The sequence below is a fragment of the Bidens hawaiensis genome, unplaced genomic scaffold (assembly GCF_021521415.1).
Source record: "Bidens hawaiensis isolate Kalapana, Puna unplaced genomic scaffold, B.hawaiensis_p1.1 tig00001179_1, whole genome shotgun sequence".
NCBI classification, from domain to species: Eukaryota; Viridiplantae; Streptophyta; class Magnoliopsida; order Asterales; family Asteraceae; genus Bidens; species Bidens hawaiensis.
The window spans coordinates 1,959,585-2,031,673 of NW_027491068.1; the positions used below are offsets into that span (position 1 = coordinate 1,959,585).

Consider the following 72,089-nt stretch of genomic DNA (forward strand, 5'->3'; position numbering starts at 1 on the left):
GGCACGTGGCATGGCTTGAACGGCTGGCATATGAAGATGGAAGAAATGATGTTGTAAATATAATATTTTGTGTTATGGTATCAACGAAAAGGTTTAATGTTTTGTAACGGATGATTTATGTGAACGTTTCCCGCGGATGTTTTAATGAACTCTGATTTGTAGAACTGTGCTATGAGTAAATCCAACGTTAAAGTAGGGCTACCGGGTTCGGGGCCTTACAATGTACATATACAGTTACTCAAACTCACATGTATAACTGTATAAGTTTTGAAGTTCCTTGGGCCAAAGTGGTTGGAAATTTTAAACGACCCAACTTCAAGACCCATCTGTGATTCTGTTTAGAGCTGCAAACGAACCAAACACACATGGTGCCTTGTTCATGTTCGTTTATTAAAGACATGATGTTTCACGAACGGTTCACGAACATTTACTGAATGAGATTTTATGTTCGTGTGCGTTCATTACGGAAATGAATGTGAATGGTTCACGAACACAAACGAACACAAATAGAATCAGCAGAGCCTATAGATTGAGACCGATGTACTAATCAATGTGAATAATGAAAGCTATAAACGAATCAAACGAACAAGAACAAGGGCATGCTCATGTTCGCTCAGTTAACTTTAAATGAAAATGTACACTTGATAGAACAAATATTTATGTTTATGTTCGTTTGTTTACAAAATGAACATTTGTTTTCGTTTGTTTAAAATCTAAATGAACAGAGTTTAGCAAAGATAAACGAAACATAATTGAACATATATGAACAAGTGTAAATGAACACAAACAAACAAAAACGAAAATAAATGTAAACACTTAAATGAACACAAATAAACATACATAAACAAACATAAGTAAACGAATATAAATGAACGTTCATGAATATAAATGAACGAACGGAAGATGTGTTCATGTTCGTTCTTGTACAAATAATTACTCTATTTGATTCTCACAATTAGCACGTTAAATTCATTTGTACGTTAACTTTTCCTTCATTTGTTTTTCATTTTGTGTGTAGCACCTTATGCTTCACTTGTACTGATATCTTACCATAACCTCACCTATATTAATTTGTTCAACTTAGTATTTAAGATAGTCGGTGCAGGCAAGAAGGCAACCAGAAAACAAAACATGATAGATAGGTGAAAAGACTATTTCATTTAGCCACATGGAAATGTATGTTACTTGAAGTCTATGAGCTTGACGTCTATTACTTCTTAGTAATGATCTGAATTCCTGGCATGACACAAATTATGGGTTTAGTCGGTTTTAGTTGAACATGTAAACACATTTTTCTAAACCGGTTATGTTTGTGTCAGCTTGTTGGTTCATGAGTTGAGCCATTCAACCAAATTTGTTCATTTTTTTATTTTAAAGTTTGTTCTAAGACATAACTTAAACTGTTTGGGTAGTTCTTATAAGACATTGTGTTTACAATCGGGTATGGGGTCAAGTAGTTGTATAAGGCATTGTCTTTACAATCATGTATGGGTTTAAGTCCCGTTGCTTTAAAAAATGTGTAATTTAGGAGTAAAGTTATAGAGTGTGTGAGTTGTAGTTAAAAACACAAAAGTTGTCAAACATAATGGATTTAAATCAGGGGTGTTCAGCGAATTGAATAACGAATTTTTATGTTAATCGAATCAATAATCCGAATAATTTTTTTTGTTAGCATTCGTATTTGTATCTGTATTCGAAAAAAAGTTGAATTATTCGATTCGTATTTGTATTATATGTCGTATTCGAAATTCGATTCGATTCGTATTTGAAAATCGAATTCGAATTGAATACGAACTGAATTCGAATAAGTTCGATTTAACCTATGTTATATTTAAAAAACCAACATCATAATTGTAAAACACACAAATATTAGTTTGAAGGAGCTAAAATACAATGTGATAATATGTTCAAAATTAAAATAACAAATAGCATGAGATAAAATAATAATATGTGCTATTGGGCCAAACAAAAAAATATATACATTAATTTGAATTCGAATTTCGAATCGAGTGGAATAATAAATCATAAATTCGTATTCGATTACTATACTTGAATACGAATCGAAAGCGAATTTTTTAAAACCGAATTCGAATGTTAAAAATCGAATTCGAATTGAATCAAATTTCGAATGTTCCAAATTCGAATCAAATTATGAACACCCCTAATTTAAATAATTGAAAACGTTATATGTAAATTTAGAGTTTTAATGTATTTGAAAATAAAAAAGCCTTTATTGAGTTAAGCAAGTTGTGTTTATATCAACCAATGAATACACATGTCGGGTATGTTTGGCAAAGAACTTTTAAGAAAAAAAACTCATATTTAATAAAAAGTTTTGTTTGGTTAAAGTAGCTTCAAGCTTTTAGGTTGGTAGAAAATGCTCCATGGGTATGTTTGGCAAGGAGCTTTTAAAATCTTTTAAGAGCTTCAAGCTTTTAAGAAAAAGTTCATATTCAATAAAAAACTTGGTTTGGTTAAGGTAGCTTCAAGCTTTTAAGTTGGTAGAAAATGTTGGAAATTAGGCTCTTGATCGAACACATAAACACAAGATTGAACAACTTGTTCAGACTCTTTTTATTTTTATAAAATAAAATACACAAATTACAATACCCCTAACCATCTATTTATACTAAAACTTTAACTTGCTCACCAAGACTCCTAATTAGACTCCAACTAGGAAACTAAATACATTAACAAAAATAAACCAAATAGTATTCCTAATTAAATATAAAAACTCAATAAATAATTCACCAAGATTTATCTATAACTCGTTTAATCTTTATCTTCTAAAATTCAAGATTAACGTCTTCATTCTCCCCCTTAATCTTGAATTGGACCCGTTTCTTCACACCCATACCATGATCGACAAATTCAATTCCTCTTTCCTGTCCTAGAACTACACCGTTCCTGACCACCGAAAAAAGAAAAAACAAGCTTGCTACTTTTACCATTTTCTTCTTCCTTTGCTAGACATGATAAGATTCAAAGCCTCCCGCTTTGACGAATCTTCTTCCGTCTGCCTACCCACAAATCTATGCTAAATAGATTCAACCCTTATTTGAACGTAAATTTACCACCCTGTCACACTCTTCCTTGATATACACACACTAATATCAACCACCAACAAAGACAATAGCACCCCACTATTCCGCCTTTTCGGTCGTCAAACGAATTCCTTAGCTCCCTTGCTCTTTCGTTTCTTCCGCGACACACCCGTTGGTTTTTCCGCCATAAAAATTGAACTCCTCGCTGCGACTTTTTTCCTTGGCCAGAAAGAGTGTCCGACACAATAAAACACGATCAAACAACCGGGTTTGAAACTCCCGCTTTACAACACCTAACAACCCGTGGTATTGGTTCGTTTCCATGAAATAAAAATCACCTTTTCTTTTTGCTTTTCCCATATAACACAATTTCCTTTTATGCATGATCAGTGAACCACCATATGAATCAGTTAGTATTCCATACAAAAATTAAAAGATGCCACATGCATTTTTCACCGACTTGAAGGTTGAAGCTCTATTAAAAGTAGCTTTCACCGACTAATTTCACAAACTGAGATCATGAACGGTGTCCACTTTACCATTCACCACCATATCACTAAACAAAAATAAACACAAAAACAAAGCCACACCGAGCCGTAGATTACCACCAAAACCGTCCGTTGTTAACTAAACGTCTCTCCCTAGCCCCCGACGTTACAGGGGCTGCTCCGCTGCTCGAAGGTCAACTCTCAAAACCGCCAACGTCAAGCTCTAAGATCCGAGCCTTGAGTAATTTAGGTCACGTGTTGTTTTTCGTTTTTTTTTATTTTGTTTATATATTTCTTCTTTGAATTTGCGTTCTAAGTTTTATTTACTTTTTGTTTATAGGTTTATTTGACTTCATAATTAATGCATAAGAAAGTTGTCGTTTTAGTGTTTAAAAAGTTGCAGTAGTTAGTACTCGAGTCAGTTTTAATACATACAACAGTTAATGCATTAGAAAGTTGTCTTTTTAATATATACAAATTTGCAGTAGTTGATACTCGGGTGTAATCGAGTCAGTTTTAAACTTTTAATCAGCAGATGAGTTGGGTGTAATTTGGGGCTCTTTTTCTCCACATAATTCAATTGATTTCTTTCTGATTATAAACTGGACTCTCATGCCATGCCATTGCTCAGGAATATAGGATATGTTTAATTTTAACCCTAATTGCAACATGAAATGGCTTTCATACTTCCCCGACAAATATAGCATGAATGTGGACTGAAATACATATGAATCTGATCTTACTTTTTTTTTTCCTTTTTTATTTATGGTTGTTCTGATGTAATTTTACTTTTTCTATGATGATTCTAAGCTCCACTGAATTAGTAACGATCGTTAAATCTCCAATTTTTTAAACCTATTTTTTGCGATTGATTATTCCAGGAGGTTTCATAAGCCGGGAATCGGTTTATGGTTCGATAGGCCTGTGGGAGGACAGTTGGCATGTGTCGTTAGCGGCGGCGATGGATTTGAGTAACACGCTAGAGAAGAATATCAGCCACGGAATATGTTTGTTCTCTGTGTGGTTGCTAAATTACTGGCGTGCCTTTTGGCGTTAAAAGTAATAACGTGCTTTGCTTTCTGTTTAATTATCAGTATTCCTAAGAATCGAGTCTAAACGATTGATTGTATTCCATTTCATTTGATTGTGTTGTTACAGTTGGTGGAGAAGTTAGCTGATGTGATCAAGATCAACATTTTGATACAAGGTGTTCTAATAATATTGTTATTAAACCATCATGAACATGTCCAATATATTGTAATAGTGTAAGGTTAGGACTTAGATATCCTGACAAGGTTAAAACCCTAACAAAATTCCTAATACACTACTCAAAAGATTAAAATTGTGGAATATGGAAGTGTGACAAGTATACTCATGATGGAAGATTGTTGATAAAACAAGCATCTAAAGTTTCAGTCAAAGCGTTATGCATGTCTGCGCACAAACATATGTTAATTGCTTTAGGTGCCCATACTTGGTGTTGAACTTAGATGTATGGTGGTTGCAGCCCATTCACACATTAGTTCATGCCTTAATAACTCTTCATGGTTGTCCAGCAATTAGTATTAGACTGTGGGTAATGAGGCGCGGAGGAGGGGGGGGGGGGTGATCCAGGTGGCTGCAAACGTGGCTCGCGCACACCATTACCACCCCTCATGCGAGCGGGGGCGCGAAGGGAGGGGCGAGCCGGACCACGGGGCGCAAAGGGATGAGGATTTAGAGAGAGAGAAAGTGAGTTTGGGGTTATGAGAGAGAGAGAGAGAGAGAGAGAGAGAGAGAGGGAGTGTGTGTTTGGAGACAGTGGGTTTGGAGACGACGGCGATGGTCCGGTGGTTGAGAGACGACGGCGATGGTCCGGTGATCGGTGGTGGTGGTGTGAAGAAGATCCGTGAAAAAAAAGATCGGTGAAGGTGGTGTGAAGAAGATCGGTGAAGAAGACCTGGTGGGGTGAAGGTGAAGAAGAAGATCGGAAGAAGATCGGTGAAGAAGAATATTAGTTTTACTATTAATATTAAAGTTAATATTTAAACTAAATAAATAATTGGATCAAGCACCGGATCACCTGGACCACTACACCCTCCGGGGCTTGATTGAGGGGCTTGATCCAGTGCCATGTCATCGCCTACATGTCATCACTTGGGGCTCAACCAAGCCCCATTACTCTTAGCCTTACTTTTGAGAGATGAAATCCGGCTTCATAACCGAGAGAATGAAATGCCTTTTATATGAGGTACATTAATTGATTTTTGTAATTATTGTTGTCATAGTGAAGTATCTGATTTTGATAAAATTTTACTTAAGTCTCAGTTATTTAAATTTTTGGAAAAAACTTTTAAATTACCTCAATACAAAAAGTAAGGTTTTTTCATCTATTTGTTTATGTTACATCTAATTTGTTGCAGCAATCAAGAGTGAAGCAGGTGTACATAGATCCCGACTACTGGAAACTTAAGGAACGTACTTTGGTGATTTTCTTAACAAGGGAATTTATGAAATAATTGGCTTGTAACAATATAGATTAATAGTAGTGATAACTCTATGTTTTCTTTTTTTTACAACTTTATGCCACCCGCCGTAACGTGACGGGTCTAAATCCTAGTTTGTATTATTTTATATGTTTTAGTTAGTTTATTATGCGAACAATGGTACTTCATACGTGTTCATATGTTGCAGGTCTTTGAGTGTTATATATGCTAAATTGGGACTTGTACGAGCATGAGATGAAGTCTTGGGATGATCGTAGAGTAAACGGAAGCTAATCAATGTGGAGAATTGAGCCTAAGCTTGTTATACAAGCGTTGGATTGGAAACAAGACGAAAATATGGAATTTTAGGTCTCAGCGTAACTTACTCTGGCCTGGCGTAACTTACTCCGAGACCTGACATAAAGGGCGTAAGCAACTTATAAAACAGTTGTGTTTGGCATAGGAAAACAAGACATGGCGTAGCTTACGTCGGTTAGGGAGTAACTTACGCCGGGTACTGATAGGTGACGCGAACTTACGAGTTTTTTAGGGTATTAAAAGGAATAATAGACCCTAACTCGTGACTGACTTCTCTTGGCCGTTTTGGAACATATTGGGATGATTTTGGGAGCTAGGAAACACCAATAAACATCATAATAAACATCATTCGATCGATTCGATGCCTAACGGATTCCAATCATCAATTGAAGATCTAATGGCCACCATGAGAGGCTAATTCTCTCTGATTCATTCCCGGGATGTAGAGTTTGTATTTATTTCAGTTTTGATTGTAACCATGAACATACTATTTGTAATTATCTTTGATTGATCTATGAGTATTGATATTTAGTATTGCTGTACATCCAATCGGTTTAGGTTTACGTTGATCAGAACGATTAGTTTTTCGGTTGCTATAATAATTGCTCATAGGGTTGTTTAGCTAGATTGAATACAACGAAGCACACAATTGCCCTTAGTTGAGTCACACCGGCAGGGACCGTTTGATAACCAGTGCCGTGTGTTAGCGATTGTTGGTGCCTAAGGTTTAACTTGTTAATCAGTATTTAGTCAGTCTGTGATAATTAATCAGTTAGGTTGCATGAGAAACTGTGTAATTGCATTCTTGAACCCCGGGGATGAGTCTTCTTTTCTAATTGCTTGAATTCGTGAATTTGCTTAATTAATATTTAAATCAACTTATTTGCTTGTGTGATCAACACTAAAATATGTTACTTCATAATATTAGAAATCTGTTACACGATTGATTACATTGACCACATACTCCTGGTGGATACGATACCTTATTTACCCTATCTACTTAGGTTATTTAGGTTTTTGCATGATTCAAACGACGATCATCAAAATGGCTTCGTTGCTGGGGAGTTAGTGCGCTTAGTGTTTTCGTGTTATATGATTTCTTTGTTCATTTTAGTTTAGTTTAGTAATTTTTAATTTTATTATTGGTTTTTATTTTATTTTTCCATTTTACGCGGGGGGTGTTGTTTGTGCAGGTAACATCTTTTTACACACCTGTCACTCGGGCAGACAGTCACCGCTTATGGACCAAAACCAAAACCCATCCCGAAACCCGAGCACGCAATTGTCACTATGAGCAATTATGGTGATTTATGTTATTGTGAAGGCCCGTATCAATATCGGGATTGTCCAGTAGTTGCACAAAATCGGCAAGAGCGTTGCCATGGGCGAAGATATATGACGACCTGCTATGAAGATAAAGAGATTTCGTCATATTATTCACACTCTGAACAACACACCAAATTATGATGAAGATTATCAATCAGACATGGATGGCCAATATGATCAAGAGCCGTATTATGACAACTATGAACCGGAGACACCCTGTTTCTCAAGTTACCAAGAGACGGTGGAATCCAAACTTGATAAATTGATAAATATTATGGTTGAGCATAACAAGGAAGCTGAACAACAAAGGAAATCTCTCGAGGCTAAGTGGACCAGTCAAATTAATGAAGAGATTATATAAACTGAACTAGACTGGGATGAGAATGATTATGAATATTCTCATGAAGAAGATGATTATGAATATTCTCATGAAGAAGATGATTATGAATATTCTCAGTCGGTTGATGAAGACCAACAAAATATTCTGCACTCTAAGCTCGATGCCATCATGAACACGATAATGGAACATAAGAGACAGATGATTGAAAAAGAAAAGGAATATGAGCTAAGACATGAAAGAATTTTGGCCTCGCTTAATCCGAATATTGAGGACAAAACTGAAATCAAACGAGACCAAGAGGAGTTGGCTAGTGGTACTGTGTCTGATGGTGATGAAGAGAATGAGATTATTGATCTTCCAAAGCAAGAATTACCGCCACGTGTGCCTTGGAACATTCGTACTTTGCTAGCCTTGATCAATCACAGTTTTGAAACCTGGTGTTTGATTGTAACGTCCATCATCTTGGTGATATATTGATTTTTAAACCGTTTGATTTGCATTCCCTTATGTGATTACAAATATTATGTTCTCATTGGTAGACTGGATTAGTTTGTGTTGCACAAATTTTTTTGTCTGGTTGACTGTTTTAACATCCATATAAGTCGGTTTACATTATGGTTTATCCTCGATTGGTCAACGGATCAGATTAACTTGATAAAACGTTGCAAAACATGGGAAATAATTACTTTTGGAGAGCAAACTATTCATATAAAGCAAAAAATTAGCATAACTTATAACAAACATGTAGCATTGTAGCTTACACAAATTATTCGTAAAGCCTAGGAACCACTAAAACAAAAAACACATACTTTCTGAACTTCCTGAACCATATAAAAAGTGAAGTGGTGTTAAAACTTAAAATAAGAAACAACATAAACACCATCAAACTTCTCAAAAGTTTCCTTAATTATAATCATTGCCTGCAAGGATTTAGTAAAATGCACCACACTGTGTTTAGTTGCCTCATATGCTGCAACCTAAACAAACCAAAGATAAGCTAATTACTTGTGCTTTATAATGTATCGTTTACATATGATAATTGAATTTTTCATAACCATAAGCATAAGGAAATAAACACATACACACACACACATGGAAGTCGGTCTTCCATCTGAAGCGGCTCCATCGATATTAGAAATATATGGCCGCCTCTAGTCTAGTTTAGCATCATTTTCATTGCCTATAATAATGCAACCAAATAAAAAAGATTTGACGAATGACAGTTGGACATGTGTACAAAAAGAATTAATTACCTCCCGGCAACAAATCATCAAACCAAGTGCGTTTGTAATCACATTACTACTTGTCTATAAACGAAAAACTAACATTTAGCAAAGATATAATTTAATTTTGTTTGAAAGAAAAAAGTACTAAAAGATTAAAGACTCACATTAGATCTTCATCTGATGCATCTTCCAAAGGTTTATGAACTATATGCATTTGATCTTTCATTATTAATCTGCATCCATCAAAAACTAATTTATAATCATTGACTTTCATGAAAATTAATCATCCAAAAGTAAATTTTGCATTTATAGTTTTATATCTGCACCAATCTGTTAGTACCTAGTTTTATCAAAAGTGATGTTTTCCCCAAACTGCCCTTTCAATTCAATTCCGGTAAATGTTGCTGTTAAAAAAAAAATCCCGAACCTGTAATATGGCTTGCAGCAAATTAACTTCAAGTTGAGAATTTCAAAATTTCTAACCAGCAGCAAATTTCTTATTCTTGAAGTCATCCATCATTTTCTTCACGAAGTCTAAAGTTATTACACCCCCCTCAATTCTTGCACCAGCATATTGTGGCTCCACATCTACATTCACAAAAAAAATAATAATTAAAAAGCCTCACCATAAAAAAACATATATATGAAGAATGCAAGAATTACCGAAGCACTAAAATGCACATAGATATTATTATAATCAGTAAAGTTTTCATGGTCTAAGGGCTTCTATTTCATTATGATCTTTACTAAGTACAAGCCTATGTGGCTATGTCCAACATATGCCTATTGGTTAAGAACCCATCAGTGTAGCCAGCCCACCAACCGGTCTTGTTGACCACAAGGAATATTAAAAGTGCCACAGATGGTGGCTACAATGGGTCGAACCACCGGTATCAATATAGCCATTGATCCTACTATCACTGCAGCAGTAACCTGATAGGAGCCTGTGCCCGCTCCTAAAATCATAAAATAGGGAGAGGACAGTTAAAATGTGAAGAATGATGATTCAAAGCTGGCTTCTAGAAGCTTTTCTTGTGCATGCACATGGGAGTTTATTAGTTTATTTAAATTTAGTATTTGTTTATTTTAAATAAAAGGTAACGGTCAGGTTGTTTGGCTTTTACCTAGTCTTATGGGTTGTTAGTTTGATGAGTCCTTTTCGTACTTTTCTTGCTTATAAATAAGGTTATCCCATGCTGTATTGAATCATCAAATTATCCAAAAGTATAATACAAGAAAAGCTTCTTCTATCATTCATATTTGTTCTCTGTTGCTTTGATCAAGTGTTTAGAATACCAACATTTGTGGTATCAGAGCACAGCTCTATTATTATTTTCTTGATCCTTCCTCGTTCATTTGAAACCCTGAAATGGCCGAAACCTCTGCTGTTCCCATCTCTGGTGCTCCGATCATTCCCGTGTTCAAGGGGGATGGATATTAGCACTGGAGTCTGCGCATGAAGACAATCCTTCTCTCAAAAGAGTTATGGGATGTTGTGTATCTGGGTGTTTGGAGCAAGAGAAGAACAAGTTGATGCTGAGGATCAACATCTCTTGATGATAAGCACCTGTGATAATAACAATTACCGAGTCAAAACCTGGTTTATGGACTCGGGGGCTTCAAACCACATGACATGTAATCTTGAAAGCTTCATTGATATGAATGAGACATTTAAATTAAATGTGAAGTTTGGTGATAAGAAACAAGTAAAGGTGAAAGGAAAAGGCACTGTGATTTTGTTTCTTAATAACACAAACTTCAAACTACTTGAAAATCTTTATTATGTTCCAACACTAGAGTACAACCTACTAAGTGTTGGACGATTTATGAAAAGAGGGTATTCTTTGTTATTTGATGATGGGTGGTGTACTGTACGAAACAAAACATCTGGTAAGATTCTCATCCAAGCTCCTGTTGCTAGAAATAATATGTTTGTGGTGAACCCCACATGCTTGGTAACTGTTCAAGACACACCTACAAAAAGGTATGATGCAGAATCTCTGAAATGGCACCACCGCTTAGGTCATCTCCACTTTGCTGGAATAAAACAACTGCATGATCGCCATATGGTTCATGGTTTTCCCAAGTTGAATCACAATGTCGTCTGTGAATCATGCATTGCATCCAAACATGCTCAGTCTCCATTAAAAGCTGTAGCTACTCGTGCAAGCTAAAACTTGAACTAGTTCACACAGATCTATGTGGACCGATGCAAGTTCCAAGCCTAGGTAACAGCTTGTACTACTTACTTTTTATTGATGATCGAACTAGAATGTGTTGGGTGTATTTTGTCACACATAAGAATGAAGCATTCGGAAAAAAAAAAAGCTTTTCAAGGCTATGATTGAAAGAGAGTGTGACCAAAAAATCAAAGTGTTGAGGTCAGATCGCGGAGGTGAATTTTGCTCAACCGAGTTCAACAATTTTTGTGAGCGAGTTGGGATCAAGCGCGAACTCACTGTTGCATACACACCACAACATAATGTGGTCAAGAGAAGAAACAGAACAGTGATGAACTTAGCTAGAAGCATGTTGCATGAAAAAGAACTTCCAAATTATTTTTTGGCCGAAGCCGTAGCCACAACCGTGTACACTCTAAACCGATCTCCTACTAAAGCCTTATTGAATCAAACTCCTCTTGAGGCGTGGTCAGGTATAAAGCCTTCTGTTACTCATATGAAAATATTTGGATGTGTTGCTTATGGCCTTATTCAAGCTCAATTAAGATGGAAGTTGGAAAATAAGTCAGAAAGATGCATATTTTTGGGTTATTCTAACCAAACAAAGGAGTATAGATTATATAATCCCACAACAAAGAAATTTTCTGTCAAAAGGGATGTGGTCTTTTTGGAAGAAAGCAAGTGGGGTAAGGTTGATGCATTAAAAATGAAAAAGAATTGTCTCTTGACCCTTTTCCAATTGATATGACAACTCATACCCAACAACCAGATTGTACTAATTCTTAAGAAGAAGGACAATCTCCTCTCTCATCTTCCACCACCTTTTTACCTCATGTCAATTCTTATCACCAAAATAATCCAATGAACGAACCCAATAATGCATCAGTTTTCCAACCTTCTAATTCAACTCATGAAATATCACCACCCCACACTTTACCCAATAGTCAACAAGCAGACCCTACCACTACTAAAAGACAACCTAAAACCCCTACTTGGCTCAAAGATTATGTGACTGGTGATGATGAAGATTGCAATGCTTGTCAATTTGCATTGAATATCTTCACCCCTAACTTAAAAAGATGCATCAAAATACAGTGAATGGCAAAAGGCGGAAAGTGAACTTCAAGCTATTACAAGAAACAACACTTGGGAGTTGGTTAGTCTTCCTCCCAAGAAAAATCTTGTAGGTGTCAAGTGGTTGTTCAAAGTAAAACATGCAGAAAATTGGAAAAGGTGTGAAGTATAAGGCGAGGTCGGTGGCTAAAGGATACTCTCAACAACCGGGTGTCGATTTCCGAGAAACATTTGCTCCGGTGGCTAGATTCGAAACTATTCTAATCATTCTGAGCATATCCGCATGCATGTATGGGCTGGGCTATCCATCAAATGGATGTCAAATCAGTCTTTCTAAATGGTGACTTGCAGGAAGAAATCTACTTAGAGCAGCCGGAGGGGTTTATTGTTCCTGGAAAAGAGAATATGGTGTACAAACTTCCCAAGGCGTTGTATGGATTGAAGCAGGCTCCCCGAGCATGGTACGCTAAGATCGATGGGTATTTTCTCCAACACAATTATGTTAGAAGCCTTAATGAGCCACTTTATACGTCAAGAATGATAAGTCAGGTAATATCATTTATGTGTGTCTATACGTTGATGATATTATTTGCACTTCATCATGTGACAAATTGATAGCTGAGTTCAAGGAAGGGATGAAAACCTCATTTGAAATGACCTACATGGGCTTAATGAAATACTTTCTTGGGCTTGAGGTCAAGCAAACTAAAGAAGGAATTTTCTGTCACGAGGAAAGTATGCGAGATTACCGCTGAAACGGGTTGGTATGCTGAATTGTAACATTGAAAAGACTCCTTTAAACACCAATGAGAAGTTATGCCTAGAAGAGTTAATGAAGAAAATTACAGGAGTTTAGTTGGAGGGCTCATCTACCTAACTCACTCAAAGCCAGACATAGCCTATGCTGTGAGTTTGGTATCTCGTTTTATGCAACAACCTTCAAAAGTTCATCTTGGTGTTGCCAGGTGCTCAAGTATGTTGCAGGCACCTTAGATTATGTAATATGGTATAACAAAGCTGATGAAGTCAAGTTAGTTGGGTTTAGTGATAGTGATTGGGCTGGGTGTATCGATGACCGAAAGAGTATATCAACATATGTGTTCAGCTTAGGTGGAAGTGCTGTTGCGTGGAGTTCAAAAAAGCAAGCAACAATGCTTTATCTAGTACGGAAGCTGAATATATTTCAGCTGCTGGTGCTGCATGTGAGGCAGTTTGGTTGAGAAGAATTTTGGAAGATCTTGGGTTTAAACAAGATGGTGCTAGTGTGATATTCTGTGACAATATGTCGGCAATCAATTTATCCTAGAATCCAGTTTTGCATAGCCGATCAAAGCACATTGATTTGCGATACCATTATCTTCGTGAAATGGTTCAGCAAGGACATATTATAGTTGGTTATTGCACCACTCATGATCAGCCTGCTGATGTTCTGACTAAAAGTCTGTAAAAGAGAAATTTGTATTTCATCGTGAAGAACTTGGAGTTGTGAGCTATGGATCAAGGAAGGGTGAAGAATGATGATCCAAAGCTGGCTTCTAGAAGCTTTTCTTGTGCATGCACACGGGAGTTTATTGGTTTATTTAAATTCAGTATTTGTTTATTTTAAATCAAAGGTAACGTCAGGTTATTTGGCTTTTACCTAGTCTTATGGGTTGTTAGTTTGTTGAGTTCTTTTCGTACTTTTCTTGCTTATAAATAAGGTTATCTCATGCTGTATTGAATCATCAGATTATCCAAAAGTATAATACAAGAAAAGCTTCTTCTATCATTCATATTTGTTCTCTGTTACTTTGATCAAGTGTTTAGAATACCAACAAAATGCATATATAAGAATTAATGTTTGACAAAAGGACTGTGTGTTATTAACTTATGTTAAAGACGTTAATAACTAAAAAAACTAGAAAAAATTATGATATTAGAACAGATATACAAACAGTTAAACTGCAAAGTATAAAAATGATACCTATGATTGACTTGGCCACTAAGCGTCGTTCAGAAGCAGATACATATAGTGCTCTTTAAAATTGAGCATCATAACTGCCCTTTACACATTGAAGCATCTGAATCATTTGGACATATTCTCTTAACCTAGATTCATATATAATATAAGTGTACAACAAAAGCAACATAACAAAAAAGAATATTTCATTATGTAGCACAGAGGCACAATCAAGACTTAACAGAAAAGAGTAAAAGAGATTAAAGTCGACCCACCCCAACCCACTATATATAGTAATAGAAGACTGACCTTAATATACATATGAGCACACATAATACATGCACTGCAAAGGTAATTACTTCTAAGTAAAGAATAACTAAATGAAAATAGCTAAATGTATCACTAAATCATATTCTAATCTATGATGTTAAATCCAAATAATTTCACACATTGAGAAAATAGCTCCTTAAATTCCTTTGCCCAAAAACAAAAAATAACACATTGCTGCCAATGAATCGATTTTAAGACCTTGCTACCCAAGCTTCTAAGTCTCAATAAGACAATGCCTTTGACAAAAACTCTATAACTACATCATAGATGAGAAAAATCAAGAATTTGGTAGTTTGAGCATCCATATCATTCTCGTTAGGGCCTCGTTTTGGTTTCCGTTAGGGCCGGGTAGACGTGGCCATGAAGAAATATTGACTCGTCATTCATGGTTGATTTCGGTGTGAAACCTAGGATTGTAGCCTTCATTCACCATGCCTCAGAGAATGTATGTGTTTGTGAAAGTGAGTGGAGCAAATTGTTGAAAGTGCATGGAACTTGTGTTACCAACTTCAAAGCATGTGATATAACCCAACAAGCACTATGAAAATGAATAGTGATTTATACAAGACAACCTAACCTAAATTTGCTATTAATATATAGAATAATATGAGGATAAACAATCATTTAGAGAAAACTCTTACCATGAAAAATCATTTTGTGGCTCCTTCAAACAAACCTTTTTAAAACCCTTCCTTGATTTGGATTTGAACTTTTTTTTTACATCATATTAGCTCAAACTTTGTTATATCTCTGTATACATCACAAGGTCTTTATTTATTAGACTCGGATCCATGGGAATGGATAGGTTAAAGAAGTTATTAGGTAGGAGGGGTTGAGGGAAGATGAAGAGCTAAGGTTTTGGAAATAAAAGCATCAATTACTATTGTAACTAAGCCTATTTATATGTTCTTGTTCTATGTTACAAACCTAGGATTAGAACATAATACTACATTACTACACATGCTAGTCAAAACTAGGCTTACCCGAGCATTTTACGTGACGCTTAGTAAGCTTTTGAGCATTTTGTAAAAAAGTAGGTGTAGTGGGAAAAAGCCTCCCAAAACGCCTCTCTATCATCCCCTCTCACAAAACCCTCAAAATTCTTGCCTAAAACGCGCATGGGGGGCACTCTCGGCGTTTTGGCCTCCCGTGTAATGCCTCTAGTATGTGTGGTGACGTGGTCTTAGAACTTAAGTTACCTAATTTAGACAAAAGGAAAACTAAATGACTTAACTGTAACAATGTTGAAACTTAATTACTATTATATGAAGTTATCCCTTAACTAAATTACATAAAATGTAGAGGGTTAAGTTATACTACAAAGGGAAACAAAAATGAGAATAATGAGAATGATAACCCCCAAAAAAATTAAAATAAAAAATAAAAAAATTATAACTCAAAATATAATAAAAAAAAACGAAAAAGTAAAAACACAAAAATGTTTCCACCGTCTTTCTCGTTTTTATAAAAAAAAAACACAATGGTAAGTGAAAAAGTCATGTCTTTTTGTTTATTATTGTATTTTGTGTTTATTTTCGTCATTGATTGTGTATTTTTCCTTGACATTGTGTCTTTTTTTCTTTATGTTGTGTTATATTACTCAACATTGTGCTCTATTTTGTTCGGCATTGTGTTATATTTTGCGATATATTATGTCTTTTTTAGTTATAATTGTGTCTTTTGTTCATTTTCGTCATTGTGTCTTTGGTATCACTATTGTGTCTTTTCGTCAACTTTTTTAATTTGTTTTTATATTTTTTTTGAACGGGAATGAGTGGTTTTTTTGTGTGGTCAAAAATCCTTCTCACACTTCTCATTTTTGTCTCTCTTTATATTTTGACCCACGTGTATTTTTATATTACATTTTGCATTAATTTTTGTAGGTTTGATGATAAAAATATTTGGTGTACTTTAGATTATATTGAATTGACATTAAAACTTTTTCACTAATTTTCGCAGTTATAACATACTTCCTCCGTCTCTTTTTAAGTGTTATGGTTTGAAAAACACAAAGTTTAAAGTATATTGAATGATTAGTTTTTTTCTCTTACAAAATGACAATACAATCTTTCGACATTGGGTCAATCAATATTGTTTATTAATGCTAGTTATATGTGTTTAAGAGTCACTTTGAAATTGGCTAATAAGTTTTAAAAGTGAACATCCTACTATACTATTAAAACAAATTAGTTTGCTTTCACATGACCCTTTCCTATTGGAAGATTACCTTTCCTTCCAAAATTATCTTGCACTTCTCTATTTTTCTTACCATTTAAATAAATCAAAAATAAATTCGATTCCTAATAATTAAAATAATTAATGTATTCATTTAAGTCAATAATAATACCGGTTTCCAAGTTTCAATTCTTTCAACTCCATTACACCCTTTCCTTCATACTCAACTTTACCTAATCAACAAAATCCTCCATACAATCGGCTATTATTTTATGTCAATCGGACAATGATTTGATTAGATCCGACATATTCAATTGACACTGTCGTTCGTCTAAATAAGGGCAATCGACGATAAACGGAATACTCAATTACATCCCGGAAACGATTTCCATCAATCGATGAGTAGATCCATGTCGATTGTTAATCAAATCTTCACTTCGATGGTTGTTTTACCGTCAATCGATGTTTTTTCTGGTTAGTATTTTATATAGTTAGGACAGTATGTTTAATTATCCTAGGTTAGTATTTTATATTGTTAGGATAGCATGTTTAATTCTTAATCTTAATTGTTAATGTTAATTGATATTTTTAATTGATAATTCTTATGTTTCCTATGGTTAAGAGTTAATGTATAATTCATTCCAGATTTCAATTACATTATATGTTAAATGTTAAATTTTTAATTTTTAATGTGTCATTTATTCCAATTTTCAATTATGGTATTTGTTAAATTTTTAATGTGTAACTGATTCCAAATTACAATTATAGTATTTTGATTTTTTATTGATTCATATCATTAATAATACCTAACAACTTTTCAAAATCGCAATTTGAATTCGTAGTCAACTTAATGTCTAACTTTGTAAACATTAATTATAATATAATTGAATTTATATCAATTTGAATTCGTAGTCAACTTAATGTCTAATTTTGTAAACATTAATTATAATATAATTGAATTTATATCATTTATGACTTATGAGTTATTATGATTTTGTTAAAAATAAATCCCTATTTACTATATTTATTAATCGGTTATTATACAAATCCCTAATATATTCTTTAATTTTACTAAATTTATTAGTAGCAAAATAAGTTTATATCAATATCAATTACATTTTTTGAAATCCCTGATTGTATTCCCTAAATTAACTGTACTTAGATCTTTCCTTTTTTTAACAATTCAAACTTTCTAACAAATACTATTTATCTATATATAGTATAACCAGAATAAAGAGATTCGTACAATTCTCACTTACTTACTCTTCTATTCATATTTATATCATTGTCAACGTTTTTAATGTTCTTTCATACGGATAAATATTTTTTTAACTCATCTAAAAGTTAATTAATGAATCTTGAATCTTTGCTTGAATTTTTTATTTGTTACACAACAACATAGAAGCATCAAACATTACCATGTTCAACGGTTTGGATGTTTCGAACAACGATTGTGTACTGAAGGTTCGTATACTCAGACTATGACGTTTGAAGGACAAAAATAAACCAGGAGAGGACTAGTCCATAGAAATGATTTTATATATTTCTCCCCCCTCTATCTCTCTCTCTCTCTCTCTCTCTCTTGTGGTTTAGCCATTTTTGCCGACTTTCTTTTCCATATTTTCCGGTAATGTATTTATTCTACGCTAATGGTCGATTCTTATGTATTATTCGCTATTGTTATTGTCATTTCATTTTATTTGCACTTTGTTGTTTGTATTGTTTTTAATTCTAATATGATTTTCCTATAATCTGTTTAGGTTCTACATCAAACTCCAAAATTTAAATTACATGTTGAAGTTACTATAACTACTCTATCTTTCATACAATGAATGGTTTATTTAGGTTGTGATTAAAATTTCTCTAATTGCATCTATCCACCATTGGTAATTCTAACTAGACCAAAATATATGTATTTATTTTTAATTTAGCCGGAATAGTAAATTATGTAACATTAATATAATTTTAATCATTTCAGGTTATAACGACCCAACTTATAAAATAGCTAATTGCCTGGAAGGAGTATTTGATGGAAAACTAGTTTTCTTTTTATACAACAATGGATATTAAGTTACGATTATTTATGTAGGTTACACAGTTCATGTAAATAAATCATTTTTATATGATCAATTTTTATTTTGGCTATTAACACGTGTGAATATTATCTTGAAACTTCTATCAATTGTTATAAATTTTTGGGAGTATTTCTAAATAACCGATTTGATTATAAATTTTGTAATTATATCTAAATTATTTAGTCAAGATTTCTCAAGCTGTATGGGTAACAGATTTGTGAGTTAATATGTGGAGTTGGTGACTGGGTTAATATCGCTTTATTATTCATATTTTGTTTTTACGTATTATAGATTTTTAATATATTGTAGTTATTTTTTTGAATGATCAACAAGTTATATTGCAGCTTTTAAACTTTCAGTCAATTATTCAAAGTATTATTCATACTAACCCGTGTTGAACATTTCTCTTTTTATTTTAAGATAATTTTTTTTACAACAAAATCTTAGTCTTCGTAAAATTATATTTTAAATCCGTGACAATATTTCTTTCGAAAATATCATTTTTATGCACACAAAATGTAATATAATAATATCGGTATGAATTTTTATTTCTATAATAAATCACACCAAATTTTGGTTTGACACTTTGAGTTAATAGTCGATAAATATATATCAAAAACTTATTAAAAAATCATAAATAAAGATTATTATATGAAATAACTGAATTTACGTATTGTATATCATAATTGTCACGACTCAAGGTGGATATTTAAAACATCATTTATTATTTTCAATATTTTTTATGAACAATCTATTATTTTTAACACATAATCATTTTCTTACGTAACGACTTAGAATCAAGTTCGGAAATGTAAGATAAAGAAATAATAAATTACTTGAAGATAATGTTGGATTCTCAAAATATGTTGGTTCAAGGATACCGTATGGTAAGCGATTGTTTTAAAAACGACCCCGGTATGGATTTAAAGTTGTGCATTATTGGAACAAGACAAAAAGATGCACAGGCTTACAACCTGCCAAAAATTTCTAAAGTTGCAGCGTTCATCGTTGGTTATATTGGTGACACAATAGATTAGTGCGATATAATTGCAACGACTCAAAGCAGATCTCTAGCAAGAGTTGGAATATATATGAGAGACCCATTTTCTACTTATGGTCAACAATATGTTGCTTTATCAATAGTGAATGGTAGATATTGTATTAAAATGCAGATTTTGGAAAAGTAAGGTAAAGTTACAAACAAGACAACAAATATGGTTTTTAAGGAAATATTTAGCAGTTTATGAATTTGTAATTTTTTAAGTTTTAAATTATGTTTCCAAACAATGTTTTATGAATATTCTTTTTTAGTAAGTTTTTGTTTTAAGTACTTTGTTTACCTAGGAACATGAATTGCAATTATATCAAATAATTATCCCAATAAACATATGAAACAAACTTTTATCATCTTAAATATGTCTTTAGTTGACGGTTTCTATATTCCACCCATGTCGTACACGAGTCAATAACCTAGTTTTAAATGAAACAAATACAAAAGAAAGAAAATATGAACATTTTTAATGAGACGGAGGGAGTACATATTTTTATCATTCTGAAAAGGGACTTTACATAAATCAAATTATAAAGAAAACCGAAAGAAAATATGCACACTGGTATCAAGGGTGGCATTATGGTATATGTGCAGAGTCGGGTGTGCCCTGTGGAAAAAAATTAGTGTTATTTACACGATAAAATCCTGGCCGACTCCTGTAAATTTTTGACACCGACCCCTGTAAATTATTGAAAAGTAGAGAGGAAAAAAGGACTATCTAAAAAGTCACCGGAATTTTTATTCTGGCAAGGATTATAGTTGCAGGTTTTTGTAGCAATTGAGTGGGAGAAGATGGAACCAGGATGTCTACTATTTGTTTTATTTTTAATTTTTTAATTTTTTTATATAGGTTAGCATAAATATAAAGATATAGGGTTATTTAATTTACTAAGTATTTCAGATTTTGTTTCTTTGTCATTTCAAAGAAAAATGTGAAAAAATAATAAAATACTTCATACTTAAAAATAATATGAAAAAAGAGAGTGATATTTTCGATTACTTGACTTTTTAGCTATCGGTGAAAGTATTTATTCTTTCCACTTTATTGTCCTACTCAATAGTTTTTAAAATTAGTAAAAAAAATAATATGCGTTAAAAATGTAAACGTATATATAATGAGTTTCCTGTTAAGAGTTTATGCCTTCGTCATTATACACCCAAATGATATCAATAGTCTTTAACTACATAGTTTTTTTTATGTGATTTGAATCTAATCCATACTCAACGTCAATTTAAATATAACGTGTAAGTAAGCATTATTTTGATTTCAAATATACTACTATTCAACTTTATAATTTTATGTATTTATATAATATTTTATCCATTTTTAAATGATGTATAAACTTTATTCATATTATATCGCATACGTAAGTTAGTGTATTTTTGTAACTCGGGCTCAGGGTACTGTCATCTAGGTCAGTCTGACGATTATGAATTTTTTTATGTGTTTATAGTTTAATTTTTATCTTTTTTATTATGTGACCCGACCAACACGTCCTAGACGAACCAAAACATTTTTAATATTCACCGACAGACAATTGACCCTCGATACTTCTAACCCCTGTAAAAGATCCCTAGGTCCGTCACTGAGTGATATATTGATCAGTTGCCAACCTATAGGATAATAGGAGTATAGGTTATCAGTTGAAAGATCAATGTTGATAAAATATGGTAAAACATTATTGTAGTAAAGTTAAAGTTGGTGAAGGAGTAAAGGTGATAGTTGAAGAGGAACCATAAATGAAGGTTGGTGCATGTGATGACTCTAATTGGACTATGGGAGTGTTACCAATTCTTTGTGTTTAGATGTTAAAACATCAAGTTACAAAGAAAAGGCTCGGAAACCATATATAACATATTATTACTCGTCGACTATAATGTTCTAATCAAATATTTTATAAAGTAATAAAACGTTATCAATTTTGAAAAGAAAAAAACAAATGTATCAAGTTACTTTGAGTGATAACGTTAACTTATCTTTGTGAATTTCAAAATGTTTAAAGGCAGCGGTGTTAATCTGTTCGATTTTAAATTTCTTTTGATCAAAATTGTAATTGAATCGAATTCAAATATATAAGACCAAACCCGGAAACTGAATTTGAATTCTAATTCGGTCCGGTTTCGACCAAATAAACCATATATATATATATATATATATATATATATATATATATATATATATATATATATATATATAAACGAAAACATAAAAATTCTACGTGTTGCGATGTGGCCGTTCCCATTTTTTTGGAGTCGCCAGATTTGCTTAATTTTTAAATTGAGTCTTCTCATACATTAGACCCGAATTCACGGGTATGGGTCTCATCAAACCAAGATATTTCTTAAACGGGTTATAACATCTCATCATCATCATCATCATCATCGTACTCAGTATATGCTACCAATAGCAATGCCTGAGGAGGGTAAGATGTAGACAGCCTTACCTCTATCCCATAGGGATATAGAGACTGCTTCCGGTGAGACCCCCGGCTCGATAGTAGTTTTGCATCAAGCCTTGGACATAAGGCACATAACACTCAATCATCGGGACACCGGCTGATTGGTGCATGTGCCCTTGTCTTTCGGCTATCAACGCCACCACATGATGCCTGATTAACCTTCCGCCACTTTTAACGTTATTTTCATGAGATTAGTAAAATAATGTCAAAATTAGTGCAATTTTACTTTTGCCCACCTGAGGGTTCACGCATATATACATTATATGCGTGCACCGCAAGCAGGGTGTGGGTTATAATATCTCATTAAATTAAAAACTAATCTCACCAAATATTTGATATAAAAATCTTATAAAGTGGGGATATATTAAAAATTAATATATGATTTATTTAAAAAATATTATTTATAATTAAAAAACCAATTTTATAGTAAAAAAATAAACGGGTATTGGGTCTCATCAAGCCCATTATCTTTTAAACCGTGTTATAACATTTCATTTATTTGTGAAACAATTTATCATCAAACCATAAGTATATTAATAACATTCATACAATAAAAAATAAAAATTCAAAAAATAAATAAATATTAGAAACAATAATATAAAACAACCTCCATAATACGGGGGATAAAAACTAGTATATATATATATATGTAGAGAGAGAGAGAGAAACACGATCAAATACATTTTATTCTTAACATGAAAACGGTGAGAACCAATTTGTTGTTATGATTAGGTTTATTTTTATAGGTGTTTGCTGCTATTTTTTGTTCGTATTTGTTAATTTTCGATTATAAGACGTTATAAGTATTTGCTTATCTATATTTTGTTGTTATTATTAGATGTTTTCTTTTGCTGTTATAAGTATTTGCTGGTATATGTTGTTATTATTTTGTTCTTGATTTTGATTCTTTATTGTAATTTTTAGGTTCTTTTATTTGTTATTAGAAGTCATTGTTTATGTAGATTGGTATTGTTTCTTACGTTCGCATTTTTAAATAAATTGACATTATTTTCTACGTACTCATGTTAAAATCAAAATGTACACGAACCTTCCCCTATATATATATATATATATATATATATATATATTTGTTTTCTTTAAACTTTATTTGCTATTAGATTTGGCCTAAAATTAAAATTAGAATTAACCGGAGGAAGCTCAAATGAATTGTTATTCGATTTGAACTGAATTCAAGTTTTATAAAATAGAATACCACATTGCTATTCATTCTAAATTCGGCATTTATCGACATCAAGTTTGTAAACATCGAGTTTATAAAAAGAACCAAATTTCACTTTTAGTTTAAATCCAAATAAAACTATAAATTTTTTATGCCTTATATTTCCCCTATTTAATTTGGTTTTTGGTGAAAGATTTGTAATTCAATTAAATGCCTGCATATTTAAATTTTTTTAAACAACCAACACACAGAATATTTAGATATTTCGTATCAGGTGATCCAATGACTAAAGACTACCGTCAGCTGACCCAACCAGCTGTACAGAGCTCTGAGGCGCCTTCAAGTTATATTCAGTTTCGGGGAAAACTCACCCGTTCGAAGACTCACTAGTAATAAAACCGAATGCCCTCAAAATCAAACCGGAGACACAAAGATCCAGTATTCCTTCATTAACATTTGATAAGACTTCATTTATAAAAGGAGAAATTTTAAAATCAAGTTCCGGTCGTAACATAATAGGGATTTAAAGTTGGGTTAGCGAGTTTTCTCATAAGAAAGTCTTTGGTATCGGGAAATCAAGATGATATTGTTGGTCCGTCCGCTAGTAATCGAAATTTATCGTTTAAAAAAAATAATTAGATGCCGACAACTTTGGCATTGGGTTATCTCCGTCATAATCAAAATCAATCATACCACCTGTCGGACCAAAACGGAGAATCCAATCATAGCTTCTATAATAATATTATTCTTCCTATTCTTGTTATGTCTAAAAGCTGTGGCAGATCGTATTGTTATTATTAACAATTTGTTTGGTGGGAGAAGAAGAAGAGAGATGTCTGTTTGTGGATGCTTGTCTTGGAGCAGACTTAACGATTTCGTTGTTCCCGTTATCGAATCTTTCTCACTTCCTTCACCCATCCCTCAATGGCCTCCAGGTATTCTTCATTCGATCAGATCTCTAATTTCACTGCCTTCTGTTTATTTCGTTTTATACATGTCTTATATGAGTTATATCCTTCTAAACATATTATTATTATTATTATACAGATTATGTGAGTTAATAGTTTATTGGCCACTACACCTTTTGATCTAGCTTTTAGGAAGTGAACCGTTCGGCGTGAAGTTTGCTTATTTAATAAACGAACGAACATGAACAAAGATTTTTGCTCGTTTAAATTAAACAAATGGAGCATGTGCTCTTTTATGTTTGTCTACATTTGTTTCTGTTTATTTGTTTACGTTCGACGTGTTTGCTGGATTTTTGGATGAATCATGTATTTAATGCTTTATATTTGTTCGTTTGTGTTGATTTATTTTTGTCAGTGTTCGTTTACGTTTGTTCATATATGTTTGTTTATGCTTGTTCAACTCTGTTTGTGAACTGTTTGCTTAGTTTTCTAACAAACGGACATAAACGAACATGATCATGTTTATTTTTTAAACGAATGAACATGAACATTAATATATGTTCGATTAACTGTTCATGTTTGTTTACAGGTCTACGTTTAGGGATGTATTCTTCCTTCAAAGTTAGAAGATTTTATTACCAGATTAAAGATAGAATACAATAATCCTTAACGTACAAAAATACTTGTATTCACGAAATTGATCCTTGAAATCACATTACAAGATCTTGGAATCATCAATACATACCCAATAAATCATCGATTCACCGAAAAAAACAGATTTGGATCGTTAATCAATTAACTTTTAATTTTCTTCACGAAACCCTTTTTGAGCGTATGATTTTCTTCAGCGTTTTTTTGTATTTTTGGCTTTGAGAGTTTTTGTACTTTGGGCTTTGAACGTTTGTTTTTGGCTTGAGAGTAATTCGCGCACGTTTTTGTACGTTAACCTAACTCTTGATTACTATTCTCATAAGTCATAACACATGACATGAACATTTTGTTAGGTTTTCTTTGTAATTATCCTTGTTATATTCCCATATATAGTTGATTAATAATACATAATCCTAGTTAAAGACGTGTAATGTTTGACTTTCATTGACCTGGATACATCGTAAGATTTCCAGGTGACGGATTCGCTACGGGAACAATCAACTTAGGCGAACTAGAAGTGCGTGAAATCAACAAATTCGAGTTCATTTGGGGAAGCGATATTAAGAACAGAAGAAAAGGTGTCAACTTCTTCAAACCCATAGGCATACCCAACGGCTTCTTCTGTCTTGGTCACTACTGTCAACCTGACCGCACCCCATTACATGGGTTTGCACTTGTGGCCCGAGAACTAGCCCGGCCCGAACAACCCGCTCTTCTCAAACCCATAGATTACTTGTTAATCTGGTGCCCTGATAACTGGACTGAAGAAAATGTTCATGGGCATGGTTACTTCTGGTTACCCACGGCTCCGGACGGTTACAAACCGTTGGGCTTTATTGTCACAAACAAGCCCGCAAAGCCCAGTTTGGATGACATCAGATGCGTACGTGAGGACCTCACAGAGGTATGTGACCCGCACCGTATCATACTGAGCACACATTCCAAAACATCCAACTCTCCATTTAACGTTTGGAAAATCCGACCACGTAACCGAGGCGTTCATGAGAAAGGCGTTTCGGTCGGTACGTTTTTCGGCAGTTGCATTTGGAGTCCTGGTGAAGATATAAACATCTCATGTTTAAAAAACTTAAACCCAAGTTTAAACTCGATGCCGAATCTTAATCAAGCTCACGCTCTCGTTAAATATTATGGGCCAAGAATGTATTTCCATCCAGACGAAGTTTACTTACCGTCTTCTGTATCGTGGTTCTTTGAAAACGGGGCTTTGTTGTATAAAAAAGGTGAGCCGGAAGGTCAACCGATTGACCCAACGGGTTCAAATTTACCTAAAGGCGGGTGTAACGATGGTGAATATTGGATAGATTTGCCTAAAGATCATTCAACCGAAAAGAAAATAAAAAGAGGGAATTTAGAAAGTGCAAAAGTTTATGTTCATGTAAAACCCGCTTTAGGTGGAACGTTTACCGATATTCAGATGTGGGTTTTCAGCCCGTTTAACGGGCCGGGCTGTTTGAAGATCGGGCTGATGAATTACCAACTTAGTAGAGTCGGGCAGCATGTGGGCGATTGGGAGCATGTGACTCTTAGAATAAGTAACTTTACGGGTGAGTTGTGGAGCGTTTATTTATCGCAGCATAGTGCGGGTGTGTGGGTGGACCCCACCGAGTTGGAGTTTGTTGAAGGGAATAAAACAATTGTTTACGCGTCTCGAAACGGGCACGCGAATTACCCGCATCCAGGTGACGTGCTTCAAGGGTCGGGAAGTTTGAGGATTGGTATAAGGAATACTGTTGCGTTTAGTGATTATTATTTGGATTCAAGTCAAAGTTATGAGATTGTAGCTGCAGAGTATCTCGGAGACGGGGTTGTAAACGAGCCGTGTTGGTTGCAGTATATGAGAAAGTGGGGCCCGACGACTGTTCATGACTCACGGGCTGAGATGACTAGAACCTTGAACCGTTTGCCTGAAACTATTCGGTATACAGCAAAAATTGTGTTTGATAAGTTACCTAATGAATTGTACGGCGAGGACGGGCCTACCGGGCCCAAGGAGAAAAGCAGTTGGTTCGCTGATGAAAAATGTTAGGTTTGTGTTCTGCCTGATCGTTTTCAAATACGTGAGTTTACAGATGTACCCTCGAACTTAATCACACGAAAGTATAGAGAAACGGTTATAAGATTTATAGGCTTGTGCATATATTACAGCGTGTTTGGTATTTATAATTGATATTGTGTGTTTCAGTTGTATCGTATGTTGCTTTTGTATGTATTGTGATATACCAAGTGAAAGACTGCTGCAGTGATTCTTTGAATATAAGGTATTGATGTTCATTATTTTCTTCATCAACTAAAAGATGTAAATTTTACAAGATCATAAACCAACTTAAAGCTTCTAATTCATTACCACAAACAACTACAAGTAGAGTTCAAACACCACAACTAATACATACACTATTCAAAATAGTTTGGTTTCTTTTGAGGTTTTGTTGTAATATCTAATCTATTGACCTTTTGAAACAAAATACAAATACTTGTATGTAAGTTCAGAGGTGTGACCGGTGGGTGACCCATTGTTAGATAGCATAAAGGTATCATCGCGAAATCATTAAACAAACCATATATATATTCGAATATTTCAAAGTCAACCATATAGCGCGGGGGGTTGTTACAGATTCGAGACTAGAACACAAAGGGATGGAAATTGTGCAACTTCAGGTTTCTGATAACAGGTTGTTGTAAACTTGTAATGTTCTAGAATTACAAAGCAAGCAAGATACAAGCTTTAACTACAAGTTACAAGTTGCAAAAATAAAAATATAATTGTCAAGAAAGGGATTCGAACCCATGCCCTTTCAAACCAGTACCTGAAACTGGCGCCTTAAACCAACTAGGCCATCTTGACATTGTGTTCTAAACTCGAGAAGAAATTGTTATAAAAATACCCATATTTATGGAGTTGTATCTTTTAATCTCACCCCCTCTTTCAATATTTATGAAAAAGAGAGGATTTTTTATAAAAAAGAATCTCTCATCTGAAATAGAACTAGAGTTCGCATTATAAATTAATTTTTCGTTTGAAGTAAAGAACCAAAACAAATAATTTGGTGTTACAATTAGTCAAATTTGTTAGATTTACGGTCATTATTATTGTATATATAACTATAACTGTTGCAGTAAATATCAAGTCAAACATGCGTTTAAAAGTACCATATGTAAGAATCAAGAAAAGGATTACTATGTTGTTTCATTATGATCGATTTTGTCATTCAAAAGAGGTGACGACACGACACAGCTTGTTACCTGCTCTTTTATTATAGTTAAATCCTTTATGTTAAGTTATATTGAGAATTAAAGAGTCAAGGTTTTAAAACGTTGTTTCTAAATATTATTTTTGATTCAACACGATTTTCGTTTCACTCTTTGAAAATATTGTGAGATTGATAATATGAGTACATAGATGAAGCTATAACACCATATGTATAATAGTTCAAACGGGTAGTAACAAATCCATCTTTTATCAACACCTTTGGTTTTCTAGCAGGAGTTGTTTTTCACTATCATGTCAAGTTGTCAACAATAGAGATCATATATAAAACGCCTCTCTAAGATGATAGAATTCAAGATAGACGTTTTATACATGAAAACAAGTGATTATAGATTTATTTTAACATATAGTTCAAACAAAGCCCACAAAGATATAATTATTGAAACCTAACCATTTAAAAACTAGATATTCAAGCATCCCTTTTATTTTCGACTCCAAACTCGCTAAAACACTTGCCCCAGTCTAACCGGGTTTGTTTCAAACCTTAAGCACACAACACAGACAATCCCCTCCATGCAACAATTCAAAAGCCTTGTTGATCTCCTCCAGTGTCAATTTGTGTGTTATGTACTCATCAATCTTGATTTCCTACAAGTTGCCAAACATATGATCATGCAACGAGTCAACTTGGATAAGTTTTATCTCAAACGGGTCAAACATGTCAAACAAAACCGGGTTTACCTTTTTTAAATATTTATCAACAAGCTGAGGCACTTGTGAACGGCTCTTAAAGCCACCAAAAGCCGTGCCTTTCCAAACACATCCAGTAACCAACTGAAACGGGCGATTGTAGGTTCCCAGCCGGATCTACACAGGAGTATCTCGTAACACGAGGGTGCGGAATCCCCACGTAATACGATACGAGTGTAAGATAAGCAATACGTTGAATCGATAGATAAACACACAGAATAGAATGATAAAAGTGATATAATACCAAAACCAACACGTGATGCTAAAGATCACAATCCAACTCGTTCTGCAAAAAAACTTAACCCTAAAAGCCGAAGTTGAGGTTTAAATAGACCTCGACAACTTCGCCTAAAATACTAGGCGAAGTTGTCATGACTTCGCTTATCCTCCAAGTTCGCCTAACACTAGCGAACATACGATAAACAATATTCAAAACATTACAAACAAACTAAACGATTACAGACACAGACAAAACACAAGATACTGAACTACTGACATTATGCACCAACAGACTCCCCCTTGGCAGTAGCTTCATATCTCTATCTTCTTTCTCGTGTCTAGTAATCCCAAAAATCTCGTGCCACCAGTCTTCAAGCATGAACGCCCCTGTCTTACACAGACAGAGACCACCCTCTGGTACTTCTTGGCTTCATCTTTCCACGCAGGAATGTAGAATATCTTCTTATCGTTTAGTACCTGCAAATCAGCTTGAGACAAATTTACCAAGTGCATGGGATCATACACTCTCAGAATCTCCTGTTCGTCCTCATCTTCCATAACAGCTTCAGCTGTCTGACTATCAACGTACCACCACTTGAGACTCTTTAAAACATCATTGGGCATCATCTTCATCAGCACTTCTTTCAAACACTGGATCGGCTTATACTTCATCACCATCTAGGGCTTGCCATCAGCCCTCATTCCCCGATCCTTATCTTCAACCAACCTTCCTTTCTGAGGCTTTAGAAGCTCAAACTTTTTCTCCTTAATAGCTTCCTTCCATACTATCTTTCCAATTATTCTTGCAATATCATCATCACTCCTATTAATCAATCTCAAACGAGCCAAATCTTTCACCTCACACTCAGGCAAGGCGTTGAGCGATCTCAAACTTAAAATATTAAATCCCATCATAACATTTTATCACAAACAACTTTATCTCTTCATCATACAACCAGCAGATGATACCTTTCTTGGACTCAGCATACCCCTTGATGTTGTAACTCTTCTTAAACATTTTTGGAACTGCATGATTCTTTTTCTTGAAGAACCACTGAGCACAGCCTTCTTTCCATCTCGGCTGTTCTTCCCACTCGGACTCATCTGACACATTTGCATCTTGGCTCACGTTCACCTTGTCAACATCTGGAATATCATGTTCTACACCATCATCCACAATCTCCCCTTCTTTTAACTCACTATCAATCTCAATTTGTTCCCCTATCTTTTCAATCTCATCAATAGTTAACACATCATCTGCTAACTCATCATCATTACCCAACACTTCCTCATCATCCACAACCACCACATTCTCACCACCTGATCCACCTGATGTACCAGCAGACTCCCCCTGAGATGTGGAAGCCCCAAGAGCTTGTTCAGTTCTTGGCAACTCACCACCTGCACCTTCTGATGCATTGGGATCATCGTCTCTATCTTGCCTCTTCTTAGTTCTCAACTCATCACCCTTGCAGCTCGTCTCCCCCTGAGATGCTAAGAATTGTTTTAGAGCATTAAATAGTTTACCGTGTTCAACAAGGAGGGACGATTGAATCTGATTTTCTGCTACAAGTCGCTGGATAGCTTGAGTCTGGATTAGATTGATTCTTGACTGTTCAGCAACTACCCGTTCAAGAGCCGCTATCCTCTCAGAATCGGACAAAGAAACATCAAAATCAAAACGCATGTGTGAGATGTCTTGAGCATAAGGTGGAGGAATTCCCAAACTAACTGGAATATCAGAAGTAGTCTGAAAAGTAACCGCGGGTGGTATTAAAATAGACAACCCCGCAGTAGTAACCAACGTTGACTCAACAAATCTTGCAACAACCTCCGATGGAGTGACAATAGGAGGTGGCAAGGAGACTATCTCCGGTGCTGTAAATTGAAACGTGGTCGGAGGAACACCAAATGATGACGATGTGGTCACCACGGGAACAATTGAGGTAATCGGTACTGTTACAATCATAGAAGCAGGAACCATAGTCATACCGGATAACGAGGGTGGAGAAAAACGAACAACCCTCGAACTTTCACCAACTCTTGAACTTTCACCAACCCGTGCCTTCTTTAACCTTCGTACCAAACGATACAAATCCTCCTCATAATCGTATTCGCTGTCATCTGAATCTTTCTTTCTCTTGCCATGTATTCTTTCTTGTCTGGCAAGAATCTGTTGTGCTTCTACGATATCGTCAGTGGAGGAGTCAGAATCGGTTCTCTCAGAATCCGCCACCGATGTAGCGACCATGGACACATTTACCCCAGACACCTCAGCTACAGAGGCTTGAATTTCAGCAGCTGGATCAACCCAGTCCATGTCAAAGAAACCTTGCCCTCCAAAGGCAACTTCAAGATCAACCTGTTGTTCCGGATCGACAACAGGATCAGCAGGCGGTGCTTGCTGTACCACAGGTGGTGGTTGAGGAACATCAGCCTGTTGCGGTGCCGGATCAAGAAATTCATCTCCTGGAGGAGCAACATAAGCAGGATTCACCAAATAACCAAACAATGCAGTGTGCCGCGGACGAAGTTCTGGTTTGCTACGAGCACTTGATGACCTGCATTGCGCAAAAATCCTCTTACTCACACTCTCAACATAATGGATAGGACGTCGTGGAGGCAGCGTAGGAGCTACGTGATTCAGAATCATCTGTAGGAATCTCGTATACATCAAAAATCTTTCCCTAGTGACCGCGCGTCTCTGACGATCAATCTCATAAAACACCGTCTGACTAAAGCTGTAGGGCTTGTTGTAAGTCAGGGCAGACATTGCAGATTGCATCGTTGCCCCCATACCGTCTGTACCAGTTTTACGGCCAGACAAGCACACTATCATCACGTGCATCAGAAACCGCCATTGATCTAATAAAAATCCCTTTCTCCGTTGAGTGTCACATAACGGACCCGAATAACCCATACGCAGAAACACACCATCTCTGAATGTAGCCGGAAAGTCTGTTGGATCATTTGTAGTTTCAACCCCGAACTGTAAAGCAACCCTTATTTGATCTGCCGAGAACTGTACCACCTGATTGTTCACTGTAGCGCGCATAACCGGAGGATCAACTCTACAGTCATATTCAACCGTTCGCCAAAAGTCTTCGATATTTGGTAGCGAAATGGGGAGAGTAGTCGTGATGGCGTGAAAAATACGTGAGCGAACGAGGAATGAAATGATCTCACGATAGTCGTCTATACCACTAGCATCCGGATCCAAAGTGATATGCATGTTGTGACCCGGAAAGAACTGTCGGTTGTTGTCACCACCTTCGTCATCACCAGCACCACCAGCACCTGCCACAACAGTCATATCTGCACAACAAACGGTCTAAGTTAGAACATTGACGTAGCAGATCATAACTTCGCCTATTACCATGAGCGAAGTTATGATATCTTTTATATTTAACTTCGCAGAAGCCCAGCTTCGGCTGAGTAAACAGATCAGTATACATAACCAACTTCTCCAGAGAGTATATATCAATAAACCAGAAAACTTAGGTATTAAGTTTCTCTGCAGGCGAAGTTAGTCAAATGGCGAAGTTATGAACAACTTCGCCTAAACCCTAACATCGCCTCTTAATCGGCGCATCATGATGATCCAATTGTAGCTAGTTTTTGCCAATTTGAGGATGAAAACACGATAAAGGTTGTACGATAGAGATTCAGGTGACCATATCTTGACAAAAACACTGTTAACACGAATTGTTGAACGAGGGTTTAAAGAGCCGTTCAACCGAAGCCACAAATTGGATCATTAAGACACTGATTATCATCGAATGTTGCGAATTACGGGTCACAATGATCCTACAAACCTTTATCACTAACAGAGATCAAACATTAAGAGGTTCGATTCGGGGTATAAGTTCGCCGAGGGTTAGAGGGTTTGAAAATAATTTGACTTGTTTGACCAACAACCCTTTATATAGGTTGATGAAAACCCAAGAGGCGAAGTTGTGATAACTTCGCCCCAAACCTAACTTCGCCAAGTCAAAGGCTGGTCAACTTCGCATGTGTTGCTTCTAAGTGAACTTCGCCATTTAGTTAACATCGTTGGTTTATAAAAATTTGAGAATTACAAACAAAACATCGCCCATTTTAAGACCGAACCTTTACACAAGGAGCACTTTGCTGTTTAAAATTTCCGGTAAAAATTTATACTTGACGATCAAGGAACCAAGTAACCAAGTTATTTAAATGTAAACCATAAAGCGAAATACAAAACGAAAATTTGAGTAAAATAGAATAGACGGGATCAAATTTTAGTCTTGACGAGCCTGCTTGTTTTAGAAAAGATCCGAACAGGAATCATACTGATTAAGCGGCTGTCACTCAGATCCGTGTTCAGCGGTATTATGACATAAAGAAACAGGTTGTAGCCAGGTATAAAACTTAGTATGGTTTTCATCGCTTCGGTGATACGGATTAGGTTCAATTAAGCTCAAAATTTAGATGGACATCACATGAGAGATTGTGATGCCTCCTATCTATTCTCAAAGCGTATTTGGCTTTCCCCAAGTCACCCCGAGTTGACTTCGACCCGTAGTGTCTGATTAAACAATGTGCACACATCTATCTTCCCGTTCTTTCTTCTGCTTGAAATATTCTTTATTGTCTCTTTCTAGATATTTGAAACACTTTAAGCTTCAGAAGGCCTAAACTATACATAATTTTTTCCTTTTTTTTATACTGATACAAATAATGACATTAATACCACTTCAACTTGAAGACAAATTGCAAGTCCCGAATCTGGATCACTGCAGGTACTTAACACTATCTTCTCGGGAATCAGAACACTCACGGGCTCGTGTATGACTGGGTAATCACTTTTCTGCCTATCATTCGGAAAGATGTATATGGAGACATGCACAACTCAGAATGATTCTCTACATTAAATCGAGGAGATTTAGTTTGTATCACTTCTACTTTTACGCACCATAGAAAGCTACCATAACATACAATGACTATTCTAGAGTCTTTTAGGCCTAATAACTTCACCAGTTAAGCACACAAAATCAGTTTTTCTATCACTTTCCAAGGTTGGATCAATTTTCTTTTAAACCTCGTATTGAAACTTCTTACGAAGTTATAGACTTGAAAAATTATATCATCTCCCAAAAAAATTTTTAAATCCTATCGCCCCGATCAAGTCAAAGTCTTCAGGTAAACAGCTATCTTGAAGATCCAATGGATCAGCTGGACCGACCACATACGAGTATGTGTCCGTCTAACTAAGTATGAACGACTATTTTTCAGCGAAAGAATAAAAACCCATCATAAACCGCCCCGGTCACTTTCAGTCATCTGGTTAATGGCTATCCTCATAATCTACAAGTAGAAGTAAGGACCAAACATATCCGAGGACATGTCCTTCAAACTTAAACAACCGACATAATTTTAAGCGATAGTGATGGTTTTTTTTTTTTTTTTTTTTTTTTTTTTTTTTTATAGAAAACAAGGTTACTCGGGATTGATCATCCCATTAAGCTCAACAAGATTTTGAAAACGGGATCGGTCAAACGCTTTAGTAAAAAGATCGGCAAAATTATCCAAAGAATCAACCTTTTCAAGCACAATTAATTTATTTTCAACACAATCCCGTATAAAATGACGACGAATGTCAATATGTTTAGTTTTGCTGTGTTTAACGGGATTGCTAGTGACTGAGATTGCAGCAGTGTTATCAATGCAAATAGGAGTTTGAGTGAAATTCAGACCATAATCGCGCAATTGCTGTTGTATCCATAAAACCTGGGAGCAGCAGTTTGATGCTGCCATGTACTCTGCTTCGTAGGTGGAAATGGCTACTGAGGTCTGCTTCTTGCACTGCCACGACACCAATCTTCATTCGAGAAACTGACATCCACCGGTTGTTGACTTCCTGTTCTGATTGCAACCTCCATAGTCAGAATCTGTGTAAGCTACCAAATCCAGTTCTCCCCCTTTCGTGTACCATCAATCCCAACTTAGACTTGCCTTTGAGATACCGCAATATTCTCTTCACTCCTTTCATGTGAGATTCCTTCGGGCTTGCCTGAAAACGAGCACAAAGACAAACTGCAAAAATAATGTAAGGTCTAGATGCGGTTAGATACATTAAGGAACCTATGATTGCTCGATATTGAGTGGGATCCACATCTTCATCACTGTCGGAATCAGCACCCAGTTTGTGGGTGACGCAGATTGGAGTGTTAAATGGGGTACTATCATCCATCTTGAAGCGTTTGAGCACATCATGGACATATTTCGTTTGATGAATAAACATGCCATCTTTCTTCTGATCTACCTGCAATCCCAAAAAGAAAGTTAATTCTCCCATGGCGCTCATCTCAAACCTCTTCTTCATGACCGCTTCAAATTCCTGACACATAGTGACTTTTGATGCAGCAAAAATGATGTCGTCCACATAAACCTGAACGAGAACAAACTCTCCCCCTTTTCTCTTGACAAACAGCGTACTATCAATCTTTCCTCTTTCAAACCCATTTTCTAGCAAGTAGTTTGACAATGTTGCGTACCAGGCACGAGGAGCCTGATGTAACCCATATAAAGCTTTACTCAGTTTGTACACATGATCAGGAAAATATGGGTCAGGGAAACCCGGAGGTTGTTCAACATACACCACCTCATCGACTTTACTATTAAGAAAGACACTTTTCACATCTAACTGGAACACTTTCATCTCTTTGAGTGCAGCAAATGCCAGAATAATCGAATTGCCTCCAATCTTGCCACAGGAGCAAACACTTCGTTGTAATCGATTCCTTCTTGCTGATTAAACCCTTTTACTACCAATCTTGCCTTGTTCCGTATGATTATCCCCTTCTCATCTCTCTTACATTTAAATACCCATTTTGTACCGATAGCGTTCACTTCTTGCGGTTTTTTAACTAACTTCCATACTTCCATCTTCTCAAACTGTGCCAGTTCTTCCTGCTTGGCTTCAACCCACGAGCTATCCTTCAGTGCCATTTGATAATTCTTTGGTTCAATCTGGCTTATGAAGCAGGTGTACAAGCATTCATTTATAATACCCGTATCTTTAAAGCTTGCATAAACACATGTGTGTTCATCCAAACTTCTTCTAGTACGTACACCATCAGAGGGATTACCGATCACATTTTCCAAAGGATGATTCTTGTGGATTTTGGTGGACTGGACCGGACTGACTTCCTGATTATTCTCAAGATTTGTGGCAAGTTCATCAGTGTGAGACTGAGGTTGAGTGTGAAATGGATTATAGAATTCATCTTCCTTCGAGACAGCATGAGTTTCGACTGCATTTGACGAAGTTGGTTGATTTTCATCATATTGTGGACGGTGCATGATGGTCTCCTCCTCGTCATACAGTATTTGTGAGGCCATTTTCTCATCGGTGTCTGCAAAATTCAAGTAAGGCACAATAAAAGATTTGAATAGTTTATCATAGTCGAAAGCCTCTGCCGGTCCCATGCTAGGCCTTGGTGATTTGTAACTAGTAATGTCAGTGTTACATAACACCTCAACCTTGCAGTTCGATAGATTAAAGACTCTTCTGTTGGGTGTCCCAACAACATAGCCAACTAAAATACCTTCGTCAGCTTTCTCACCAAATTTAGAGTTAGTCTTTAATATCGAACATGGGGACCCAAAAGGTTCAATACCTTTCAAGTTTGGCTTTCTACCATGCATCAGTTCATAACAGGTTTTATTTAATCTTTTAACAGTTAAAACACGATTAAGGATGTAACAAGCTGTAGCCACAGCCTCAGCCCAGAACACCACGGGAAGTTTAGCATCTGCCAGCATGGTCCTGGCGCCTTCGATTAGAGTTCTATTCTTCCTTTCAGCTACTCCATTTTGTTGTGGAGTATATGGGGCACTGTACTGATGCTCTATCCCTTTCTGTAGACAAAACATCTCCATCTGATAGTTCTTAAATTCTGTCCCATTATCACTCCTGATCTACTTAACCTTCCTCCCAATAATATTTTCCACCTTGGTAATCAAGTTAATTACCAACTGAACTATCTCATCCTTTGTCTTTAGAAAATATACCCAAGAGTATCGAGAGTAATCATCGGTTACAACCAAGCAGTATGACGTTCCACCTAGACTTTTTACATTCACAGGACCAAAGAGATCCATGTGAAGTAGGTCTAGGGTGCTGACAATTGAGTTAACCTTCTTGGAGTGATGAGGCTTTTTGTGTTGCTTTCCTTTCTTGCACGACAAGCATTGATCTTCAAAGTTAAAATTCTTCAAGGGAAACCCAAGTACCAGCCCATTCTTGACACTGTAATTCATTTTGCGAAGATGTATATGTCCCATTCTTCGATGCCACAACTCTAACTCAGACTCAGTTGCCTTTGACAGAAGACATGACTCTTCTGTTGTCATCTCAGTTGACCTAATATCCATTACATACGTGTTCTTTTCTCTTGGAGCTTTCATCACAACCCAGGCCTCTGGTATCTTGAAACCAGGATAAAGAACAATTGCCTCATTTTTAGTAAAATGCACCATGTATTATTTGTCACAAATCTGAGATACACTCAACAAGTTATGCTTCAACTCTTCCACAAAATTCACCTTCTCTAACTTTATTCTTCCATTCGTCACAGTTCCAATACCACTGATTCTTCCTCCACTCTCTCCAGGGAAACTAACCCTTCCTCCTTGAACAGATTTCCAGTCACGTAACAATTTCTTGTTACCAGTCATGTGCCGGGAACAGCCACTGTCTACAACCCACATATTGTTTACAGCCCTGTTTGATTGTTCCTGCACAATTAGAGAAATAGATTAAAATCTAGGGACCCAAGACCTACTGGTCTTGGGTCGATTAAATCTGTTGTCCGACATCCAGTACTTTGGTTGCCCAAAGTCAGTTTGAGGATGGTTTCTGTAAGTTCTGAACGGAAACCTTCTAGAGGACTGGCTATGAGGCCATCCAAACCTTCATGAATTAACTGAATTATAATTGTTGGTTTGGTAGTTTACTGGGAAAAAACGATACTGATTTCTTTGAAATCTTGGATTAGTCCAATGACTGAAATTTGGTGTGTTCACATTCTTACCAGCATCATAATTAGTATTCGTTTTATTCTCAGTTTTCGGAGGCCTCATACCTCTAAATTTTCTCTGTTTTAGAGGACAATCAGCAACAAGGTGTCCTACTTTATTGCATCTGAAACAACTTCTGTTTTGAACTTTCGTCTCAACAGTTGTTGCAGATGTCGGGGTTGCGTTACTACCCGTTTGTCTAACATATGGTGGGACGAACGGATTTAGGGAAGATTTCCTTTCATCGGGCTTATATTCCTCCCCAAATTTTAGTAACACAACTTCTTCTTTTATCTCACCCAAATCGGATGACTTGTCCGTATTTGATGAGACAGAGCCAGGGACAGAAATCGCAACTTTAGAACTTGACTTACTCGTTTTGCTCTTATTAACTTCAGTTTCTTTAGTAGAAACTGTGATTGGAACTGTCTGACCAACTTCAACATTTGCAGATTGCTGATTACTAGGATTATAAGTATAGTTATTGTTGTATGGTGGTGGAACTTCAGAGAATCCAATTCCCCCTTTGTTAACCGGGGAACGTTGAACACTGATTATGTGATCTAACATATTAGAAGAATTTCTAAATTGTTCAATTTTTCTATTCAGTTCCACCACTTTTACCTGGTAATCAGCTATCTGTTTATATCTTTCAGCAATTAGTTTGGTCTTTTCTTCTAAAACTTCATAACTGAGATCAATTACTTGTATTTTTTCAGCTAGAGTGGCTTTAAGACTTCTGATATCCTTTTCACTAGCTTTTATTTTTACCGAGTAACTGTTTTCTCTAGTTTTAGTATAGTGTTGATATTCTTTTAAGGTTTTAAATTGTGTGTCCAAACTAACAAACTGATCATTTTCAATTGTTCAGACAGGTTTTCACATTGTTCACAATGAAGTTCAGAACTTACCTCAGAGAGCTGATCGTTTACTTCTGCCATGTATGCTTGATCTTCTCCCGTCTCCCTCTCACTTCCTCCAGTTTCAATGTTTACCAGATTTTCCTGTTCGAACATCTCCTCAACTTTTATATTCCAGTTGTATCGACCGTTCTGTTGAGATACCATAGCCTTATTTTCACTACCACCCCCATTCTGTTGTGCAGGCCTGGTCTGACTTCGTTCGACTCTCTCATTTGTAAATTCCTTAGCAAAGTGACCATTTTGTTGACAGTTGTAACATCGAACCTTTGATTTATCAAACCCTGGTCTTTCTCCAACGAACTTTCTACCCGTTTTCTTCATGAATCTCTTTACCCTTCTTACTATCATAGCCATCTGCCACTGCAGGTCCATCTCTTCCAAATCATCAGCATCGATCTGATCATAGTCTTCATTCAAAGTTGCAGGGTCGACTATTTTACCTTTGATGTAGTTCTCATAAGATGCAATGAAGGATGCATAGAGAGCAAACTGCTGTTCAGCTGATTTAACACTCATGGGCATCTGTGAGTAGTTATAGCTTGGAATATTTGATGAGAAATTTCCAGTTGTGGCTTGAGGTTTTGAAGGATTACTACCTCCAGCTACAAAACATACATCACCATCCATATTGAGAATCACATGACCATCATGAGTTGAGTTTGATTCTCCCTTTGAGTAGTAGGCAGTGGATTCTGATTTTGAACTTGAGCTTGGAGTGACTTTCGCACCATACATTCCCGGATCCTGAACCTGATCAGTTGGTGTCTCCTTCCGAACCATGTTAAGTTCAAAATTTCGTAACTTATTGACTACTGTTTCCAAATCAATCTTGGCAAAGTCTTTATCTTCTCTCATCAGAACAGTGTACATTTCCCATTTCGGTGGGAGAACATCAAGAAGTTTCTCTACTACCTCTTCTTCCTTGTATTTAATGGAGTAATTATTTAGTTTGGTCATCAAATGATAATATCGTGTGATAATATCATCAAGTGATTCGTTTTTCAGATACTTGAATACGGAGAATTGAGTCTTTAGCAGCTTTGTCTTGGAGGTACGTATCCCAACATTAGCTTCATATCTATTTTCTAGCGCTTCCCATAGTTCTCTAGCAGTTTTGTATTTTTTGAAAGTATGGAGAATCTCTTGTGGAAGTGCCATTGTTACAGCTGCATGCGCTTTACTCTCTGCCTCATACATTTTCTTTTCATCCTCTTCCATCTTACTGTACTTTTTAATCTGTTCACGACCTTCAAACAAGGACTTTGGTGGAATGTAACCGTCTTGAATGCAAACCCACATTCTTAGCGTCTTGATACTTCACATACTGTTCAAAACAATCTTTCCATGCAACGAAATCAGTACCCTTCAGTAGTTTCGGAGCTTTAGTTGCTGAACCGGCTTCAACCTCCATCTTTACCAGTTCTGTGATATTTATTGAAGTCATAGTTGAAAGAAACAAGACTCAAATATATTTTTTTTTTAAAATTAACCTTCTGAGAACAGTGAGCAAATAGCGAAGTTGATATAACTTTGCTTGAAACTTAAGTTCGCTGAACAACTTCGCTAGCCTACAACTTCGCCTGCTTCTTAACTTCGCTTGATTACTAACTTTGCTTGATTACTAACTTCGCTAGTATCTTAACTTCGCAGCTAATCAACTTCGCCAAACACTTATATGTTCGCCTAAACCCTACTTTTTGTGACGGCAACTTCGCTTGACGAACAATTGAATTTAGCAGGTTTGGTTAGATTGATTGCAAGGGACGCGAGGGTGATTTAGAAGTATATTTGATGGAGGAAGATGGGCAAGACACAAAAACGAGGTATTTCAACGTAAACAAGTTCCGCGAATAGTCAAACGGAACGATCTTAACACCCGTGTGATAATCCCGAACCACACAATCACGAGCAAACGCTCTGATACCAATTGTAGGTTCCCAGCCGGATCTACACAGGAGTATCTCGTAACACGAGGGTGCGGAATCCCCACGTAATACAATAAGAGTGTATGATAAGCAATACGTTGAATCGATAGATAAACACACGGAATAGAATGATAAAAGTGATATAATACCAAAACCAACACGTGATGCTAAAGTTCACAATCCAACTCGTTCTGCAAAAAAACTTAACCCTAAAAGCCGAAGTTGAGGTTTAAATAGACCTCGACAACTTCGGCTAACATACTAGGCGAAGTTGTCATAACTTCGCTTATCCTCCAAGTTCGCCTAACACTAGCGAACATACGATAAACAATATTCAAAACATTACAAACAAACTAAACGATTACAGGCACAGACAAAACACAAGATACTGAACTACTGACATTATGCACCATCAGAGTTGTTATCTCTTGACCGGATTCTGCAACACCCACAATAACCGATGTCCCCCAACCGTGTTTATTTATAAAAACTTAGTTTTATACTCATCTTAATAATAAAATCTCGAAACAAGAATTTGCAAAACAACTTACCTTGTGACAGCACTCCAATGCAGCCCTCATTAGAGAAACATTGCCAATACACTCAAAACTATAATCCACACCGCCATCTGTCATGTCAACAATAACTTGCTGTATTGGTTTCTCGTGCTCTTTCGAATTCACAAACTCCGTCACACCAAAGTTTTTCGCTGCAAATTTTAATCGATAAAAGAATTAACATAAAAATATTAATAAATGTATATATATGTATATGTATAGTTATATACACATAATTCTAGCATGCCTCGTTCAAGTTTTCGGTTGTCAATATCTATCCCAATTATTCGCGAAGCACCAGCTGCTTTTGCACCCTCTGCCACCTGTCAGTTCATACTAAAAAATGTTATATTGTTTTGAGAGAAATAATGTTAGAGGCGCACAAAAGAAACGTGTTGGAACCTAAACCCGGTTTCCAACGTGTTTTGAGAGAAACCAGTCTCAACCCGACCCTAACAGTAGAATTGAAATCGGTTTGTAACCTTATACCTGGAAACCGGATCGAACCCGACCCCCCCACCCCCCCTAAAAAAAACAAGTCAGAACCCTCGAACCTGTTTTACCCGAAACTGGGTCTGACTTTCTTTGACAAAAAAACAACCTATTTTCAACCCGTACAGGTCACCGAGCAACACTTTCTTAGCTTTCTCTGATCTAAACTGACTTGACCCACTTAAAACCGGCCAAACCTGACCACTTGCCCCTCAAAAACCGGGATGGAACCTGTGCTAGTTTCACCCAAAATCAGACTTGACTTTCTTTGACCAAAACCAACCCGGTTTTAACCCGAACCGCTTTCACCCAAAACCAGGTTTGATTTTCTTTGACCAAATCTTTTTGGACCCAAAACCCAACATGTGCACCTCTAACAATGCTGAAATTCATACAACAATAATAGACAAATCTTATTATGTTACAAACTTACAGCAAGACCAATAGTCCCAAGACCAAAAACAGCAACACCTGAACCCGCTTCAACTTTTGCTGTGTTCCAAACCGCACCGAGGCCTGACGTATAAGTCAACAAAAAATCAAACAGGCAAATAGCACAAGAACTTGCAGAAGTTAATAACAACTTACCAGTTGGAATACCGCAACCAAGAAGGCACACTTTCTCCAAAGGAGCTTTGGGGTCAATCTTTGCAACACTTACATCATGCACAACAGTGTATTGACTAAAAGTAGAAGTACCCATGAAATGATATATTGGAGTTCCCTTAACCGAAAACCGACTCTTACGGTCACTCATCATCACACCAACTCCGGTAGCTCCCCTTATTTTGCCACATAGGTTGGTTGATGTGCGAATATATATATATATATAAATATTAAACACAAGTCGCAACTAAGCTTTAAAAACCAAACAATCTATCCTGGTTCACACAAACGACAAGTGTACCGATCGCGTATAGCACAGATAAGGAAAGTCCGGATATCGAACTCGAAGACACGTGAAAACGTTTTTAATTACTAAACTCTAACTAAGACTCACCAAAATAATATTTAAATGATTTTAATATTTAGAATTGATTAAACTACTTAACTTAATTAAACGAAAACTTTTGACAAAATACTTTGAAAACTTTGACTGCAGTGATAAAAACGTCTACCTAGGAATGAATCATGTTGATAGAAATAACAAGACAACGGATTGAAAATATTCAAGACACCGGTTATAAAGGATGACACAACTAAAACTTGTTTAAGAAAGTCAAATTACCTCTCAGTCTCTCTAACAATCTCTAACTTATTTTAATTGATTTTAAAGAATAAACCGGGAAAACAATTATTAACGTGTTCAAATGACGACTCACCTCTCGGTCTCACCGACACACTAACCTAATAGAAACGAATACGACGCAACCAAGGATAGAGGAACAATTTAACTTAACCCAAATTAAACCAACTAATTGCACATAAACACTCAAACTTGACAAGACAAAAACCCGCTCTCGCGCGGTCTTAATTCTAACAAGTAAAAGCAACGAGACAATATTACTTCTTATCACCTCTCGGTCTCAAAGAAGGTGCATTTTAATTGATTTTAGATGATTATATTACCCACTTATCCCTACGGTTGTACTTCCCTCAAATAGACCCAAAACACCAAGTAAAGAGCTTAACAAACAATCAATTAATCAAAACCGATTCAATTAACTAAAGCAAGAGGATTAAAAGTAATAACAAATAAAACACAGCCATCACACACAATCTAATTTATGGTTTAGTTAAACTTTACATCAATAATTCAAGTCTTGAACATTAACAATCCATTAAACAAGTTAAAATCACTCAACAATCATCTATCCTAGGTAGAACAAACAAGTTTAGCTACTCATTATTTTTGGACAGCCATGCATACTTAAGAAAAACATCACAAACATCATCATAAACATTATAAAACTCATTCAAGATCCAAACACAATCAATTATAAGTTAAACTATCAATCAATTGCAAAACAATTCAAATCAAAAGACCAAATCAATAGGGTTAGGGTTCTTGAACAAAAAGTAAAGTTTATAGATGATTACTTAAGTAATATGGCTGATATTGATGATATATAAAGTCCCTAGCAGCAGCCCCAAGACTCCTCTTCCTTCTCCAGCCGTCCAAGACCACCAGCCGCTTCCTTTCTTCCTTTTTTTCTTCTTTTTCTTGCTGCCGGCTGTTGTTCCGATCGGAACTTAGGCTAGGGTTTTAGGGTTTTGTGTGATTTCGGGATTATGGCTGTATTATGATTGATTTCTCTTTTAATTAACTTAATATAATATTATATAAGGCCTTTAAGATGTGGGCTTGGGTCGGGCCTTGACTTGTAAGTTAGAAAGTTGCACAATTAAGCCCCTAAACTCTTCAATTTAACTCTTTTTTCCACCAAACTTCATAACCTACAAGAAAACAATCATCTTTGTAATATTAAGCATAAACAAACCATAAAACTTAATAATTATACTAAAAACAATTAAAACATGATAAAAATGATACGGAAAGTAAGTGTGTTTCACTACACATCAAACATCCCCACACTTAAACCTTTTTCGTCCCTGAAAAAGTCTAATGCAGTTGGATCAGAATCGGAAAATCAAAGTTAAATCAAACATATAGGTTATATTTTAAAGCTCAGAAAAACGCAAAAAACCGTGATCATCGATATTGTTGTCTACCTAAACCCATGCCTTAATCTTTACCGGGACAAATAAGATCCGACAATAATATTACTTAGTGGTTTACACAATTAAGACCCGCTTATTTTCTGCTTTTACCGGACCAGACCACCCCAACTTGACTTAAACCTCAAAATTAGCAGAATTAAAACTTTGTTGCTCAATATTTATGAATAGTTAAGACGATCAAGGGTATTGTTTATCCACCTAAGCTTAAGCATCAAAGTCTACCAAGCAGCCATCAGATATGATTAAGGTTCAATTATTTATAGCTAGTGCTCCCCACAACATGACATACCCCCGTTATTAAGCAATACCCCAAATCCATAACCATAGGTGAGTATGCCAAATTTTATCTGTAGGGCTTACATGTAGCGTGTCCCTTGTGGTCCGTTTCTTAATGGTAATGAGACGCGAGCAAGAGGACCCCACATGACTAACAGCGTGGATGATCAAGTCTGTAGTGTATTTTTACTTTTGTACTTTTTGTGATCATGTTTATAGACTTATAAGGGTTTTGCTCTTTGGCTTTATTTTAAATATACACAACCCCACTTAGGAATTGTGCATACCCAGCTAAATAGATTGCATACAGACCCATGGTCTCCGGACCCGAAGCATCCCATCAATACATGATTTAAGGTTATAAAACCATACGCCGATGAGGTGTAAAACACTAAACTAGCATTTTAAGATTTATATCACAGGCTACACGACATACTCTAACGTTAAACCTACCCAAGCATCATATGATAACGTATTCAGATTTTTTAAAAACTCATGATATTTCCACTTTTTTCATACCAAAATTTGAGACTTGAGTATGGCCCGACCTTTCATTGCTTATTTTCCACGGACAAAACGCTTTACCCACAAAAGATTTCCGTTTAACCGTTTTATCCAATTTGCCCTTTCATTTTCAAGGCTGAGCCTACCGACACATCCCAAGTTAAGTGCGTTTTCTTTAATTTATCTCATATTATTAGTAGTTTGAAAAACCGATTTCCGAATAAAATCATCATCTCCGACTTTAATGCAAAAGAAACTACAAACAAGGGACATTTTTTTTTAATTTTTATTTATTTATTTTTTTTTCACTTTTTTTTCTACAACTAAGTAAAATAAATTCCCAATCTACAACTAAGTAAAATAAATTCCCATCCCCACACTTAGAACGAAATCGTCCTCGATGAGCACAAGGAAAAGAAGTAAAATAAAAATAAAACGAAAAGCATAAAATTAAAACTTTAAAGAACAGAAATTAAAATAGAGAACGGGTTACTCCCCTGGTTTAGATGCAGATTCTTCATCAGCTGTGTATGATTTGAACGAACGACCGTATAGCATTTCATTCGCGGCCGCAACCTCGGGTGAACCTGTTCCAAAACGCCATCAGAGCTACCATGCGCATAATAATACCTGTAACAACTCAAACTCGCTCGCATGTAGCGGCGTACAAAACAGAAAACAGAAACATAAGAAATAAACATATTTTTGTGTTTTTGAATTTTTTTAATTTTTTTGATTTTTATTAAATATTTTTTTTTGTATTTATAAATATAAATAAAAATAAAACAAATAAAAACAAATAATAAAGAGAATCATAATACAAACTCTACAACTCGGGCTGTCTCCAGAGAGCGCTTAGTTTAACGGGTCCTCAGCCTGACCCCAAATCTCAATTTCAATCAGGTGGCTTCTCCTTTATCCGTTTTTCACTCGACCCATTTCGTTTTATTTGTCTACTAGTAGTCAGGAAAAACTTACCAGAAAAATTTAAAGAGATTTTGAAAAACTGAAACGGGTCGGACCACCAAGACTTATACTTGCCCGGACCAAACTTTATACGAGTCGTGTAATGAAGGAGGATGTCATCTTTGCTGTGTGTCAACTTTTTATTTTGTTTCGTATGTTGTATCATCACTTTCAAGTTCGTTTGATCCAAGTATACATGTTCTCTCTTCTGTGATGTCTCCCTGAAAATTAATCTTCCTATTTCTTCAATGTCACCTCCCGGGTCAAATTGCGTATCATCTAATTCCATAGAGGTATCCTCCACAAGCTCTTCATGACAACCCTCGATATCAAAGATAACCACATTCGCCTTCTTAACCTCCGTCAAAGTAGATGCAATGATAGCCGGCAGCTTCCTCTCTTCATCTAAAAACGCATACTCAAGGTGGGCAGGCGAATCCTTAATCTCTAAGGAAGAAGGAGGAATCTCGACTGAAGGTCGGTCAATCGGATTGTCTCGTACGATCTTAGCAGACACACCAGATTCAGGGTTATGCGACTCGGTGTCGTCATCAAAGGACTGATTAGTTACGACAACCATCTCAATCTCTGGAATCTCCCTATCGATAATCTGGGTGTCGGAGGCAGATCCTCCACAGATTTCGCTGAGAAACTCCCCGACATGCTCCATGATGGTATCAATGAAGTATAAGGAGTCATCAGCAGACTTAGGGTGTTTAATTGACTGTCGAACGTCAAAACTAACGTTCTCCTCCCCAACTCTTAAGATTAATTTACCCTCGCAGACATCGATCAATGCCTGTGCAGTGGCAAGGAATGGTCGGCCCAAGATGAGTAGGACACTATCGTCATCGTTCATGTCCAGGATGACAAAGTCCACCGGGAAGATGAACTTGTCGACACGAACAAGCATGTTCTCGACCACCCCTCGGGGGTATTTCACAGAACGATCAGCAAGCTGGATACTCATACGGGTAGGCCTCGGTTCGCCTAGACCCAACTTGCGATACAAGGAATACGGCATGAGATTAATACTGGCACCAAGATCTGCCAGCGCATGGACGACCGTATTATCACTCAAGATGCAGGGAATTGTGAAACTCCTAGGATCGGACATCTTTTCAGGTAACTTTCTCTGCAAGACTGCAGAGCAACCAACACTCGGAGGAATGGAAGAGACTTCGGCTAACTTCTCTTTGTTTGAAAGAATATCCTTAAGGAACTTTGCATATTTGGGCATTTGCGTGAGTGCCTCAAGGAATGGGACATTTAGATGAAGTTGCTTCAGAAGATCAAGAAATTTGGAGTTCTGCTCCTCGTCTCTATCCCTACGGACTCTCCCGGGATATGGGAGTCTAGGTTTGTAGACTCTCGGTGGTGTGCTGGTTAGTGGCTGGTTCTCGGCCTGTGCTGTACTTCCTGGGCTGTGCCTCTGATGCACCCTGGCCGGTGGAGATTCCAACTGAATCTCTTCGTCTACCTGCTCCTCTACATCTACCGCAGGCTCGTTAACGACTCCTCTCGTCGCCTCTTGAATCACGGGCTCGCTACGTGCCCCCGCACCGCTCCTTGTCGTCACAGCCTTCGCGAACGCCTTCGGATTTTGTTCAGTGTTACTTGGAAGTGTACCTGGCGACCTTTCATTTAGACGACTTGCTATCTCTCCCATCTGACGCTCAAGATTTTGAATTGACGCTCCTTGATTTCTCATGAATGACTCGTGCTCCCGGAATTTCTCTTGAGTTTCTTTGTGACGGGAGTCCCCCCGAGTCATATACCGCGACAACATCTGTGTCTGCTGTGCCATCATCTCCTCTAACGTGGGCTTCTTCTCCCCACTACTCGGTCCCTCACCGGAATCCTAGAATAGGCTCTGACGTTGCTGGAAGCCGGACTGATTTCCGTTCCTCCAGTTTGAGTTTTGGTTACCTCTCCACCCCGAATTATAAGAATTGAAAGAATGTGGATTTCGGTTTGGATTATTAACGAAGTCGACTGCCTCCTCCTGGAAACCTACGGGGCATTGAACGGTATCGTGTCCCCCTCTGCAGATCTCGCATAACTTACTTTTCACCTGCAAGTCCTTCACGATCTTTGCTAACGCTTCAACTTGTGCCGCGAGTGCGGTGCTCGTGTCGACCGAATGCATGCCGCGTGATAGGGAATCGACGGTTTTGGTGCTCTTAACTGGTGGTCGCTGGTATCCACTCATGGCTAAACCGTTGAACAAGGCAATGCACTCATCCGTATCCTTCGTTGTTAGTAGGTTACCTCCTGCAGCTGTGTCGAGCATACTCTGAGTCGCGTACGTCACTCCGTTGTAGAACTTCTCAACAAACGCCCAGTCTTGTAGGCCGTGGTTTGGACATAATGCGAGTAGATTTTTGAACCTTTCCCACGCCTCGTAGAAGCTCTTGGTGTCCTCCAACTGGAAAGAATGAATTTGGTTAAGCAAACGAGCGGCCTTAGCCGGAGGATCGTATTTTTCAAGAAATTGGGTCTGCATGGCAGCCCAAGTAGCAATGGATCCCTGTGGAAGGGACTCAAGCCATAGACTCGCATGATCAACGAGTGAGAACGGAAAGATTCGGAGTTTGATGGCGTCTTCGGATACGCCGGCAAGATAAAACGTGTCGCAGATACGTGCAATACGAGTGAGATGAGAATGCGGGTCTCGTGGAGCAACCCGTGAAACTGAGCAGAATGAGCATTCGTGTTCAGAACGTTAGAGGGAATCTGCCAAGTCGTTTGAACTCCTATAGCTGGTGGAGCAATGCTGGATCTCGCGCCAGCATCGACCAGACGGGCCCGGTCTGCAACTGTCCTCCTCGGTAGTGGATTCGCGTCGCCCATAATCCTATCCCTAATGACGGGTTCAGAAAAAGTAGGAGAAGAGAACGTATTACCGACGGATGTAGATGAACTGGAAGACGGTTTTGTACGACAAGTAGTAAATAAAAGAAATTATAATTAGCTAAACTATTTTAAACTAACAAACAAAACAAATAAGAAAGACAAGTAGTAAACAAGGCAAGTCTTAACTCGAGTCGTTCTTAATACGCCTCTAACCGTGTCCCCGGCAACGGCGCCAAAAACTTGATGTGCGAAAATATATATATATATAAATATTAAACACAAGTCGCAACTAAGCTTTAAAAACCAAACAATCTATCCTAGTTCACACAAACGGCAAGTGTACCGATCGCGTATAGCACAGATAAGGAAAGAACGGATATCGAACTCGAAGACACGTGAAAACGTTTTTAATTACTAAACTCTAACTAAGACTCACCAAAATAATATTTAAATGATTTTAATATTTAGAATTGATTAAATTACTTAACTTAATTAAACGAAAACTTTTGACAAAATACTTTGAAAACTTTGACTGCAGTGATAAAAACGTCTACCTAGGAATGAATCATGTTGATAGAAATAACAAGACAACGGATTGAAAATATTCAAGACACCGGTTATAAAGGATGACACAACTAAAACTTGTTTAAGAAAGTCAAATTACCTCTCAGTCTCTCTAACAATCTCTAACTTATTTTAATTGATTTTAAAGAATAAACCGGGAAAACAATTATTAACGTGTTCAAATGACGACTCACCTCTCGGTCTCACCGACACACTAACCTAATAGAAACGAATACGACGCAACCAAGGATAGAGGAACAATTTAACTTAACCCAAATTAAACCAACTAATTGCACATGAACACTCAAACTTGACAAGACAAAAACCCGCTCTCGCGCGGTCTTAATTCTAACAAGTAAAAGCAACGAGACAATATTACTTCTTATCACCTCTCGGTCTCAAAGAAGGTGCATTTTAATTGATTTTAGATGATTATATTACCCACTTATCCCTACGGTTGTACTTCCCGCAAATAGACCCAAAACACCAAGTAAAGAGCTTAACAAACAAACAATTAATCAAAACCGATTCAATTAACTAATGCAAGAGGATTATAAGTAATAACAAATAAAACACAGCCATCACACACAATCAAATTTATGGTTTAGTTAAACTTTACATCAATAATTCAAGTCTTGAACATTAACAATCCATTAAACAAGTTAAAACCACTCAACAACCATCTATCCTAGGTAGAACAAACAAGTTTAGCTACTCATTACTTTTGGACAAACATCTATCCTAGGTAGAACAAACAAGTTGAACAAAAAGTAAAGTTTATAGATGATATTGATGATTGTTGAGTGGTTTTGGACAGCCATGCATACTTAAGAAAAACATCACAAACATCATCATAAACATTATAAAACTCATTCAAGATCCAAACACAATCAATTATAAGTCAAACTATCAATCAATTGCAAAACAATTCAAATCAAAAGACCAAATCAATAGAGTTAGGGTTCTTGAACAAAAAGTAAAGTTTATAGATGATTACTTAAGTAATATGGCTGATATTGATGATATATTAAGTCCCTAGCAGTAGCCCTAAGACTCCTCTTCCTTCTCCAGCCGTCCAAGACCACCAGCCGCTTCCTTTCTTCCTCTTTTTCTTCTTTTTCTTGCTGCCGGCTGCTGTTCCGATCGGAACTTAGGCTAGGGTTTTAGGGTTTTGTGTGATTTCGGGATTATGGCTGTATTATGGCTGATTTCTCTTTTAATTAACTTAATATAATATTATATAAGGCCTTTAAGATGTGGGCTTGGGTTGGGCCTTGACTTGTAAGTTAGAAAGTTGCACAATTAAGCCCCTAAACTCTTCAATTTAACTCTTTTTTCCACCAAACTTCATAACCTACAAGAAAACAATCATCTTTGTAATATTAAGCATAAACAAACCATAAAACTTAATAATTATACTAAAAACAATTAAAACATGATAAAAATGATACGGAAAGTAAGTGTGTTTCACTACACATCATTGGTCTTCCCTGATTTGCAGAACTTGCATTCCTTGCATTCAGCTTGATAACACGGTATGACATGATCACCCGGTTGAACTTCTGTCACACCTTCACCAACGCTTTCTATGATCCTGGCATTTTAACATTAGATCAAAATGATCACCGTTTGGTCCTTTTCGATAGAGCAGATTAAAAAATAAGTGTGAGTACATACCCAGCGGCTTCATGACCAAGAATACATGGAAAGAGGCCCTCGGGATCCTGCAGCAGGGATTTATAATTTGTTAGCCGAGTTTATTATCTAGCTATTTATAGTCAAGCTATATATAGTCAAGCGATGATAACATTGATTTGGATTAAAGAAATTTACATGTCTTGCATTTCTTAAATGGTTTCAAAAGCTAATTCAAGCTCAAGCACAAGTATAATAGTATTCATCACAATTATGAATTTCTAAGGGGTGTAAACGAGCTGAGCTAAGCCCGAGTTCGGCTTGTTTAAAACTGTATTTCTAAAGCTCAAGCTTGGCCATGAGTCGTTTGTCAAGCCCGAGCCTGCTCAACTCGTTTATTATTTATTAATTATTTGATTACATTATTTATACATTTTTATATTATTTATTAAATATATTGGGTGGTTGCAGCTTGTTGCTCCCTTATCCACTCCTTTATTGTAATTTGATCCTTTTGTTTACTGATATATTATTTACATATATTTTTATAGTTGTATATAGTTTTAATTATTTTTATCATATGTTTATATGTAATTATAGTTATTATACAAAATATATATTAAACATAAGTTAACGTTTAGGCTCGCAAGCCCGTACGAGCTTGAGACGTGAAGCTTGGGCTCGAGTTAAAAGAGCCTTAATAAAAGCTCAAGCTCGCTCGTTTAAGTTTCATCTAGTGTTTCAACGAGTATATATAATCGTTAACCTAAATGGGTAAATGAACAATATTGATGATCGATGACAATAACAACTATATATATATATACATACCTTGCCACTCTAAGCGTAAGTATCAGTATGACAGAGCGCGGTAAACAGTATCCAAACTCGAACTTCACCAGCTTGAGGCGGCGCAACCTCCACATCTTCGATCACTAACGGCTTGTTAGCCTCATAGGCCACAGCAGCTATACCACAAATCACAAACATGAACGTAACAGATCTTGATCAGTTAGGAACATGCATGCATAGTGATAGTACGTACCTTAATTTGCAGGTGATGATCTTTCCCCGATCCACGCACAATAATTAGGCGGTGGATTGGAGATAATATGATCAATATCTATATGAAGCGGCAAATGCATCACCAAAAGCCACGTATATTCATATTATTATATATTGACCACGGTCTAAGTTTCAAACTTACACATGCAATTTTCATTTTGTTACAAAATTAATACTTAGGAGCTGAATACGAACTTACTTAAAAACAGGTTAACACATAGGGACACAATTAATAATACATATATACGTAGTAGTGAAATAAAAACTGTCAAAACGAGCATATACAAGTCTTAATTAAAACGTAATTGTGTTGGACGTAATTTCCTTTGGGCTTACTAAACGAGCCTATGATGGGTTGGTTCATGTTTATGAAGTATTCAAGTTGAGCTTATAACTTGGTTTACATGGAATAAATTACTTGGTGAACAAGTCGAGCCAATGACTTAGACAACAAAGAATTTATTTAATAATTATTTGAATTTATTTTTACTAATTAGTATTTGAGTATGATAAGTTTTCGTATTCTAGTCTAATTAGGTTTTCAAGTTTAAATTAGTATATATACACGAGGTTGTGGGTTATATTATTAAGAAGTGAATTGTAATTTTTCGAACTAATAAGAATTACATTAATGATCGAGATTCGCTTTTGTATTCATCGATTATGGTTACCAAACTTCAAATTGTGAGCATAATCTCAACAAAATCCATAAAAGTCTAAAGTGCATCGTAACATCCGTTAAATATAATTCTAAGTTTTGACGGACTTTTCTACTCATAAATTCAATGTCAAACCTTCACAAAAAAATACCAAAAACTTTTAGTACATCAAAAGTTACATTACAATATACAGTACACGGGGTCCCTTTTATTATTATAATTAAATAAAATAAACGCTAACAATACTCTCTTTAGTAATGAGAAATATACGAGTACACTATCATTTTCAAAATTGATAAGATATGATGCCTTCATCTGCTACTTCATGTAATAACTTTGTCTTGTGTCTTCATCACATTAGTCGTCGACTAAGCTCCTTGAATCACGTATTCTTGAACGATTTTTGTGTAGCCTTCAATGAGATCTTGATTCTACATCTTCTTGTATGATCCTTTGCTACAAGAACGAATAAAATAATGTTGACGGTTGTGGCTAAGGTTCGTTCAACACGAATTCATTAAAACAGATTTGGGGTCTCTACTAAAGAGCCCGTCTATCTTCAAGGGTACAATAACCGAAGTAGTATGTATTGCCAAGGAATGTCACACACCCGAGGTTACACCAAATAAATTTGTGGTGTTTGAACTTATGGAAAAATAAGAATGTGAATGTAGATCGAATAGAGAATGCTCCACTCTATATTTTCCTCAACATATGGGGTTTCAAGTGTTTTTCTCTTCTCTTTTTCCTCCCTTAACCAAGGCACAAAGCCTTTTATTTATTCAAAAACCTTATGACACATGAAGAGTCTAATAATAAATCTCAGTTATATACATTAAGAGTAATTTACTTCTCATTATAAACATAGTTAATAAGAGTTTCACCAAATGTACATAAAAAGTCTTACATTGATCACACATTCATTACAAAATTTCCAACATAATGCATACAAAACAAAAGATAATTAAAGAAACAAAAAAAAAGTTTTTTGATCTATAATAATTAGAAGCAAATGAAGTACTCACCTTAGATATGTTAACCAAGTGGTAAGATTTTATTCATGACTAATATTAAGTAAAAGAACGTTTATGAATGGTAAGTTTGATGTGTATGAACATCCATGATGATATCTGTTCTACAGTGTTATGTGCGAAAACCATAATAATGTGAAAAACACAATATATCTCCTTAACGTTTCTCGTATACATTGATAGCAGTGAAGTACGTCATGATATGACAATATACGAACATGTACAAAATGGACCAAAGTCAAATAACTCAAATGCCAAACAACATATATACATATATATATATGCATATTTGGGACTATACGACGTATAAGTATTTGGACTTGTACGCGGTAAGTATTTGGACTTATACGCCATATAAGTTTTTGAGTTCAAAACATTCAAATTACATTCCAAATCACTACTATCAAAACCTAATACACGAGACCTATAAGACCTAAGCAATAGACATTTAATGCACTAATAATCTTCCCATTGGATATTGCTTAGCTTAGACTCAGTCTTCAAACTCTTCTCTTTCACAAGATCAATCAATCATTAGGATAAAAGACCCATAGATGTTATGCCTTTTGAACCCCTACGAATAATATGACAATCAGAGTACATCATCGACTTATGATCAAGTCTTTCACCTCTTATGAATCAATCCTCAATCAATCTTTTTCACTACTAAACTCATTTCATATATTCTCACACTCCATCTTTTCAAAAATGAATTCCAAAGCACACTTGAACTAAACTTTAAGAATATTATGATTGATTCAAAACTATCACATTTTCCAACCATATTATATCCAAGAAATCAATCTTATCAGATGTCTTCTCTCCATTTTCCAAATTTAAATCATCAACGTATAAGTAATCACAGCGTATAAGTAACATGGACATGTATGTTCAATATTCAACGTGTAAGTGTGTATACGACGTATAAGACTTATACGCCCGTATAAGTATGTTTGAACCAAAAGGACTTTTGCGGCATGTAACTACTTATGCGGAGATGTTATACATTGAAGGTTATACGGAGAGGATACCCGGCGTATAAGTACATATACGTTGGAGGTTATGCGTTGGATAAGTTTTCAACAGGATGTTATACGATGTGTATGTACATATGCGCTCGAAACATATGCGCCGTATAAGCTAAATATGTACATTTTTGCAAGTTTTTGGGAGAAAATGAAGATGCAATGATCTGACTCTTAAGGATACTGTTCAAAACCAAATATATGACAATGTGTGAAATTTTGGTACGGTTTGAAATGCTACATCTTCTGGAATGAACATAACAATGTAGAAAAGAGATGAAATTGAGCTTTTCTAAATAGATAATGAGCCAATAGCTCTGATACCAATGAAAAGAATGTTTAGGACCAATAAGTTCGACGTGTATAAACATCCATGATGATATCTACTCTATATTGTTATGTGCGAAAACCATAACAAAGTGAAAAACATATATATCTCTTTAACTATTCTCATATTCATTGATAGCAGTGAAGTACATCATGATATGACAATATAAGAACAAATACAAAATGGACCAAAGTCAAAGAACTAAAATGCCAAATAACCTATATATAGATATATGTATGTACACTTGAGACTTACACGCCGTATAAGTATTTGAGTTCAAAACATTCAAATTACATTCCAAATCACCACTGTCAAAATCCTAATACAAAAGACTTACAAGACCTAAGCAATTGACATTTAATGCTCTAACATTAAGAAACATTACGTCTTTAGTGAGCTCATATAATTAGTTTCATTAGAACATTACAGCACACAAAATAATATCAAGAAACAGTAAAAGCTAGAGTGAATGTTTTGGTACCAACGCATCCACAAACTTCTCTATTTCTATCCCAGTGATTTAATACAAACACAAATACTGTAGACTGTTTTATTAGAAACGTTGGAGATGTGGTGGAATGGGTGCTTGGATACAATATGTAGAATGTTGATTTAACCCATGGGGGGGTGGGGGGATTCTCAGTTGTTTAAAAATGTTAGAGAGGTTTCAATAACAACCCTAACTTTAATAAAGTTACTCTACAATTAAGTTACATTTTCTGATTTTCTCCTCACTTGTTCATAATTTATTATTTTCTTTTTTCTCTTGTTTTAATGTCTTTGTAGATTGTACCATAGTGATTTTCTTTCCTTTTCATTTTTCTTTTATGTCTCGAGTTTTATGTCTCGAGCATGCGATAAAAATGCATATAAACAGATAATGCGTTGGGGTCGTCTACTTGTTAGAATTGTATATTACATTTTCTTTTAAAGAGAAATAGGAAATCATGAAAATGCATGCAAATATAACAAACTTTTTGGTTTTGTATGTTTAAATTGTAGTAATAAATATATTCATTGAGAAGATGTTATTCAAAAGGTACATAAAATATTGATTACCAATAACTAATGAATGCTAATGAAATAAAAAAACATATCAATTCAATAATAGTGTGACTAGTGTAAGACAACCCAAAAATGGCTATATATAATGTGACAAACTTCAAAGTATTCGCATCATATAATACTCATTACTGTCTATATGATTATCCTTACCTGCCACCTCCCGGGTGGCTAACGATGAAGGTTGTGTGCATTGTTCATGTGGTGGAAACTTTGGTGGCAACGATGGCGCTTCTCTTGGTTGAAGCGGAAGTAACGAAGGAGGTAAAGTGTGATGTGAATGTCTTGCTCAGTTGTGTGTGCGAAGACAACCTACTACATGGAGCGATGCCATCAGAAAGTTGTTATAATGTACTAGGAGAACAAGAGGCATGCATATGTGGTTACCCAGAAAGTAGAGATTGTCCGGGACTTAACAATATTTGTCGTTTCCTTCATGTTCCCATGCCACTTTGTTGAACTAATGATTAGCTTGTACTTACGAATGCGCGGTGTTAATAATATTATATGTAGTATGACTTTCATGTTTAATTAACTTGAACTCTATTTTCCCACTAAGATTTTGGCCTATGGAGTATATCTTACATGCTAAGACCATTCACAAAGCGTATTTTTGGACTCTCTTATTAGTTGTGTGGTGCTCTACTCTTTTTTTATTTGTGGCGATGGATCCTTGACTACAGGACTAGCATAGAAAGTCAAAGATGACATTACCACTACTACTGGCACTGCTACTTGCTACTGTGGATCGACTTGTTGTTATGCCGGGTAACACTAATTTATAACAATTAGAAGCAGTTGGTGTCGGTTCCTGAGATATGTTGACCGAGTTTGAAGCTTCTTATTCATGAACAATATTAAGAAACCTCATATCTTCGGTGAGCTAGTTTAAATTAATTTCATAATTAGAACATTACAACACTGGAAACAATATCAAGAAGCAACAAAAGCTATAGTTAGTGTTTTGGTACCAACACATCTACTAACTTATCTGTTTCTCCGCCAGTGATTTAATACATAAACGAATACTATGGAATGTTTTATAAAAACGCAAGTTATGTGGTGGAAAGGGTGTTGGGTCGGAGCCTATGGAACGCCGGTTTAACTCCTGGTGGACCACTTGTAACGTCTTAAATTCTTCATATAAATTTTTAAGATAATTTTGTCACCCCTCAGAATCCACTAACGGAGTTTTATCACCAGATGGTGTGAACTTACAGAATCGAAATCATTAGTTATATCAAACACCACAATTAAAGTTTTCAAAAACAACCAAGACATCAAGTCTTAAGTATAAATGCGAAAGCGTAAATCGTAAGGCAAATAGTTGCGCCACACAGGGCGACTTAAAAACACAGTTTTCATGATAAAACTCAAAAGAAGTTTAAAGCATAAATGTTTAGTGGATGCATGTCCTATACCGATCCCCCGCCTCGGCTACCTGAGATAAACATGCTAAAAGTGTAAACACATGGTTGGTGAGTACACAGATTTACATAAATTAAACGTTGCGTTTTAGCGTTACCAGATAGTGTTAAGTCAATTATATATCAATAGGTAGCTAACCTATCAAGCATGCATTACTAAGTGTTCGACACCGAATCTGACTATTTAAAGATTGCCTTGCCACCATGTCAATCACTACCATGGTAATGTGTTAGCCAAGATTACACCCACTCGACCTACAAAATCAAGTTTAGAGTTGGGTGTGGTTTGTCAAACCCAGTATTACTACTCAACGGTGACTCGCTATTATCCAAATATTAACTAGTTCAATGTTCAGAAGGACTTTAGTTGGTTTGTTGCCACTTAGCCTTACAAGTGATATATAAAGGTAACAAAATCTAAATCGTTGGAGTATGTTATCTCCCCCTAATAAAAGCGTTAAAAGAGTAAAAGGGGCCGTGAAACTCACTGTTTGCGAAGATAACAAAAAATCCAAGAAAAGCGTGCTTCACAGAAATCCTCACTAGTGCTCTAAAAACAAAACGAGACTTCTAAGTATTTGAACCACGAGTGAGTCCCTAGACTCGACACATAAAACTTATGTATAGATGCGTTTCGTTTGTGAAATAAGTGCGACTCGACAAACACGTTGGTGAGTAGTTACATGTGTGAACAAGTATTAAGTGTTACCATTGTACATTACTAGTAAACTATCTCCCACAAGGGCAAATAAGTCAACACATAGCAAACATCGATCACTTTTCATGTTAACTCAAATAATTCATCAGCTAATTTATCGAGACAGATTTTAACCCGACAACATTACTCTATTTAATAGATCATAAAAAGTCAATAAAATCACCAAAAATTATCACAGAAGAACACGTGAGTTAGGTTTCTAAAAATATTTTTATTATATTTTTATCACCTACTGTTTTCTCACAATGGTCAAAACAACACAGTAAACACAAAGCAGTCAATATCATGCGCAACAGAACATTATATGTTATTCCCGTTACATGGCAAATCCACTTAATGCAAGGCCAATTGGGTCAGATTCCTAACTAAAATTATTAACTTCCAGAAGTGGAATCAAATCAATTGGTCTTGTCGTTTATGAGATACACTATTACAAAACAGCCTACCAGCAGGCTTCCCGAATCAGACTTGCACACCAGATTTGTAAATTAATAAAAACTAACTTTCACACGTCAAAAAATTACAAACTCAGATTCTTTAGAAACTAGACTCGACCTACTTCATAATAGAGTCAATAATCACTTCCAAACATAAAATTAACATCGAGTTACAGTCATTTAAACACGAATTTAAGAATCTGTCCAACATCAGTTTTCACCAAAATTTAACAAACTATTAACCTATGAACTAACAATCATGCATACAATACTCTAGACCCATAATTCACCAACCATGCATCTCAATTTCACCTTTCATACACATCTAGGGTTTTACTTCAAGATTCAATGTCAAGAAACATGCAATTAACAATCAATAACAATGCAATTAGTTATCAATTCACTAGTGTTCATCAACAATCATACAAATAAACCCTAACTCATCTTTATTCATCACTTTCAAGACTTAGGATTTTGATTAACATGTTTAATAGTATAATTAAATCAATAGAATGACTAAAGAGGATGTTAATTACCTATCTAGCACCTTGATTCCTTCCAACAAGCTTGAAAAACACTTTTCTATGTGTGTGTGTGTATCGACAACGAGAGAGAGGGGAGGGGGGCCGATCGCAAGTAGGGGGGGGATTAGGGTTGGATAATATTTTGTTTATATAATTAGTTATGTTACACTTCAACCTCTAATCTTCTAGTTAACCAATTTCTAGCACAAAATAGACTTTTTCTTCTTGAATTAATGTTATACAAATAAATATCAAGTAACACATAAACATAACACATAATTATAAAATACTTGTTTATGATATTTATTGTTTGTTCACCAATGGTTTGAGTCGACTCATGTGTGTTTCGGTGAAATTCCGAAAGACTACTCGTGTAATGATTGTCATGTGTCATTTAAACCCTAATTTAAATGTAATGAGATACGCGTTACAGTTCGTGTGATCTTGGGTTTTTAATTAACGGAGTTTGGATTAACGGAGTTAACCTGAAATTGGCGAGTGTCACATTATTCCCATTTTGAAAGAATTTTCGTCCCAAAAATTTGTGTCAAGTCGCAATGGCTGTCTGAAAAAGGCAAAAATTTTCAGTTTGTCACATCATCCCCCTGTAGAAAGAAATTTTGTCCCGAAATTTAGTTCATACCTCTGGTGCTTTCTGACGGTTTATCGGTTTTTGCGGTTTTCGGTGCTTGGTCAACCCTTCGAAAAAGTGAGGATACTTTTTCATCATTTGGTCATCGCGTTCCCACGTGAACTTTGGTCCACGTATTGAGTTCCAACGAACTTTAACGATGAGAATCTTGCTGTGTTTGAGTGTTTTGGTTTCCCAATCCAGAACTTCGACTGGTTCTTCGATGAAGCTTAACTGTTCATCAACTTGTAACACGCCCAAAGGAACTACATGTGTTTCGTCAGAAAGGCATTTCTTCAAGTTGGATACATGGAAAACGTGATGTACGCCACTGAGTTCCGTTGGTAATTCCAATCTGTACGCTATCGGACCAATACGTTCAGTTATCTGGTATGGGCCAACGTATCGTGGGTTGAGTTTGTTTCGATACCAAAGCGAAAAACACCTTTCCAAGGTGAGACTTTCAGTAAAACCTTGTCATCCACTTGGAATTCCAGAGGTTTTCGGCGTTTGTCGGCGTAACTCTTTTGGCGATCCGTGCTGCCGCCATGCGATTCCGGATTTGGACAACCTTTTCTGAGGTTTCAAGTACTAATTCGGGACCAGTGATTTAGCTGTCACCCACTTCTGCCCAGCAAAGAGGCGATCGACACTTTCGTCCGTACAACGCTTCAAACGGTGCTGCCTTAATACTGGCGTGGTAACTATTATTATACGAAAACTCTACCAGGGTAAATGGGGTTCCCAAATCTTTTCGAAATCCAATACGCATGCACGCAACATGTCTTCCAAAGTTTGAATTGTGAGTTCACTTTGCCCATCCGCTTGAGGATGGTATGCTGTGCTCATATCAAGGCGGGTGCCTAGTGCACTCTGTAGTGACTTCCAAAAGTGCGAAGTGAAACGGGAATCTCGATCAGATATGATTGAGACAGGCATTCGTGTCTAGACACTACTTCTTTCATGTAGATGCGAGTCAGTCTTTCCATTTTGTCTGATTCCTTAATCGCTAGGAAATGCGCAGACTTAGTCAACCGGTCAACGATCACCCAGATGGTATCGCATCCCGTCGGTGTTTTGGGTAAGCCTGTGATGAAGTCCATGGAAATGTGTTCCCATCTCCATGTTGGAATTTTCGGTTGCTGTAACAGACCAGATGGTTTCTGATATTCCACCTTGACTCTTGCACAAGTCAAACATTTGCTCACGTAGGTGGCAATTTCGGCTTTCATGTTTGGCCACCAGTAAAGTACCTTTAGGTCATGGTACATTTTATCTGAGCCAGGGTGAATGGAATATTGGGACTTGTGTGCCTCGTCCATCACCAGATTTCTCAAGTTTCCGCAACGAGGGACCCAAATCCGGTTTTTGAAGTATCGGACCCCGTCTGTTTTGGTTTCAAGCTGTTTCTCCATGCCCCGCATGGATTCGGATGGAAGGTTATCGTCCTTCAAAGCTTCGAGTTGAGCATCACAAATCTGATCGGGTAAGTTGGCATGAATCATGAGTTGTAATGCTCGCACTCGTCTAGGCTTATCGGTTTCCTTTCTGTTGAGAGCATCGGCCACTATATTGGCCTTGCCAGGGTGGTACTTGATGGCACAATCATAATCCTTAAGTAGCTCGACCCAACGACGCTGTCGCATGTTCAACTCCTTTTGATCGTAGATATGTTGGAGACTCTTGTGGCCGGTGTAAATGGTGAATTTGGTACCGTAAAAGTAATGTCTCCATATCTTAAGAGCAAATACCATAGCTCCGAGTTCCAGGTCATGGGTCGTATAGTTCTTCTCGTGTACCCACAGTTGTCGAGAGGCATAGGCTATAACCTTCTCAACTTGCATCAACACGCAATTGAGACCCTCTATCGATACGTCACAATGTACCTCAAAATTTTCTGTTCCATTGAGGAGGGCTAGGATAGGCGCGCTACAGAGTTTGGTTTTCAAGAGTTGGAAAGCGGTCTCCTGCGCGTCACCCCAATTGTACTTAGTACCCTTGTGTGTCAGTGCGGTGAGAGGTTGAGCAATCTTCGAAAATACCTCGATGAAATGTCGGTAGTAGCTAGCCAGTCCTAGGAATTGTCGCACCTCAGTCGGAGTCTTAGGTGCTTCCCAGTTTTTGATGGCCTCTACCTTGCCTGGATCGACATGGATACCACTCTCATTGATCACATGTTGATATACATCTATTTATACACCTCGAATCACTTTTAAAGTTATGTTTATTTAATGTTTTGAGTTCGGTTTAGTTCATGTTTTGTTCATCTTCTATTATTTAAGGTTTTGAGTCAAGTTTTATATGTTTATCGTGTTTTAAATCGTTTGGTGTCTTGAATGTTAAGCTTTAATTCTTTCTATCTTTTCATGCGAAGTTTATGCTCGTTTTGCTCATCATTGGTTACATGATTACTTCACTTACGAGTTTTGATTTATTTGCATATAGATGGTGGTTTGGAAGTCAAGGAAAAGAAGGTCTAGAAGGTTCTAAGCGTTACTTGGAGTTAAAGAAAGAATATTATCAAGATCTAACAAGAATAATCACAAAATAATAAAAAATCCGGAATTCCTCTCCTGAAGGGCGCCGCGTGACCGGGAGAGGCCATTTCCGTCGCGCGGCGCCTAGGGCTTCTGGGTCAACTAAATTTTGCAAGTCCAATCCCGTTTTTCGCTTATATATATACTATTGAAAACCTAGCCGATTCGAAGACTTATTGCAGCCGTTTTTGAGAGCAAAACCAAGGGTTTGAAGGAGTTTTGGAGTGAGGAATCAAGGAGGATCAAGAAGGCTTTCGCGGAGGTGTTCAAGGATCAATTGCAAAGGGTTTTATCACTCTAACTTTCGTTCCTTGTTCATTATTTTTCATGTCTTTCTTCTTTGTTTTCAATACTTGTTTAGGATTGTTTTCAATAATGATTCTAGGCTAGACTTCATGTCTACCTAGGTTTTATGAACATGTTTGATGCATGATTCTTGCTTTGGACTAATGTTTTGATTATGGTTTCGTTATTTTAATAGTAAAAGATTTGATTTTGCTTTCATGATGCATATGAATGTTTATTATCTTGATTGATTGTTAAGTATAGCTTCCCATAGATCTTATATCTCTTGATTGTGTTCTTTAGATTTAGGGTTTATGTTTAATCATTTCTTGGTGTTTTGATTATTGTGATTGAATGGGCCCATTAGATCATAGAAGCTTGTTGATAGTTAGTTAGGGTTTTGAATGTTCTGCTAAATTCCAATAGCTGTAAGGTGAGGAGTTGTTCATGTGTCTTGGTCAATTGCATGCTAGGATAGATAGTGACAATATTCTTTCTTATTGCGTTGATCCTTGTTCATGATGTCGTTTTTAGCTTATCAAGTTATCTAGGGTTTAGTGTTTCGTGAGATTTCTTGCCTATGATACTATTAATTAACCCTATTTGATACACGTGAGGAAATAAATACAACTGGTTGCTTAATAATCTAATAATTATTCTTTAGGATTTTACTTGATGCGATCAAGGGTTCTTTAGGGTTTTTTAGATGAATACGTTTAGAAATCAGTTTCCATATCATGTTATTTGTCCATTGCTTGATGATTGTTGATACATGGGATTCTTACATAGGTAGATTCCTTCTCTGATTGGTTTCGATCTTGTGTTTAATTTCTTATTTCTCGTTTTCTTGTTTAATTGCTTTTTTAGTTTAAAAACCCCCTTTAAACATTAATAATAAATAGTCGTGTCGTAAGTCGAGTCTAATTAGTTAATTAACGTAATTTATAGAGTCATGTGGGTTCGATATTCCGGACTTACTTAGCTTTAGTACAATTGACTGGTTCACTTTCTGGTGTTTTGTGTAGTTGAGTCTTAAGTCTAGTTTTTATTACTTGTTTAGTTTAGTTAATATTTAATTGACTGTTTTTAGCACATCAAGTTTTTAGCGCCATTTCCGGGGATTCTTGGCGATTGCTTTAATAGCTTTACTTGGACTTACTTGCTATATTCGTGCTGTTTATTTTATTTTCGTTTGAGTCATAGGAGTCTAATTTAAGTTTTAGTTTATTTTAGTTTATTTTTAAGTATTCGAGTCTACTCACTTGGTCTTTTGCGTTTTTCAGGTTTATGCCACATCTTCGTTCGCGTGGACCACCGTTGGATAATCTGGATTTGTCCCCGTTGAATACCGAGGCTAGTTCGTCACAAAAATCATCACCGCACAGTTCACCACCAGAAAGCCCGCGAAGTCAGCCAGACGTTCAAATGGCCGACGACAGAACAATTGCTGCTCAAGCCTTCGATGGCTTAACCGAAAACCAATCATGCAACGTCTTTCCCGCAATCAACAATCCCAACTCGTGGCAGATACCGTTGTTCAAACTAATCAGTTCACGGGGCGTGATGACGAGGATGCACCTGCGCATATTAGCCGACTTTATCGCGTTCTTAAAACTTTTAATTTACAAGGTGCTACCGAGGATGCTATTTTCTTACATCTGTTTCCGTTTTCACTTGCAGGTAAAGCAGCTACTTGGCTTGACACTCAGCCACCTGGAAAGTTCACCACTTGGGAAGCACTACGTTCTGCATTTATCAAGAGATACTTCCCACTGGCTAAAGCGGCTATTATTCGCGATCAGATTCACTCGTTTCACATGGAGCCGGGGGAGCAATATTGTCATGCTTGGGAGCGTTTTCAGAACATGCTAGCTCGTTGCTCACAGAATGGTCTTACACCATGGGCTCTCGTGGAGAAATTTTACAATGGGTTGAACTACGAAACCCAGGTTCGGTTCGACACAACCGCGGGAGGAAGTTTACTGGCGAGGAAAAATGTCACCTAGTGTAACGAGATGTTTGAGAGCTTCGCTCAATCGGACCTTGCCAAAGAGCCACATCACGGGAATTCCACTCCCGTCAGCAGTACATCCTCATCCGCTCGAGGTGTACACCAGGTTAATCTGGATACTAGTGTGGCTGCTGCTTTGGAATCACTAACCCGAGAGGTTAAGGAACTTAAGGCCAAGGTGGACAGGTGTGAGTTTTGTAGAGGTGGACATGGTACGTTCGAGTGCCCGGTGATGAATCAACAAGTCGATTTTGTTGCTGGTCAGACTAGGTTTCCCAACAATTACAACAACAATAATCAAAGTTGGAACACCTATAAGAACCCGAATCAGAATAATGCTAATTGGCGTCCGTCGGGTGCACCACCCGGATTTCAAAACTCTTATAATCAAGGACAAGGTCAGTATGTTAATGAAAATAATACCAATGGTACTAATGGTCAAAATAATGTGCAGGATTCGAACGGTGGAATTGGGCGTTTGGAAGAGATGATGAAGCTAATCTTGGAAAGAGGTCAAGTTACACAGAAAAAGTTGGCCGAACACGATTTGCTCTTCAAGAATCAACAATCTTCTATTCTCGATATTCAAAGGACTGTTGGTGATATTGCTCGTCGTTTAGAAGAAAGGCCCCTAGGTCAGTTTTCGGGTATCCCTCAAACTAATCCGGCTGCTCAATTGAAAGCCATCTCCACTCGTAATGGTTGGGTTTTGGTCTGGAGGTAGTTAGTAAAGAAAATAGGGAAGATAGGGACAATGAGTTGATAGATGAGGAGATAGAGGTAGAAGCTCCAGGTAAGTCACAAAATACAACACCAATTATAGAGCCGCAAGTTAAGAAAAACACCGAGAATAAGCCGGTTGGAGTCCGGCCACCACCAGACACCATTGACCTAGCCTATGTCCTGTATCCCGCTCGTCTAAAGAATCAAAAGTATACAAAAGATTACGGGCATTTTTTTAATATATTTAGCCAATTGAATGTCAACCTTCTATTCGTAGAAGTCCTTCAGCATATGCCTAAGCACGCCAAATTTTTGAAAGACCTTTTTAAAAGAAAGGATAAGTTGGAGGAGCTGTCGACTGTGTCCCTAAATGGAAAGTGTTCTGCAGTATTTCTCAATAAAGTACCGGAGAAATTACCCGACCCCGGTGTTTTTACCATTCCATGCCTTTTCGGAAGTGACACGACATGTTAAGCATTAGCCGATCTAGGAGCTAGTATAAACCTTATGCCATATTCTTTATATGAAAAGTTAGACCTAGGAGAGCTCACCCCTACTCGTATGACGTTGTCTTTATCCGATCGTTCCGTTAAGTATCTGAGGGGTGTCGTTGAGAATTTGCTCGTTAAGGTAGATAATTTGGTTTTCCCCGCAGATTTCGTTGTTTTAGATATGGAGGCCGACGAGAGAGTTCCTATCATTTTAGGTCGTTCGTTTTTACGTACAGCTAGGGCAATTATTGATGTGTTTGAAGACAAGATCACTCTTAGAGCCGGTGACGATAGTGCCACCTATTTGGCTAAGTCCATGAGACATCCGAGTGGTCAAGACGGTATCATTGATCCATGTCACCCAATTTATTCGATAGAATCATTTATCTCAAGCATGGATCCTAGTCTTGATTGTTCCCGTTCTGTAAGTTTAAGTGTGGGGAAGGAGCGAGCAGTTTTTAGTTCTAGGGAAATGGTGAAGTGTGTTGGAGAAACGAGTGGTGGAAAGCGCAAAGTTAAGAAGGTTCGTGATGTTAGAAAGAAGAAGACCAAGATTGATATATGGTCAGATCGTGATTCGGTATCCTTGAGGGCATTGGAGTTCTACCGAGGTGGAGGAAGCTCCATTCGGTCCGCCATGTGATTCGCATAGCATGGGTTCTTGAGTGAAAACTCAAGTGTAGAGTTTGTAGATTTTTCTTTATTTTAATTTCTACTTTCTTAGTTTCGTTGAGTCATCGAGTCGCTAGCGTAGTCTTTTGTAGTTCTTCTTTGTTTTGGTGTTTTTGAGTTTTGCTAGGTAAAAGAGATACTGTATGAGCTAGAGATGATCCCCAATGAAGACTTTAATGAAAAAGACAAGTGTGGGGAAGGAGTAGCAGTGGAGCCGTATACTTCATGCTTATTTATTTGCTCCTGATTATTATATTTTATATATTTATTGGTGAAATACTTTAATTGCTTAATATCTATCGTTAAGATAAGATAAATTTTTAGATATGTTTGTTTTGTTTTGCCGCTTACGTTTGTGAGAAAAGGAGTTACCAATTGCTGAGCACGTTCGTAGTTGGAGGGCATTCATGGAAGAAGACTCTAGCATCATGTTTCATGCGCATATTACCAGCTAAGTCTTTTCCATTATCTAGCATATTAACTTTTTATTTTGTTTTTATAATTTTTAGAGTCTTAGTTTTTGTAGTCCGACTTTATTTTATTTTTGTTTTAACTCGTCCTTATCCTTGCATTGAGGACAATGCAAAATTTAAGTGTGAGGATAGGATATTTGAGTCGTAGTTTAAATCGAGTTTAAATTTAAAATAGAAAAAAAAAAGAAAAATTGAAAAATGTTTTAAAAATGTCCCTTGAATATAGTTCTTTTGTGTTAAAGTGCGAGATGATGATATTTATCGGGAAGTCGGTTTTTCAAACTACTAATAACATGAGATAAATAAAAGAAAACACACTTAACTTGGGATGTGTCGGTAGGCTTAGCCTTGAAAATGAAAGGGCAATGTGATAAAATGGTTTAAACGGAAATCTCTTGTGGGTAAAGCGTTTTGTTCGTGAAAAATAAGTAATGAAAGGTCGGGCCATACTCAAGCCTCGAATTTTGGTATAAACCAGTGGAAATGTCATAAATTTTAAAAATCTGAGTACGTTATCATATGATGCTTGGGTAGGTTTAACGTTAGAGTATGGCGTGTAGCCTGTGATATAAATCTTAAACTGCTAGTTTAGTGTTTTACATCTCATTGACGTATGGTTTTATAACCTTAAATCTTGTATTGATGGGATGCTTCGGGTCCAGAGACCATGGTTCTGTATGCAATCTATTAATCTGGGTATTCACAATTCCTAAGTGGGGTTGTGGATATCTAAAATTAAGCCAAAAAGAGCAAACCCTCATAAGTCTATAAACATGATCACAAAAGTTCAACTACACTACAGACTTGATCATCCACGCTGTTAGCCATTTGGGGTCCCCTTGATCGCGTCTCATTACCATTAAGAAACAGACCACAAGGGACACGCTACATGTAAGCCCTACAGATGAAATTTTGCATGCTCACCTATGGTGATGGGTTCAGGGTGTTGCTTGATAACGGGGGTATTTCATGTTGTGGGGAGCACTAGCTATTAATTAATTGAACCTTAATCGTATCTAATGGCTGCTTGGTAGACTTTGATGCTTAAGCTTAGGTGGATAAACAATACCCTTGATCGTCTTAACTATTTAGGAAAAATAGAGCAAAAAAAGTTTTAATTCTGCTAATTTTGAGGTTTAAGTCAAGTTGGGGTGGTCTGGTCCGGTAAAAGCTGAAAATAAGCGGTTCTTAATTTTGTAAACCACTGAGTACTATTATTGTCGGATCTTATTTGTCCCGGTAAAGATTAAGGCATGGGTTTAAATGGACAACAATATCGGTGATCGCGGTTTTTGCATTCTTCTAAGCTTTAAAAATTAACTTATATGTTTGTTAGACTGTAATTTTCCGATTCTGATCCAACTGCATCAGACTTTTTCAGGGACGAAAAAAGAGTAAGTGTGGGGATATTTGATATACATCTGTTTATACACCTCGAATCCCTTTTAAAGTTATGTTTATTTAATGTTTTAAGTTCAGTTTAGTTCATGTTTTGTTCATCTTCTATTATTTAAGGTTTTGAGTAAAGTTTTATATGTTTATCGTGTTTTAAATCGTTTGGTATCTTGAATGTTACGCTTTAATTCTTTCTGTCTTTTCATGCGAAGTTTATGCTCGTTTTGCTCATCATTGGTTACATGATTACTTCACTTACGAGTTTTGATTTATTTGCATATAGATGGTGGTTTGGAAGTCAATGAAAAGAAGTTCTAGAAGGTTCTAAGCGTTACTTGGAGTTCAAGAAAGAATATTATCAAGATCTAACAAGAATAATCACAAAATAATAAAAAATCCGGAATTCCCCTCCTGGAGGGTGCTGCGCCGCGCGACCGGGGAGGCCATTCCAGTCGCGTGGCGCCTAGGGCTTCTGGTCAACTAAATTTTGCAAGTCCAAGCCTGTTTTTAGCTTATATATATACTATTGAAAACCTAGCCGATTTGATGACTTATTGCAGCCGTTTTTTAGAGCAAAACCAAGGGTTTGAAGGAGTTTTGGAGTGAGGAATCAATGAGGATCAAGAAGGCTTTCGTGGAGGTGTTCAAGGATCAATTGCAAAGGGTTCTATCGCTCTAACTTTCGTTCCTTGTTCATATTTGTCATGTCTTTCTTCTTTGTTTTCAATACTTGTTTAGGATTGTTTTCAATAATGATTCTAGGCTAGACTTCATGTCTACCTAGGTTTGATGAACATGTTTGATGCATAATTCTTGCTTTGGACTAATGTTTTGATTATGGTTTCGTTATTTTAATAGTAAAAGACTTGATTTTTCTTTCATGATGCATATGAATGTTTATTATCTTGATTTATTGTTAAGTATAGATTCGCATAGATCGTATATCTCTTGATTGTGTTCTTTAGATTTATGGTTTATGTTTAATCATTACTTGGTGTTTTGATTATTGTAATTGAATGGGCCCATTAGATCATAGAAGCTTGTTGATAGTTAGTTACGGTTTTGAATGTTCTGCTAAATTCCAATAGATGTAAGGTGAGGAGTTGTTCTTGTGTCTTGGTCAATTGCATGCTAGGATAGATAGTGACAATATTCTTGCTTATTGCGTTGATCCTTATTCATGATGTCGTGTTTAGCTTATCAAGTTATCTAGGGTTTAGTGTTTCGTGAGATTTCTTGCCTATGATACTATTAATTAACCCAATTTGATAACCGTGAGGAAATCAATACAACTGATTGCTTAATAATCTAATAATTATTCTTTAGGATTTTACTGATGCGATCAAGGGTTCTTTAGGGTTTGTTAGATGAATACGTTTAGAAATCAGTTTCCATATCATGTTATTTGTCCATTGCTTGATGATTGTTGATACATGGGATTCTTACCTAGGTAGATTCCTTCTCTGATTGGTTTCGATCTTGTGTTTAATTCCTTATTTCTCGTTTACCTGTTTATTTTCTTTCTTAGTTAAATCTTAGTTTAAAAACCCCCTTTAAACATTAATAATAAATAGTCGTGTCGTAAGTCGAGTCTAATTAGTTAATTAACGTAATTTATAGAGTCATGTGGGTTCGATATTCCGGACTTACTTAGCTTTAGTACAATTGACCAGTTCACTTGCCGGTGTTTTGTGTAGTTGAGTCTTAAGTCTAGTTTTTATTACTTGTTTAGTTTAGTTAATATTTAATTGACTGTTTCTAGCACATCACATGTCCTAAGATTGAACCTCGCGAAGCCAAAATTCGCATGTCGAAAGCTTAGTGTATAGTTGTTCCTTCTTTAGCAACTCCAGGATATATTGGCTCCTTTTATATTTCATAGAAACATTCAAACGATTTACAATGAAGTGGCAGTAAGCGGGCAACAAGCTGCGCCGCAACCCCCTTTTTGGATAGCAAACCCAACCCCCTTTTGGATAGCAAACCCAATCCAGGATTAACCTAAGGAGTTCTTCATGTTCGGTCTTGTTCTTGGAGTAGACGAGGATATCGTCGATAAAACAATAACAAACTTGTCGAGGTACGCCTTGCATACCCTGTTCATGAGGTCCATGAATACGGTTGGTGCATTGGCTAAACCAAAAGGCATAACCGAAAACTCATAGTGACCGTACCGAGTTCTGAATGCCGTCTACGAAATGTCTTCTTCGCACACTCTTAATTGATGGTAACCAGATCTCAGATCGATCTTCGAGTAGTAACCCGATCCTTGAAGCTGGTCGAAAAGATCATCAATTCGGGGTAGGGGATAACGGTTTTTGACCGTCACTTTGTTCAACTCTCGGTAGTCGATGCACATGCGGAAAGTCCCGTCTTTCTTTCGAATAAATAGGACAGGGTCTCCCCATGGTGATGAGCTAGGTCGGATGAAACCTTTATCCAACAAGTCCTGCAACTGAGTGGACAACTCCTGAAGCTCCGCCGGTGCGAGCCGATACGGGGCTCGTGCTATGGGTACCACACTGGAGGCTAAGTCGATTTGGAACTCGACCTAACGAATGGGTGGGAGTCCTAGCAAGTCTTCCGGGAAGACTTCGGAAAACTCTCACACAATCGGTATGTCTTCGATCCGCTTCTCCTCCTCGGGTTTCTCGATATCATGAGCTAAAATCGCCAGATGACCCTTTCGTAAATATTTCTGCGTCTTCATGAGGTTGATGATGCTAGTGGTCATGCCGCCCTTCTC

At 36.5% G+C, this 72,089-nt stretch overlaps 2 protein-coding genes, 1 long non-coding RNA gene and 1 other non-coding gene across 4 annotated transcripts; 1 reads left to right on the top strand and 3 right to left on the bottom strand.

The window, feature by feature from the left end:
• Positions 1-24,462: 24,462 nt before the first annotated feature.
• On the top strand, positions 24,463-27,505 carry LOC143563176 (hypothetical protein At1g04090-like). Its single transcript, XM_077050783.1, has 2 exons — positions 24,463-24,605; positions 25,703-27,505. Exons 1-2 carry the CDS (start codon positions 24,503-24,505, stop codon positions 27,274-27,276), a joined length of 1,677 nt encoding a protein of 558 aa, XP_076906898.1. The 5' UTR covers positions 24,463-24,502; the 3' UTR covers positions 27,277-27,505.
• A 506-nt stretch (positions 27,506-28,011) lies between these two features.
• TRNAL-CAG (transfer RNA leucine (anticodon CAG)) lies at positions 28,012-28,092 on the bottom strand. Its single transcript has one exon. It is a non-coding gene; the product is annotated as a tRNA-Leu (tRNA).
• Positions 28,093-41,740: 13,648 nt separating this feature from the next.
• Positions 41,741-43,165, bottom strand: LOC143562574 (alcohol dehydrogenase class-3-like). Its single transcript, XM_077050340.1, has 3 exons — positions 42,955-43,165; positions 42,800-42,882; positions 41,741-42,197 (listed from the first exon to the last, which is right to left on the bottom strand). Exons 1-3 carry the CDS (start codon positions 43,124-43,126, stop codon positions 42,066-42,068), a joined length of 387 nt encoding a protein of 128 aa, XP_076906455.1. The 5' UTR covers positions 43,127-43,165; the 3' UTR covers positions 41,741-42,065.
• Positions 43,166-51,699: 8,534 nt separating this feature from the next.
• LOC143562581 (uncharacterized) lies at positions 51,700-52,813 on the bottom strand. Its single transcript, XR_013140511.1, has 3 exons — positions 52,681-52,813; positions 51,892-51,938; positions 51,700-51,808 (listed from the first exon to the last, which is right to left on the bottom strand). It is a non-coding gene; the product is annotated as an uncharacterized LOC143562581 (long non-coding RNA).
• Between the last annotated feature and the right edge of the window lie 19,276 nt (positions 52,814-72,089).

What these genes read in the sequence shown, in the direction of transcription:
- LOC143563176 (XM_077050783.1), top strand. Translation starts at nt 24,503, where the DNA reads ATGTCTGTTTGTGGATGCTTGTCTTGGAGCAGACTTAACGATTTCGTT. An exon ending in CATCCCTCAATGGCCTCCAG is followed by an intron (nt 24,606 to 25,702) that starts GTATTCTTCATT and finishes TAAGATTTCCAG; the next exon opens with GTGACGGATTCGCTACGGGA.
- LOC143562574 (XM_077050340.1), bottom strand. Translation starts at nt 43,126, where the DNA reads ATGATGAGTGACCGTAAGAGTCGGTTTTCGGTTAAGGGAACTCCAATA. An exon ending in TGGTTGCGGTATTCCAACTG is followed by an intron (nt 42,883 to 42,954) that starts GTAAGTTGTTAT and finishes CTTATACGTCAG; the next exon opens with GCCTCGGTGCGGTTTGGAAC. An exon ending in TTGGGACTATTGGTCTTGCT is followed by an intron (nt 42,198 to 42,799) that starts GTAAGTTTGTAA and finishes ATGAACTGACAG; the next exon opens with GTGGCAGAGGGTGCAAAAGC.